General features: G+C 32.1%; 2 protein-coding genes across 4 annotated transcripts; one reads left to right on the forward strand and one right to left on the reverse strand.

Moving 5' to 3' along the window:
- Positions 1–954: 954 nt before the first annotated feature.
- On the reverse strand, positions 955–33965 carry LOC127704944 (uncharacterized). Of its 3 annotated transcripts, none has more exons than XM_052209181.1 (15): positions 33849–33965; positions 29523–29589; positions 27048–27365; positions 25677–26027; positions 24645–24734; positions 22815–22892; positions 22031–22135; positions 21109–21168; positions 17022–17078; positions 13877–13972; positions 12328–12363; positions 7896–7967; positions 6715–6759; positions 5704–5754; positions 955–2831 (listed from the first exon to the last, which is right to left on the reverse strand). In XM_052209181.1, the coding sequence occupies exons 2-15, from the start codon at positions 29569–29571 to the stop codon at positions 2011–2013; spliced, it is 2229 nt and encodes a 742-aa protein (XP_052065141.1). In that variant the 5' UTR covers positions 29572–29589; positions 33849–33965; the 3' UTR covers positions 955–2010. The 3 variants fall into 3 exon arrangements, with proteins under 3 accessions (XP_052065141.1, XP_052065142.1, XP_052065143.1); XM_052209182.1 differs by lacking the exon at positions 33849–33965 and adding an exon at positions 32057–32222; XM_052209183.1 differs by lacking the exon at positions 12328–12363.
- Positions 33966–34006: 41 nt separating this feature from the next.
- LOC127704907 (uncharacterized) lies at positions 34007–48374 on the forward strand. Its single transcript, XM_052209140.1, has 10 exons — positions 34007–34068; positions 35898–35969; positions 36473–36802; positions 37901–38005; positions 38925–39041; positions 43358–43429; positions 44483–44572; positions 45943–46014; positions 46502–46552; positions 48234–48374. Exons 2-10 carry the CDS (start codon positions 35909–35911, stop codon positions 48302–48304), a joined length of 969 nt encoding a protein of 322 aa, XP_052065100.1. The 5' UTR covers positions 34007–34068; positions 35898–35908; the 3' UTR covers positions 48305–48374.
- The last annotated feature ends 23715 nt before the right edge of the window (positions 48375–72089 follow it).

A 72089-nucleotide genomic window follows, 5' to 3' on the forward strand; every position in this document is an offset into this window, starting at 1 on the left:
CATCAAACATATCCTTACATGTAACCTATTTAAGACTTAAGTGACCTTGTCCATATTATTTTAAAAGCAACACTTCGTCAATGTCCTGTTATGCGACTTACCGACAGTCAGTCGGGAATTTATAAAGGTGTTTTAGCTTCAGCTACTTTCTACTTTCGGCAGGTGATGAATATATCCGGCAACTACGTTTTCAGTTAAACAAACAAAACATAATTCAAACCTTTACTGTTTGCGCACGTATATAACCAATGTGTGAAAATAATGTCGTTTCATTACAACGTTGGAGCTGCGTTTCTTTTCTAAGGTTGCTTATACATACCGGTAAACTAGAAAACTAAAATAACGTAACCGGGTGATTTGTCTATCTCATCATGACAGATGACGATGGAAATATTTCAAATGCGTAGCCACAATTCTGTCCTCTTTCCCTGTTGTATGACAACACCAAAATAGAACTTCTCACTTGTCATAAAACACATCCCACTAGTGGAGCAGGATTTTCTTACCCGTCCAGTGCACATAAGATCACCTGGATGTGGCTGGTGTTCATGTTGTGAGACGTGAAAGGTTTAGTTAGCTATAAAACCAGCTTTAATCCACTTTTTTCTACATAAGGAAATGCCTTTACCAAGTCAGGAGTATTACAGTTGTTTTCCATTCGTTTGATGCGTTTGAGCTTTTGATTTTGCCAATTGATAAAGGACTTTCCGTTTTTAATTTTCCTTGGAGTTCCGCATTTTTGTTATTTTACTTTTGTTCAGTTTCCAGTTTTCTGTATATTATTTTGTTGCTTTTTGTGTGTTTTTTTATCGTTTTTTCTTTACTTATAGTGTTGTCTGTGTTTCCTCAACTTTTGATTTTTATTCCCCCTTGGTTTATTCTGTCTCATTTTGTGTACCAGGCAACACAAAACCAGTCTTTCTATGAATGTTACATATACAATTAAAATAACTATTACAATTAAATATCATTTATATTTGAAACACATGTAAAAGCTACAAATCAGCAATTTGCATTACACATTAATCAAGTCTATGTATATCTATGAACATAATCACAAAAAAAAAAATATAATATATATATATATATATATATATATATAGATTTGAACGTTGTTTTCAATTTAGACTTGTTTATATTTTTTTCGTTTGAGCTTGTATTATATTTTCCTTCGGGTTTATATGATCCGTTCATCCTATTTCGACTCTTTAAAATTCAAGAGTCTGTCCTAAATTGAGGTAAATTATATGGCCTTCCAAATACCGTTTCGATCCCTAACATCACTGAAGAGACATTAATTGTCAAAATCCGGATATGGTGTACAAATTTTTACACCTCATGTTTGCGGTATACCGTCTTTTCTGCAAGTTTGTTGTTTTCTGTTTGGTATTAAATAAATATGTAAGATCCATTTTTTTTATATCTGGTGATCAATTTATTTAGAAATCGCCAATGGCAGTCAGCAGGGTTTAAGAACATCAGTTGTTCGACCTGTAAGTCAAATGCGTTTTGTTAAAATATACTTTTTCACTTTTTGGTCTTTTGGAAAATGTTGTTTGTGCTGTATTTAGACCACTCTACCACAAAATTTGTTTTACATGCACACGTATAAAAATTGCGGCTTTTATCCAACGCAATCATAGGTTTGAACGTTGTTTTCAATTTAGACTTGTATATAAATATATATATACAACTCGTGGTTTAGCGTGGTCTAGCGCTTCGGATACAGTGCAGGCGATTTGGTGTCACGATATCTCAGTAGCATGAGTTCGAATCCCGGCGACGGAAGAACAAAATATTTGCGAAAGCAAATTTACAGATCTTACATTGTTAGGATGATATTTAGACGAGTTGTATATACAGAATGTACACAGCCATGTATCACCATCACTGCTGGTGATCCGATGGATAAATCTGTTGTAGAATTTTCACTGGTTCAGACGTATATATATATATAATATATATATTGCCTTTATTCTCATATAGAAATTATTTCAATTAAGTATTTAGTTACTTGGTCATTGTTTTAAAATTTATATCAAACAATGAGACAACATTGTTTAACCTTTTAAATACAAGAAGACAATTGTTTCGCATATCGAAATGGATTTTCATTAGCGCGTCTCCTTGCAAAAATGTTTGATGTTCTTTGCCATCGGATGAAATAAGTATTATGTCATAAGGTTTGGCCGTTGTGACATAAATATAGCCGCGACTATCTGTCGCAACATCAGATAAAAACATAATGTGTTCATTCTTAAATTCCCAATGTATGGCGCCTTTATAGTCACAATAGTACAGCGCATTAATGTAGGTAAATAAGATCCCATCTTTGTATGGGCAAATATAATCCACTCCATCCGAAGGCAAACAATGTGAGTCGATGACACTTCCGTCATGAAGGTTCACTATTTGAATGCTTCTTTCAACTATTAAACATAGGTTTTCTCCACTCTGTGATAGAGCATAACATCGACCACTTACGTGAATTACATTTTCGACTTCTCCTGTTGATATGTTTATTATTTCTATTGTGTGGGATTTCGGATAAGACAAAGCTACCATGTCGGCACCAAGAACATCCACTTCAGTTATTTTCCATGGATTGGAATGCCGCAGGGTATGACAAAGGTAACTACTGTCTGATGTATTAATAACAAAAAGTTTATTTTCACCTTTACTACAGCCAGTTATCACTAATCTTTCGCCCATTTTTAGGATGTCTAAGACAGCCATTTCTGGTAATAAATCGTTTAAGTCAAAAGTACGAGGAAAGGAGTTTAATATATACGGCCCAGTCATCGACGTAACTGGAGTTTGGGCTTGTCTATCTGTTCCAAAAAGATAAAAAAAATGTATATATAAAATAACACAACAGACGGATGTAATTAAACTTGACTATAACCTTTTGTATGAAGCAGAGGTATGCAGTAAAATATGTTTTCAAATCATTTTTAGATCATTACGCAAATGATGAATAACATCATTTTGTTTGCTCGGTTTATTCTATTAGTTGTTTTAAAAAATAGTAAAATGTATTGTACAGGATATCAAAAATGTAATCAATAATAAGTCATTTCTATTTTGTAGTGTTCAAAAGATTGTAGGTTGTTTCGTTTTGTCGTCCCTTGCCTGTTTTTCAAGTTTTAACAACGTACGTGTCTGCTTATTTGCACGCTTCAGGCTAATTTGCAAGTAGATAAAAAGTAATTCCATGTATGTAAAGAATAAAACAAAATTGAAGATTTTCAGATAAATAAATATTAACAATTCTAGACAAAACAAATTCCTGATTAAATATCGATTATTTACAGGTAGATATTGTTTTTTTCTTCTCGATTGTATTATGTTGCTTGTCGTCATAACATTGTCATCTATACATAATCATCCAATTTTTGAAAGGATATATTACGCTGCTTACTAATCTCTTTTTTTATTGCATTGAGAGAGAGAGAGAGAGAGAGAGAGAGAGAGAGAGAGAGAGAAGAGAAAGAGAGAGAGAGGGAGAGAGAAAGAGAGAGAGAGAGAGAGAGATGAATAAATTGAAAACACAATAAATAACAGATAAAGGCTTATATGTGAACTTATTACTTTATTAGATAAAAAAAGTAAGATCAATATTAAAAAAATCAATCAGGCAAGAAGGCTATCTCGAGATCCCTTGAACAGAATATTTAATGAACCGGTGATACCCTCGCAAAAAAAAACCAATCATCAAGTGCATTCAGGGTTGGCAAAGTATTACCCAGGCGGGAAAACTCGGGTTTTCCCGGGCTGGGCAATACTCCCAGAAACGGGTAATACTGGGCAATACTGGGTAATATGATTTTTCAAGCTTATTTTTACACAAAATAGTAAAAACTTGTTGTAGTTTAATAGCATTACAGCTAAATATATGCATTTTATACAGATAACCATTGATGGCCATTACTGAAGATTGAAAATTCAATTTTTTACTTTTCTCCACTAATTCTATGTAGGCAGAATACAAGTTTTGCACACTTCAGGATACCTTGTTAATTTCCAAGCTTTAATGTTTCAATATTCCGATTTGAAACTTTGAAAAAATGAATTTTATGGCAGTGTTTAAGTGAATTGTAAATTTTCATTTTTATACAATCATATTGCTAAATGAGCACCCTAAGGGGACAGGCCATGGACACTTACAGAAATCAAAAAGCTGATTATTGTTACATCAACAAATCTGTGTTATGATATGAATAATTACTTATTAATTAGTGATGTACATAAACATATGCTCAAACTTAGTAACCATTTTTAGTAATGATAAAAAAATGTATAAAAGTTATTTTCCTTACATATAATTGTTAATTCTTAATATTAGTTATGTTTATTAAAAAAATAAAAACAAATTGAGTTCTTCGACTTTAAGTCAACACTTTGACCAATCTAGACTGAGTGGCGATTAGATAGATTTTTAGGAGGATTATTAAGAAAAGCTTTTTACATACGTCTTATGTGTCTTCGTGTACACCTGTCTTAGAGTTGCTGGACCATTAATCATGTTAATATTTTCTCAGATCTATACACTTTATATTAAGAGTCTCAAACAAGTGAACTTATAAATTAAAATACTATATCTTATTTTTATAAAAATCTTTAATGTATTGCATTTGTGATTAATCCTCTTTATAATTCAGGTCAGTATTTCATATTACCCAGTATTGCCCAGTATTGCCCAGTAAAACCCGGGTTTTCCTAGTAATTCCCACTGGGCTGGGCAATACTCATAAAACCCGGGTTTTTGCCAACCCTGAGTGCATTGGATTCCAGGTAATTACCAAGTACGTCAGATCAATGGTTTGGGTACAAAAACGGAAAAACTCTCTAAGGGCACCGGAATCATGATAATGTGGGTCATTGTTGATTTGTAACCAGGAGTAAAAAACATCCAGAAGAATTAACTATACTGTGAAAACAATTATGATTTACAGAAATTAATCTGCTTAAAAATCAAGGTTTTAATATTTTATTATCAACGATATGTTTTATTCAAACTATCTATTATACTTGTATTATAAATGAAATAGGTTTGTTTAATAGTTTCTCCAGTATTCATTCATACCATCCTTATTTCGAATGAGATGTTTTCGTTTTGATATCACGTAGTAACAGGGTTGCTAGTTAAGTATTTTTATTCGAATTAGACGACATTATAGCAGAGATAAGACCATATAGTAAAATAAAACCAGATATATTGCCATATGACATCCTGCCCTGCTCGGACTATCATGTTTCTATGTTCATTGAACCGTGAAATGAGATAGAAAAGTCGTAATTTGATATATTGAAATGTTCGTCGTCTTGCCATGCACAACTGCACTAAGTTTCAAGTGACCACATCTTCATTGTAAACTACATGAACAAACACATTTTACTTTATTTGGCTTTTAAAACAACATTTTTTGATTCGAGTGTCACTTATTTACTACTCATAAATCGAAAATAAATTGGCAACGGCAAAATAAGAAAAAGATCAAAAGACTAACAACAGTATGCAAAACACAACATATAAAACCAAAGACTTAGCAAAACGAGCACCAAATATGAAATTTATTTTATTTGTCAGCCATTATTGTTATAGCAGTGAATTTGATTAGGACAAAGTTAGCCCATTAGATTTTGATGTTTGTAGGAGTGAAGATTTTTAAGTCTTAAGACGGTAAAGAATGTTCTACCTACCACTTTCTTCGAATTCTGTCTGATTACATTTGTTGCTATAAGTCTTTTTCTCTAAAAATATATATTTACATTTATGAACAAGTTTAAATTGAAAACAACGTTCAAACCTATGACTGCGTTGGATAAAAACCGCAATTGTATACGTGTGCATGTAAAACAAATTTCTTGGTAGAGGGGTCTAAACTTTTTGGTCTTTTGGAAAATGTTGTTTGTGCTGTATTTAGACCACTCTACCAAGAAATTTGTTTTACATGCACACGTATAAAAATTGCGGTTACATTTATGTATATATTCATCGGAAGTTTGTTAACGTGAAACATTAAATAACTATTTGGAGGATTTTCTCAAACTTTTACGGTTTTATAGACCAAAAAAAGACGAATGCGTTTTACCCTAATTTCATTCTCCTTACTGAGTCATGCAGAAGTTTCGGTCATATCAGAATTTTTGCCCATAGCTTTTACCATAACAGTTCTACAAATCGGATATAGTTTTTAAGATAAAAGGTAAAACATGCCAATAAGTCATGAATAGTAATTTTAGATCAACAACTAATTAATGAGTAATCTGATATTTTCCATGATATAGGAAGTAGGTAGGCCTTGACAGTCTGTGAATTTGTTGATGTAAGCAACTATAGGTTATATTATGATCCCCAACAACGAGCAAAACTGTACTGTGAAATATAAAAGGCATTGACATGACAAAATGTGAAACAAATCAAACTATATCAACAAACGGCATAATTTCATTACATTTGGACATCTGTATCTATGAGTGAATCCACTTTCATTTTAGCAGACTTTAAAAATTGCAATTGAACGAAACAGTGTTACAAATTCATGGAATGCATATGCAAACTGCATGACTGTAGTACTTTGAGGAATTTACAGGTATATATTGTTTGATGCTAATTATTGTTACACAAATGAATGTGATAAGGACAAAGACAGCCCATTAGATTTTGTTGTGATTCTTTTATCTTAAGACCGTATAGAATGTTTTACCTACCACTTTCCTCTGTCTGTGCACATTTGTTGCTATAAGTCTTTTGCTCTAAAATATATTTAATTCTTAAATTTATGTATATATTCATCTGAAGTCTGTAAATGTAAATAAGAATTATTCGGTGGATTTTTCTCTGTCATATTCATCGAACTATTATGGTTTTCAAGTTACAATTAAATGAATGCGTTTTACCCTATTGTTCAATTCAAAGCAATGGCGGCCATATTTGTTGATTTCCAGGCGAAAAAAAACAACATACAAACTGAATACTAGATACTTTATGAAATTGTTCCAGTTATTTTAGAGGAGAAGAGCTTTGATAAAGTATACGACGGATACGACCATAAGTCAAACAAATGTTGTTTAAGACTATATATCAGTAAAGAGTCATTCAATAATCGATTGTCTGGCATTGTTGTACTTCATACATTTCTGATTTTTTTTGCTGTTTACAGTTTTTATTAATATATAAAAAGTGTTCGACATAATCAAAATAAGAAAAAACACTGCAATAAGTAAAAAATTATTATTTCAAGGCGACAAGTCCTTACTGAGTCATACAATAGTTATGGTGATATTGGTATTTTGTACATCTTGCATTGATAATAAATTTTGCTGTAACAGTCATTACCAATCCCATTTAGTTTTTGAGATAATAGGCAAAACATGCCAATTAACCAAGTATCGTCAATAACTCTTGGGGACAATCGGATAGTTTTGGTTATATAGGAAGTATGTATTGTTAACTTTGATAGTCTGAGCATTTGTGGATGTAAGCAACTCTAGGGCACCGTATGCCCCTCACAAACAGCAATACCATACTGTAAACAATAAAAGACATCGGCATGAAAACATGTGAAACAAATGAAAGGTGATATAGACCATTGGCCCAATTTTATTACATTTCACATCTGTATCTTTTATTAGAGAAGCCACTCTCATTTTCAAGCACCAATCTAAAATAACCATTGAACCAATTTGTGTTCTATATGAAATTCATAGATCGTTTATGGAAACCATTACTGTTATATTTACGGAATTTACAGGTACGTGTTATTTGTAACCCATTATTGTGACAGCAACACATATGATTAGGACAAATACAGTCCATTAGATTTCGATGTTGTTGTGATTGAAGATTCTTTTATCTTTAGATAACCAACCGTATAGAATGTTCTACCTACCATTTTCTTCTGTCTGTTCACATGCGTTGCTATTAGTCTTTTGCTCTATATTACATGTATGTTTATATTCATCTGAAGTTTGTTAATGTAAAACATGAAAGAATTAGCGAATACAAATATCGATATATAGTGATATCAAAACGTTAAAATCAAATCTTTAATTATATGTTTCACTATCAATTTTACTTAACTATATCGCATTACGACAGAAGTGTCTCTTACTGATATATAAGACTAAATATCTGTAATTTTAAAAACATAATACAAAAGATGTAATGCAGATAAAACCAAAAAGTACAAAAAAGATATTCGAAACCAGGAAAAAAGGATTGCAGGATTGGAACCCTGTATGGCAGTGAAATCTAAAATAACCTGTTTTTAGTCATATAGCTCTTCACTTTGGATTATACTTGCATGATTTACACAATTTTGGGTTTAAGTGTTCCTGATAAAAAGAGCGTCAGATGCAGTAAATTTATAAAATTTTAGTATCATTTTCTAACATACTTCATGAAGACTCATCACATATTTGAATTGAAACCTGCAGTTTTTGAGGACAATCGGGAGAAAGAACAATTTTAACTAATTATGTTAGTATATAAAATCATCATGGATACCAGGATTGAATCTTTTGAGCATTTCGTCTACAACAGACTCAGCAGTGACGCTCGAATCAAAATAAGGTTAAAAAGGCCGAATGAATTACGAAGTTGAAAAGCATTGAGGACCAAAAATTCTTGAAAGTTTTGCCAAATACAGTTAAAAAATTTATTCCCGAGGTAGAAAAGCCCGAGTTTTTCGAAAATTTAAAGTTTTGTAAACAGTTAATTCATTATTATGACATATCAATGACATTCCATGTCAACACAGAAGTGCAGACTGCTCGGCTGAGGATAACCTCCGGGAGAAAAACTCCACCAGCAGTGGCATTGATCCAGTTGTTGTATATAAACTCATCATAGATATTAGGATATTAGGCTTTCAGCTCTTGCTGTTGAATATATCCTGAGTTAAAAGACATCGTTTTGCATTTTGTTCGTGTTGTATTTACGGCATAACATAATATGTTATTTACTATCATACATTTGGTTATTTTTTTCTACAGAAGTAATGAAATGAATCGATCATTATCCTTAGCATATTCGAAGGGATAATTTCAATGTACCATAAGAACCCTTGTTTGAAGATCTTTTTTTCAGCAAATTTTTCTTTCAGGGTAATTATGATATAAAACACTAGCAAATGTAAAATGCTGCTTCACATGACGGAAAGATCATAATGGGAAAAATTCAATTTCTTTGGTATAAATATAAATTTTATAAACATAGACATCAAACTTTGAATATATCAGGGAGGGGTATCAACATAACAAAAATGATAATGATCGACTATTTTCATTCTTTTGGAGAAACTTCCCAATTAATACGATATTCCCGGGCTTGTATTTCCTATAATTAGTTACTTGATAGAGGGTTGCTGCTCACAAGGAAGCTATTAAATCAAGAGTTCTAAATGGTGAAATTTAAATCATCTTATCGTAAATTTTACGGACGCCATAACGAGTTGGTTGATCCTAATTAGATTATTTACCGGGTTTGTAATAACATGAGCAACACGACGGGTGCCACATGTGGAGCAGGATCTGCTTACCCTTCCGGAGCACCTGATATCACCCCCAGATTTTGGTGGGGTTCGTGTTGCTTAGTCTTTATTGTTCTATGTTGTGTCTTGTGTACTATTGTTTGTTTGTCTTTTTCGTTTGTAGCCATGGCGTTGTCAGTTTATTTTTGATTTATGAGTTGGAATGTCCCTCTGGTATCTTTCGCCCCTCTTTTTTGATCGTTATGGAATATCCGTTTCACAGATGATAAGACTTGTTACCGGATTTGTACTAACATGAGCAACACGACGGGTGCCACATGTGGAGCAGGATCTACTTACCCTTCCGGGGCACCTGAGATCACCCCGCCCCCCCCCCCCCCCCGCCAGTTTTGGTGGGGTGTTGCTTAGTCTTTGGTTTTCTATTTGTGTTTTGTGTTCTATTATTTGTCTGTTTGTCTTTGTTTAGCCATGGCCTTGTCAGTTTATTTTCGATTGATGAGTTTGAATGTCCCTCTGGTATCTTTTGCCCCTCTTCTTAATGAAGTGTGTCTAAAACACATAAATGAACAAAACCTTAATTTGTACGTTCGTCGTGGGTATAAGATATTTGAGTATCTACTTAACTGAAAGCTGTTTGTTTACCGTCGTTCAACAGTTTTTAACAACTCTTGCCTCTTATGTAATTTTAAAGTTTGATTTCAACGAGACAAAACATTATCAACTCTATATTAAGTATCGACATCAACAAACGCTGCACAATGGAAAAATGTCTAGATATTTTAATTCTCATTTTCACAGATATTGGCTGAGAGTAGTCTCATTGCAACCCGTACCAAATACTGCTGCACTTATATATTTAGAATATGTTATGTTATTTGTTATAGAAAAAAATTATCGAAGATACAAGACATACAATTTGTGCTACAAGCATGTAAACAAAGAAGCGTTAAACAAACAAAACAGTGCGTATAAGCGACACTGATTTCTTGTTACAAAATATAAAAGTCAGATACAGTTGTGCGGAAAGTATTTAATGGAGTATAAAGATGCATCTTTATTTATAACCATTATGTGTATCGCTCAGCGATACGTACTGCCATAATCGTCATTGTATATAGTCTCTTGAAGTGGCATAATTGTTAAATGTGGCTCGCTAAGGAGGTGAATATCCAAAATTATCAACCCGAGTAAGGGTAATTTCACAAAGCTTTTAGCGCAAGCGCAATAACCCTTACTCGGGTTGACAATGTTTGATATTCGACGACTCAATGGGCCACAATTGTATTTAAATTTTGTGAAAAGTTGTCTCATTTGCAATCATACGGTATTTTCTTTTTTATACATAACTGTTTTATTATATCCCGCAATGGTGGTAAGTCGTGCACTTAAGGCCATTTTTTATTTTATTTTTCTGTAGACTTAGCTTTGATTTTTTATTACTGTGTATTGTCAAGCTTGGTTACTCATTATTGTTTCTCAGTCACTGAATGTACGATGTTGTTCTATACTGCAGCAGGTGACCCGGTTTGTTTACATTCAAATTCTAATGGCTTCAAAACCACGTGACACATTGAATCGTTATATCCAATCAAATTGCTCTACTGTCAATTAGGTGATTTTTTAGTACAAGGCAATTATATTATTTGTTTGTATGATATTGCTTTGAAATAGTTTGCAATAAATTGGGGGTTTATTCAATAGGAAACCTCATTATTAGCCATGAAATTTGATATCAATGGAATTTTATATGAATATTTACTTATGGTCAGAATATCGATCTCTTTATATTGAACCAATTTTTTTTTAATGAAAAATATATGTATATTGTTTTTTATTAACCTACTCTATATTCCTGAACAAAAATATGGCATGATTATCGCTTGTTTCCCAAAGTTTTTCTTTCATTTTGGAAGGGTTTTTTTTCGCGGGAAAATCGATTAAGACGTAAGGTGTTTGCCATTTTGAAATTTTCAAAAATACGATTTGCTTGGCCTGTTTGGTCTGCCTTTAAGATTGATGACGCTTAATGGAATGTAAACAAAGCAATGGAGGCTGGAAGAGGGGATTTTTGAAGTTCTGGAATGTTTTTAGGCATTCGGAAGTTAGGTTTGAAACGGCCATTAAAAAATTGGCATTTTTGTACAATATTCTTTAGAATAACAATGAAAACATCTTTAGAAATATTTGTTTATTTAGAAGAGTAGAAAAAATGTATTCTGCACTAATTTTATACGCTGGTATTAGCGTAGTGACGTCAATGCGGAGTTTTCCCGTGTGATAAGTACAATAACAAAATCCGAACGAACCAACATTATGACCGATTATAGACTACGGTAGGATACCGAACAAATAATTAAATGTAAAATATTGCCTTACAGGAGAAAAGAAAAATTTGTCAAAACACTTACATTAGAAAATTAGTTTGCGTCTTAGAATTTCTTGTATGTACAACAAGGGTAGACGATGTTCTGTAAGATATTGATGGCTCTGAAAAGGACCCTTTACGAGAGATATCCACGGAACTTGTTTGATCTTTTTTCCTCTTTACATGAAGGGCTTCTTACCTGGCTGTTGCCATTTTAATTAGAGGCGTCAATGACGTCATTTTTTTTTGGAGATTACTCGTGCAAAAAAACAAGGGCTGAAAAGATTATTCACTGGGAATAATAGTATTGTTCGATGGATGATTCAATATGTCGGGGTTATTCATCGCTCCTGCCAAATTTTGTAAACAATACAGCGAAATCAAACTATGACACGTGATTTCGTATTATCCAATCACATAATTACTATATTATGTAAAGGCTAATAACATTACTCATTAGCTTACCTGTCATTGTCGATGCGTCAATACAATCTCTCTGAACTATAGAAAACAAATATATTTCTTGTGATTAGTGTAATATTGACACCGTGTTTTTGGTCGAAAATTTTTAACCTACCAACCGCATTCATTCGAGATGGTGTTTTTCAATTAGCGGAATAAAAAATCTTTCCATAAAACAACTACTGTCCTACCTTTTTTTTGTGACTGCACTGTATAATCCTAACCTTCACATTATCAAAGATTATTTTCCATTGTAAATCCGCCATCATGGTTTCTATGATAATCCTTTATTTACATAACATTCCTTACTCTCCGGTAATAACCTTGTCATTGATGTGATACAGTTTCCCGCGCTTTTTGCAAGTTAACAATACAATTGATGAAAAGATCCGAGTTGCTTCAGAAAATAAACTGAACGTGAAACTTCACGGCAACACTTCCGGTAAAATCAATGTCGGATTCCACCGTTTGAAATAATCTTGGATAATGCGAAGGTCAGGACTATACAGTGCAAACACAATAAAAGGTTGGACAGTAGTGTTTTTTTGGAACGATACTTGATTCCCCTCATTGAAAAAATAGTAATTTTACTACGTCTACTGAGAACAACGATGGTGTCATGTCAATTAATATTTCAGTGTGTGATGCGTCTCATATATTGAGATTAGGGATGATATTGAAAATGGAAGATTAGCTTCATATTTTGTTTCGTGACATTGACACAGATGGGCAACTCCAAACTAGAATATATTACCAATTTGAGGATTTCAGCTCAACATTACTTTCGAAGCATCCAATGACAAAGCAGTAACATACACTTTGTCCCATAGTGTACATTTATTTATTAATACGTTACGCTGGTGCATTTTCACACTGTACAAACTCGATTAACAGGGGTGCGCCCCTAACACAAAAACCGCTTCAAAAGAGTTATGTGGATAAAGAGACTGAAATAAATACTGCATACGTTATATGGCCAACATTTGTAATTAGTTGCCCGATACAATGTGACAACTCACTAGCGACATGCTTTTGCGGTCATTAATCATAATTACTAATGAATTATATACGTATATTTACGGATTCTATCCTATTCCCAATTCCGACATTTTGACTGAGAATGGTTTGGCGGTTGATGTATGCATAGCAGAAGATGTTACATAGTCGAAGCCCCTGTTCTGTTCCTTCATTTATACCTTCATTTTGTATCTTCCTAAATGAATTTACGAGATTTGAACACCGATAGTCTGTTGTTTGTTTTCTATTTAACCTTTATTTTTATTGAAAGAATGCAACAAGGCAATGCGTGACAGGAAAAAGTAAATTTCCCCAATTTTTTTCAGTTTAATGTTTTTATCTATTTGGTTTTTTTTTGTATCGTCTTTTGAAATAACAAAAACAGTTGTTCTTTCGGATTCAAATATATAAATAAATATGTCATTAGATTAATTGCATATTCTTATAATGACCATAACAACATGTAACATGATTTGACATGAACACATTTTAGCCAGTAAACAAAATATTATAATGTTTTCTCGTACTTTCTTACCTTCAATCCTTGAATGCGATTCTGATTGGCATATCAAGGGAAACGTTTCTTCTATGGAACGCTCATTGTCTAATGCTACTTTTGTTATGATTTTACCTATATATAGTAGATAGAATCCATTTTAATATTAAATGAAAGTTTGTTTTTATATCAAAACGTATATAGCATTAAGTAATACTTAGTCATGTCATTCAGTGGTGTAGCTTGCCTTCTGTTATTTTTTTATTTAAATATCTCCAAATGTCTGTTAAGTTATTTACTTTTATTAAAGATTTAAAACTATTTACTGATTGGATATTTTTTACCTCTGAGCGAGTACTTTTTCTGTCTATCGCTTTCATCGTATCATTGAAATATCCCAACATTATTGTAATTCATATCCCTTATTCTTTTAATATATTATTTACCTTAAAAATATATTTCTATTACTTTTTACAATTACGTGCATTTATACACATTAGTGTATAAACGCTTTCAACAATTTCTACATGAGAAGAACTAATCGTCCATCTACATCATTATGTGTATTTATCAACTTTTAATGCAGTGACTTTTGAATGAGAATAGCCACACCCATACTAAAGGTCGTTCCGTGACTGCAAAATATATCAAATTCTGATTTTTTTTTTATTTCTGTTTCTATGTTTTCATCAAAATGAGTTTCTTGTAAAAACAATGACTTCAGTTAATACCGCGGCAGCCCCAATACGCTATCGAGGTTTTTACAATTTGAAAAAGAAGAATATATTAAAAGTGAAAGTTGTTGCTTAATCTTATTTCATCATAATAATATTAATATGCCTTAAACTAAGTTATGCTACCGAATTATTAGTTGATTCCTTGTATTTGCACAATTTACAATGTTCAGATGAATACATAAATCTTCTCAAAAGCATTATCCACTTTTCAAATCGAATCCTTTCAGGGAAATCCCAGATTTAAACTTTCTAACGAATACAGGAGATTCAAAATGTTCCTTAGTCTTTAGAAAGTTGTGTATGATTTAAGCCGATACTATCTAATCTACGGGCAACTAAGTCATAAGAACAATAAAACACTTGAAAATATCACATAAATCAACCACTCTGAGAAGTCAGTTTCCTGACTTGCTAGCAGTAACTAAAAGCTAGCTCAAAAGCCTAATCTGGCGACATAATTCCAAGTCGTCGTACTCTAATATAGGAGGCTGTACCTCACTGTGACATAAGATGTCATATCAGAAGGAAAATACGACCTTGTTCGATGGCCAGATAAAAACCTGTACAGATTTTCCAATACAGAAAAACAAACGCACGATTAGGGTTTATTTGAAATCATTTAAGTGATGATCATTTATAATCATCACTAAACGACGAACGGCTTGTATTGGTTGTTTCTCATACTGGCATATTGTGGAAGAAATTCAAATTCGTAAACGGTTTTGAAAATTTTCTCATTCACGAATGAAAACGACAACCGGCGAAGTAATAACATTTATGTTATCCTGAAGTAGTCATGATAAACGAAAACAGTATTTGGTTGAAAACTATTATATATAAACAGACATTATATTTGAACTACTAGTAACAGACATATAAATAATATTTCTCTGGGATTAGTGTCTCCTTTAAATATTTTCTGCTAGTGAAAACTATACATTTCAAATAGCGAGAAAAAAACATTGAGAATCGTAACATATAAATTATTTTTTTGTGCATGTTGATTGATGTATATATTTTTTTGATTTGTATTAAAGTCATAAACTCTCTGTGTATTTGAAGTTCTACACTTAGGGGAAAATTTCAACACACAACGATGTTTCAACTTTAAATTGGTTTAAAACCATTTACGTCAATATGACAATAAGTTGAAACATGAATATTGATATATTTGAACTCTATTATTCTAAAATAAAAGGTCAATACACAGTTTTGTTTACTCGCTAATGCGTATTAATCACAGCCATCCACATGTTTAAATTGGGATATATATATAAAATGTCAACATTTTAAAAAAAGACCTTTAATTTATTTGTTTCCGTTGCATATTTTTGTACATTACGAATTGGTGACAGGTAATTTGCATTCGCCTGCAATACTTCCTTACACAACGTGTCACCGGGTCGGTGTATTCGAACTGTTCGATGGTTCTTAAATTTGTTACTGAGTCTGAGTGATGATTATTTCATTTTTTCGTCTTCGTTTTTGTAGACTTTTCTTCTATTAATACACGGATGCATAATTTTTTAATCCAGTCAGTTTCAATATTTTTAGGATCATTGTATTTATCAATATGAAATCATATAATATTTATATAAATAAACATTATTGTGACTTTTTCTTTTCATTTTATCAATAAAATATTTGAACCTGAAAAAAAAAATTTAGATGTTACGGTTATAAATGCGGGTTTGAATGTGGCTTACAAATTTATATTTTAATTCTTTTCGGCCATAATTTGATTTTCCTTATATTTATATTCAAAAACCATTTTAAATCTTTATTCTTTTAAGTTCAAATTAGTAAGAGGGCATTTTGTCTGTTTTCTATAAACCTCATCCAATCATATATAAGTGGTACTAGTATCATGGACGCTACGTATCTTAGATGTATATGCAATGAGGAAAATAAGAATATGGAGTATAGCCTGGTTCACGTTATATCACCTTAGTGTATATCTTATGCTTCTTTTACAAGGGACATTCTGATCTTCCAACTTTGTGACAACAATATCAACATAAAATTTGGGAACATAAAATGCTACTCAATTTCGACATCAGCTGCAGATAGTGTTTCTATGTTTGAACATGCATTGGGACCAATATAGCCCTAAATTGTTCCCGATCAGCATATATATACAAATACCTTACAATAAAAAAGTTCCGATGATCTCATTGCCAGCTGAAGCCAGAGTGTTTGTTACATATTTGATAAAAACGTTTTTCTAAAAGTGAATGAACGGAAGAGAGATATTTGTGAATTTGACACAACTATATACACTCAGTTACTTGTAATATCTTTATCAATTTCAGAAGAAATCGAAGCTAGGAAATAGTAAAATACATATGGTATCGCAGAATGAAATGCAGTAATGATAAAGAAATTGCTTATCAGAATCTAGTTGCCACTTTTTTGAAAAGGATAACATTACATTTTCGAACTCCTACCTTTCGGGATGTTTTTGCTAAGTTCAGTTCTACAACTTTCTTTATACGGTGTCGTTTCTGTAAAAGACAAATTAGTACATCATTGACATTGCAAATATTAAAAGTAATAAAAACAAAGCTAGAAATAAGTGATTCCATTGCCATCTAGTAAAGCTATGGAAACCTATATAATTTATAAAACAAAAAGTCACATAGAAAATAAACAAAACAGAGGTACACAATGGCTTTATTCTGTGAAAATTCCCGTTCAAGGGATTAAGAGGCAAAACGGAAAACAATATGACAAATAGTGTCCATATATGACAAAATTCATGTCATTCCAAAGTTAACTTCACATAGTTTGTACTTGTTTTGGCTTTCGAACTTTTTTTATTTGAGCGTTACTTGTTAGTCTTGTGTGGACGAAACGCGCGTCTTGCGTATTAAATTTTAAACCTGGTACCTTTTGTTAGCTATTATTCGTATGTTTCTCTGTCCTATATGTTCTCCAATTTATTTGTATTGTAGTCCTGTCATGTAATATTGTCATTTTAATGTTATATTTAACATTGCCGTAAAAGCTGGAGGTTTGGCTAGCAACAAAACCAGGTTCAACCCACCATTTTTTTTCTTAAAATGTCCCGTACCAAGTCAGGAAAATGGCCATTGTTATATTATAGTTCGTTTCTGTGTGTGTTACATTTTAATGTTGTGTTTCTGTTGTGTCGTAGTTCTTCTCTTATATTTGATGTGTTTCCCTCAGTTTTAGTTTGTAACCCGGATTTGTTTTTTCTCAATCGATTTATGAATTTCGAACAGCGGTATACTACTGTTGCCTTTATTTGACACAAAAATTCAGGAGGAAGAAATAAACTTGTAGATACACAACTACATCATGTGAGCAAGTTGCCACAAACTCTGTATATGATACTTCGTTGATTGATTACTTTTAACAGTTTTAACTGAAAAACATGTATAGTGTCAATCTATTCAAATCGTGAGATATGTTAATATAAATGTTATACGTTGTGAAAGTCATCATTGATTTCGTTGATTTGGGGCTTATTTGTAGCTTCATCTGATGTTTTGTGTATTCTTTTTCTGTATCCAAATAATGAGATGTGGTATGATTAAAAATGAGACAAATATCTACCAAGGACCAAATGAAGTGGATGTGAGCATTATAGACAATCATACAACCTTCAACGACGAGAAAAACACATACCGTATAGTCAGTTGTAAAAGGCCCCGACATGAAAAATATGAAACATTTCTATTGCGAAAACTAACGGCCTAATTTATAAACAAACGAAACTAATATAACAGACGTAAATGCCAACCATTGAACTACAGGCTCCTGACTTGGGACAGGCACATACAAGTTTTCCATAACAGAAATAGAACATAACTCAAAACCAAAGATTGTGCAACCCGAAACCAGCAACAATCGGGGATGAAACATGCGTACTTGAAGTGTAAACAGTTATCGTAATGCATATGTAAATAAAATCCAATGACAAGTTGTAATTGAGAAAGAAGAGAACATGATTGAAGTTATGGCAATCAAACATATTCGTGGCCAATGACTGATAACCAAATTCTGCTGACGTACCTAAAACTTTCGATAGGAATACTTAACTCATAATTTCTTAGAACCGTACATGCAATATCTTCCTTGTAAACACCAACCATCTATCAATTGATTCATGATAGGAAACGTAAGTTCTTGAGAGTGAGAAAATTTAAACCATATGTTTTGTCGTCAAGTTCAATTCTGATCATCATTGTCGATTTCTAGATGTAAGTATAGACATGACGCAGAAGCAACTATATATGTTGTATCCTTGATTTCGGGTTCACTGGCATCGGAGCAGTCACTAAAGTCACCTCAACAAAGGCAGAATATAGAAATGGGATACTCAAAGTTCATAAATCGAGGAAAAACTAACAACGCAATAGAAAAAACAACAACACAAGACCGACGAAATGATATCTCTGAAAAAACTAAGAAGAAGTAAGGATGAATATCACGATACAAATTTCAGAATCTGTAAAAGTATTAGAAAAAACAAATTTGGATTATTTATTGCAAGATCATCCTCTTAAACAGTGCCAGCATAAAATTGTCCTCAAGGTATAAAAGAAGTCAACACCAGAGGAACATATTTGACTCTCATAGGAATGCCGATTATGTTTTAAAAAACACGTCCTCTATAAGTAGCAAAAAACGTTTTTAATAAAACAATGCAGCATTTTGATAAAATCAGATTAAGTGATGTGTTAGTTCGATTCAGAGAGGATGTTTCCAAAGTATGATTTGTTTCTCTTCTAAAACCAGGCAAGGCGTACGTTACTGACTTGATTTATAACAAACCTTTCTAAAATTGTCCGTTTATAAATTTTGAAATTATTTAGAAACTAAGGTTTCAACTCCCTCAGGCAAAGTTGACCTTAGATAAATTTGGCTATTTGTTTTATGTATTTTTGTCATATAGCTCTTTAACTGTTTCGGTACTTATACATCCCTCGGATTTCAAATGTTTGGCTTTGAGCGTTCCTGATGAAGGTAAATCCAGAAAAGCGCTTCGGACGCATGAAATTATTAAACGTGTTATTTTCAATTTTTTGAATGATATAGATAGTTGTTTTTTTTTTATTAATTCGTTTTTGTTAATACTCATTTTAAGTTGCTATTTGAATAATCTATAGTAAGGCTTAAAAAATAATTGATGATTTCGAAAGTAATTACTTCACAAAAACCCAATGAACAGTTACACACAAGGAATAATAAACAGATAAAGAACGTTGTATATATTAAATTTTAAACCCAGTTATGATAGTGTAAGGAATAGTTGGCAAGTCAAGAGCCTGCAGACCAGTGGTTTTTATTTGGTCATCATATCTATCATATTTGCTAATTGTTTTGTTATAAATTAATTCATTCGTTTTCTCCATTATAGCCACCATACCGTATGAGTTTTAATCATACCACATCTCTTTATTTGTATAATGACACTGCAAACGTGTATCAAAAAGAAACATATTGGGAATGTGTGATAATCATTAAAAATTATATCGTCAAAGAGGAATACGTATTTTGTAAAAAAAACAAAACAAAATCAGATCTATTGTCATAGTAAGCTAAGTATTTGGCAACACAAAGCAACACACAGCCAAGTAAATTCAGGCCTGAAACCAAAGTGTCCCGGAAAAGGTTAACGACCCTATTCTACCTTGCACATTCGTCTAGATGCTGATGAAAACAAAGAAAGTCGTTAAACGCTGCATTTAGGAATAAAACATAGACACCGACATTCAGTTTCAACTCATCATATCGGTGTCTACTGTAGTTTCATAAGCAACACCAGTTTGTCACAAGAATATAACTTAAGTAAACATAAGCCTGGGAACATCGTTTTACTCAGATGCATAGACGCCTTAAATAGGTTCTTAAAGAAAACTGAAGATATGGAAAGATTGCAAATGTGATCACAACAATCCACCAGAAACAAACTGAAACATATGTAAACAACTTATAATATGTATAGATATTCAAGCTACGCAATATTCGTTACTGTTCATGGTATACTAGTTTCCATTTGTTTCGTGGAGAAGGAACAATGAATTTCAGAGTAAAACACAATACAATATACCAATTTTTTGTTCAAAAATGAAATTAAATGAAGACACTTTTCCTCAATCTTCATATTTATTCAACAATGTTTAAATGTAGAATTATAAATGATAATAAAATACTGCAAAGAAAATATGTCATACAAAGAAGTAACCAACCCCGGCCACATTTTCATATGACTGTCCCAAGTCAAGATTCTTCTCAGTAGGTGCAATATATCATATCCTAATGTTGATCGTTATTATTTTGCAGAACTTGTTCTAAATGGTACATATATTTTTTCTGTTATTCAAAAATGTATTCATTTGTAATATAAACTGGGGACACTTAAAAGTATATGCTATGGACACGGTTGCTTTCTCGTGGACGTATTCTCAACAAATTATGGCTTTTGCATCTATCTTAAAAGCCTTTGAAAATTCATAGCATTGATTTTGGTCACATCGTACGTTTTATGCATATTAAGATAAATACCTTTTAACGATGTACTCTGTGTAAAAGTTTCTCCGCAACCTTTTTTAAACAGGGCCATCTCTACAAAACAAATGGCATATCTTATAGTTACGTTACTGGAAAAAAAACCAGTATATATATTCATTTTGTAATCGACCAAAATCAAAAACAGATTGATGACTTTGACCTTACCGTTAAAATTCTTTTTTTGGTAGCTTCGAAGTATCAATTCTATTTTAAAGAAATATTGATTTTAAACGCAAGTACCAGATTATCTTATCTACTTGTATCCAGATTCGGCAAGAATGATGCTTCGTACTATGGTAGGCTAACACATGTGTTTATATGGACATAATACGACATTAACAATACTTCAATAACCAGATCACGATTTCAGTAAATCGTGTTTAATGACATTGCAATGAGAAAACTATCGGCAGTTTGTGGACTGTTGTTTCAAGGTGGTACCAACCATTCCCGAACAAAAGATTTTTTATTGATATGATTCAAATGTTTTGTATATTGGGATTATCCAAATGTTGCATGAGTCCTGTAAACTAATAATTAATGCACAATTATGTAGGTATATTAAAAACACATCATCCTAGTTATATCATAAAGTTAAACAGTTAAACAGATGCTAGGATGATCTAAATTGTTTTTGAAAAATTCTTCAACGTGGTTATGATATACAAATCTTTATTGTATAAATATTTACTGGAAACGCTGTTACTTTTTATCATTCTATTGAGTAAAATTCATTTATCTGCATTACAGTTTAATTGTGTAAGTTCTAACACAGAACTGAAAGCCTAACAACTTCGTTGAAATAACACAAGTCGATCGTTTCGGCAAATACTAAATATATTTCGGAAAAAGCTAATCTGTGACAACCTTTCAAAAGAAATAACATATATTACACTCAGTGACCACGATACTTAACTGATTTTAGACATTTCAGATCTTCCAAAACAAATAAGACATGCTACAACAATAGCTAATGATATGCCAATCGCAATAGAAATTCCAATCCATCTACCAATACTATCTGTAAAATAGAATAATCTTTATATTCAATAATAAATCAATAATATTTTTCAAAAAGTCCCCCGCTCAATGCAGGGGTACACATATATATAACAACTCTTTCTATATACATGTACGATTGTTTTCTACAGAAATTTGTTCTCAATTGACAATTATTGTTATATTAAAAGTGAAAACGTTTGATTTAACCACACTATAAATTAAATTATTAAACGATTTTTAAACCAAAGGAAAGAAAAACGCCAGTCATTATCTTCAGGTAAAATTAAACCTGAAAAATAAACACACACACTTAAACAGAAAGGAATTTTATTAATAATATATACTAGTATGGACATTTGATATTAAACGAATGTATACTAAAATCACAATTGATTTGTAAGAATATGTTGAAAGCTTGAAGTATATTCAAAATGGTGAAAATCTACATGAAATGAGATGAACATACAAAAAAATATATATAACGATAATTCTAAAAGTCAGATGTGAATTTGAGATTTAGACTAATACATATGTACATATCTGACAATAACAATAATGGAGTTATCAATAAAGTTTCATGTACCATCTATTGTCATTACTCCGCTTAAAATTTATAATTTTGCTATTTCATCATGAAAGCAAAATTTTAGAGATAAAATCTAGATGACACTAATAAAATTAAGCCATTATAAATAAACCTGAGATATGGTCCTCTTCATGTTGTATGGTCACATTGAAGTTTGTATGTGAATCATGCCCTTCTTTAGTGTGAGTTCCTAGAAAAGTAAAAATAAAATTATCAAAATTGAATAGTGCAAGTTATACAAGACGTTTTTGTTCCAAAATATCGTCGGTAGATAATATACAAAATACTTTTACGTGTACCATTCAATTGTTGATGTTTATGTGAAATTCATCGAAATCATACAATGTTATAATGTTATTTTATTAACAGTTCCAATTTTACTATACCAATGGCGTTCAGTGATGCTCGAAGTCAATATATCTGGTAAACATTGAAGTAAAGTTGATTATGTCGTGAAATAAAGAAAAAAACTATCTCTGGAGGATATGTGTTGAATAAATACATCAGATTTATGTAATGCTCTTTGCTAATTAAAATAAGTTAGTCATAGTACAAATATTACAGTATTCTAAATCCAAACATAAACGTAATCAAATTATGTAAATCACGCTTATGTCAAGTACTTAATGGTTTTTCTCTTGGACTTATCAATTATAGCATTGATTACTGGTATGTCGGATCCGTATTATTTTATGTATGAGCATATACAGCTTTATGTTCTGTTCGTTTTTTTGTATTTGTTGATTTTACATGAAAGTTTGACTTCATTATCTTTTTTTAAAATAAAGATCTTTTATATTTTTCATTATAACTTTTGAGATGAACAAAATTAGATGTTTTAGTTTGTTGTCTTTTCTTTTATCTTATCACATGGAAATTTTGTTTTCTTTGCTATACATTGCACTCCGCATATTTTATTTTATATTCCGAAATTGAAGATTTGTATAGGTATATTTTCGTATTACACACAAGTACCCATCGCTCGTGTGAAAGGACTTATATTAGTTTTTGTTTCTGCTTCTCTATTCTAGGCGTTCGATTAACCGTTATTTTGCCAAACGTCAAACGAGTAACAATACAAGAAATAAGACCAATACCAGGTCTGGATCAGGGTTTCTGCATTTAATTGATTGAGATTGCCTATGTAATGAAGCATAATTTATAATTCAAAGCAAGAAAACTTTGACGATACTTTTCTTCTACAAGAGTGTCGTAAAATTACAAACTATCGGCAAACCGGAAATGGCTGCACAGTGGATCTTAACAAGGCTAACTAAAGTTTTGTATTATGTTGCAAACCAAATATTAAACCATTCCCCTTCATGGAGCCAGAAAAAAACTTTGACAAAGATGTTCCTTGTACAGTGAGTGTTGTAAAATTGCAAAGATCAGAAAACAGGAAGTTGTTGCATGGCTCATGTAAAAATTGCTTACTCGCTTCAACACCACAGTATCAAGCCGAAGACCAAATAATAATTCATTCCCTTTTAAAGAAGCCATGAGAACTTGGACGAAAGTTTCATACTCAAGGTATCGGTATTTTGAATAGGCTGACTGACGGACAGACAGATATATGGATGGACGCTTTTGGCAGCGCAGGTAAAAGTGTAATCTTTTAACTCTGAAAATCAAGATTATTTTACTGTTATAATATAGAAAAGACAAAATAATTTGATTCGAAATTCTAATAAGCTGTGAACAATGGTGAAAAAAGGTCAAAGCCCCTTCGATCCTTATCATATTTCAAAAGTTGGATAGAACAACATTTGACAAACAGATCGAAAATACATATTTTCAGAATATATTCAATAGGGATGTATTTGTAAAGCATACAACGTGTAAATATAAATATATGAGGTACCTGCTGTGTATGGTGAACGATACGTTGTTTCCAATATAATTTCGATAAAAAAGTAAAAAATTAAAAATACTATTTTCCTACCTGTCACGTTATCTATTTGAATTTCTTCCACGGCACTGTTATTTCTAGCCAACTTCTTGATTGTTGTTTTTGTTTTGTTTGTGTAAAAATCTGAAAGCAAACTAAACGATTTAACAGCTTAAAGAAAACCTGACTATTCACGATACAACTGATATTACATTTAAACTATTCCAGCGCATTTGTTATTGATCTTTTGAAACTACATTCTGAGTGTGAATATCAAACAAGCCTATTTTTATGATTAACATGCATTTATTTCAGAATTCTTCAATACACAAAACGTTCTAATTTAAAGATCGTTCCATATACAAATCATTGTGTTTAAACACAAAAGTTTCAACTGTCTTATTGGTTGATATATAAGTCTCGTTTTACTCGTAAAACGTAAACTCTTCTTCCATGAACAACATATCACCTTTGAAGCAGAACTGGCATAGAAAAGAAAGCGTCAAAAACTAGAAGTAATGAAAAAGAAAGGATATGGTGTATCCATAAATGACACAAATTATTACAAGCACAAACAAGCAAATTAACAGCGCTTTTTTTTGCTGTTCTTCGTTTTAAAGTCACAATAATGACTCAACGAGAAACAAAAACTCTCATTTCACTGCAAGTTCAAAACGACCTCTAGCATCAATTTAAGCGAAATTCTTTGAAAACCGACGATCACGCCAACACTGTGAATTGAAGAACAAAGCCATGGAGTAAAATCACTAAAATAAATATGACACAGAAAGCTAGAAAAAAATAAAGTATTCTGTGCGACATCAAAATGTAAAATAAAAAAATACGTTTACGTCTACGAACAAACCTGATTTTGAAATGCAAATAGTGTTCTTTCGTGTTTATTTTAATTCTACAAATTAGAACATATAATGACTTTTAATGTTTTTCGGACTGGTTTTCTTGTTCGTTAGAAGTAAGTAAAGAAAGTTTACAGAATACAAAATAAATAGATACTAAGGTGCAGTATGTCTTAAATTTTGAAAATGTTTCGATGTATTAAGGAAAAATTGAAAGCAGATAGCATACCTTTTCCATTGAAAAAGATTGTTGCCATTTTTGAAAATTTTGATGATAGTTTGCGATCAGAATAGTTCATTTCACAAGAAAAATGTATTCCGCTCCTATTGTTTATATTATGCCAAATCATACTAAATTCGTTCCCGGATGCAGAGCAACTACACAGGCCTGGTTGACACAAGACACCACTATGCATGCACTGATTATGTGCTTGACTGTAGAAAACTTCATCTATAGTTCGGAAATCAGCCATAAATTCTACGTGGTTTTCAAGCGGTTCGCGGCAAGAAAAACATGTAAGCTTTATATCCGACTTATCTACATTTGCAGATAAAATGATATCTGTAGCAGAAATTATACCTGAAAATATATAATAATTTGTTCTTGTTATGTGTGCAGTATTTAACCAATAAAGATGCTGAAAAATACTAATTTAATGTATGACTTTTTTAAAACAATCACAGAATGTTTGATTTCAATATAACTCAAAGCAGTTAATATTGTGTTAAACCTAATAAATACAAGCTGTGGGAAATTTTGTTTCACACTACAATTGGTCATCAGTTTTTCTGTTAATCTAATCTATGTTATTAACCTGAAAATTTTTATCGGTAACCTAAAACAGATAAAACTGATGACGTTGCACTGTCGATATAAATCAAGTGTAAATATTGCTTTTCGGACTTGTCAAATACTAAACAAAGCCGTATTGGCCTATGGTCTAATTCGGGACGTTCACTCCCAGTTTCAATTGTCTTACGCTTAAGCTTTTTCAACTTTGAACGTATCGTTCTGCATAACTTACATTTGCATTATATTTGTTTTTAATTTAGAATAACATAAAATATCTTTAAATGATGTTTTGTGTTTTGTAACGTCTTGAAACGGAAATTTTTCACAGAATTTTCGAGTAAAACTTTCGATTATCATCATTGTTTCATTTCCGTTGATCAATCATCATCAGAACGAAGACGACTCAATGGTTAAACTGTCTAATCTATTCTTCCAGCTACTTTATATTTGCTACATAAAAGGAATTGTAATAGCAAAAGATTAAGTGATTGGACGAGAAATCATGAATTACATCAATGTTGACAAAACATCCATCGTTACTGCGAAAAGACAATTTCATATATGAATCTCTGTATCTTCTTCGCGGTAAGTTTTTTATTTCAATCATAGAAATTTAATAAAAATGTTATGATCTGGCTGTTTCTGTACTGGACCTGTTATGGATTCTCTATCAGCTGTATTGTCTCTCGAGTCTTTGAGTCTCGGGTTCAATACAGCTTACCTCGAATCTATAGCAGGGCAAATATATAACACCCAGTTGATAACACTACAATACAAGACTTAAGCTTAAGATTAATATAAACATACCTTTTTCTAGTGTAACGTTAGTCTTGAATTCATGTTCCCCTTGAGAACATGTCCATTGTCCGTCTATTAAATCTTTGTGTATTGCCGGTAGCGTTAAACTGATTTCCTTTGTTCTTGAATGAAACATTATATTTCCAATTTTGTTAACAGGAACACAGCGTAAGGCATCGTCTTTGAAAACGCATTTTGCTTGTTCCTGACCTAATCCATCTTTAAAGGATACCGCAGATTCAGAATTTTGAATTCGACAAATAAGTTTTAGATGATTGTTGTCGATTACCCATGTCAAACAACCAGGAACAACTGAAGGCGTTATTACTAAAATAAAAACATACATTTAAATAAAACACAAGACAATTTCTTGGTGGTTTGTTATGATATCCTATCCGAAATAAAAATAAAGCGATGACAACTATCCTCAAAGTTACAATGAAGTGAAAATAATCAATATCATGTAATCTGCTATCAAAAACAGATATATATATATATATATATTAGACATAAACCAACAACAACTACTGAACTAAAGACTCCTGATTTAACTGGCTCATTGATAATGTGGCGGGGTTAAACTAGTTAATTCGCACCAAACCCGCCCCTAATCTGGGACAGTGGTGTAACAGTACAACAGATGAAAAAACTATAAAAAACAGCTGAATTCACCAGATTGGATCAAAGCAGAAAACATCTAACGGAAACAAGGATCGGACGTGACAGCGTATCTATACAACCCATAACAAAGGACGTCAAGTAAAGACTTGAGTACTCGCAGTTAATGACAGCGTGTTCAAAGCCAATAACAACAAAAAACAATCAGATATCTAAGACTAAAATACAAATCGGTACACATTCATCATTCAAAGAATTAAGTGTAAAGACGTCATTAAACGTCAGAGTCAAACAGGACAAAATATAGGTATACAATGAATGTGTATATATTCCCGTAATATTAAGAATGTGCTATTCCGTTTTAAATATGTTTTCTACAGGTACAGCCAAACATGCAAACCAAATCTTGGTATTTATGGAAAAATTAGTTTTCAGGTAATTTGTGGTAACGAACTCCCTGACGCAATAGTTTGTCAGCAATACAATTCAAGACTCTCATGATAAACGTTAATAGTATGATGGGTTATGTTTACATTGTCACTGATCAGTCGTTTGTAGACAAGATGTACACAATTCTAATCGGGAGGTTTGGCTAGCCATAAAACCAGGTTCAACCCACCATGTCTTCTTAAGATATCCTGTTCCAAGTCAGGAATATGGCAGTTGTTATCAAATAGTTCATTTCTATGTATGTTGGCGTTTGTTTTTGGTGCACTTCAGTGTTCCTTATGTTCCTTTGTTTTCCTCTTATAGTTGATATGCTTCCTTCGGTTTTAGTTTGGGGCTCGAATTGTTTTCTCTCAATCGATTTATGACTTTTGAACAACGGTATACTACTGTTTCGCTTCTGGCGTAAATACAAAATTTTATCCTGGTATCTATGATGAGTTTATTTACAACCACTGGGTCGATGCCACTGCTGGTGGAGTTTTAATTCCCCGAGGGTATCACCAGCCCAGTAGTCAGCACTTCTGTGCTGACATGAATTATCATCGATATGGTCATATTTATAAATCAACTGTTAAGAAAAATTTTGAATTTTTGAAATACTAAGGCTTTTCTACCACAGGAATAGATTACCTTAGCTGTCTTTGGCAAAACTTTTAGGAATTTTGGTGGTCCTCAATGCTCTTCAACTTCGTTCTTTATTTGGCCTTTTTATTTTGTTTGGATTCGAGCGTCAATGATGAGTCTTTTGTAGACGAAACGCACGTCTGGCGTAAATACAAAATGTAATCCTTGTATCTATGATGAGTTTATTTACTAGTCCTGACATCTATGATGCGCTCATTATAAATATATATATAGGATTACTTTTTACATGTCAATACATTTAAAGCTGCTTAGTCTTTAGTTTTCTATTATTTGTCTGTTTGTCGTTTTCCTTTTTAAGCCATGGCGTTGTCAGTTTATTTTCGATTTATGAGTTTGAATATCCCTCTGGTATCTTTTGCCCCTCTTTTGAAACACTTCTGCAGATATGTATGGTATATTAGTTTTTGTCATCGATGAAATCAGTTATTAATGAATATTTTCCCCGAATGTGTTTTCTACACCACACAAATATATGGTCTCCCTCAATATGTATTTACAATTGTTCCAGACTCTTGACAAAGGGACACAATGTATACATCCCCATCTATTGTCGACAACATTTAATTTTGTGACATTTGTTTCTTGTCTCATTGACGTTCAAAATGTAAACATCACATCCTCGTTTTATATACTTCGTGTCGTTTGTACGTTATTTAAAAAAAACCGATTGTTTTTACTCTCTAGTGTGCTGGTTTTTCCTTGATTTTTAAGATATAGTAATAAAAAAAAACCAATACGTATCATTTCATCATTGTTCTATTAACAACATACCTCTAAGAATTGCGAAACAAACTATGAATGCGTATGGGACTGGTGCCATTGTATAATTCTACGACGTCTAAAAAACAAACTACTGCATATGAATAAAAACGTCAATAATAGAAATTAGCAAAACTTAATATTTTCAATACTCTGGTTTAATTAAATCAAACATGTGTGTGGAAGTCCTGTATCTGGCACTTATTAATTTGTTGTCGACAACGAAGAAGGTGCAGCAGGAAATTTTAATTAAAACTAAAAGAGGCCATATAAAAGAAATACAAGGGGATCACCATCAAAGGCCATTGGGAGGAAAAAGAAGACGACCAACAGGGAAGATGGACGGGGAGTTAGTACAGTGGACATATGCCACAAAAGAAGAACGGAGTTGGATGCTAAAGAATGGACAGAAAAAGACACGGAGCCGATGTGGAACTCGTGGAGACGCAATGACATGATGGAGCTGGCATATTGCTAGTATCAGTTTAAACATATTTGTTTATAGTGGATTGGGAAACAAGTTATAACAACTTATATCAGTTCCTCTCCACTTTGCGGATGCGAGTGCTGCCTTGTAGCGGCATTAGAATGCTCTTTACAAGGGTGTCTTTTACGTGCAAGAGATATTGCTCTCTCTTAACACGGGTCAGACATTTATCGTCCCCATCCGACGGACTATTATCGTTTCTTAAGACCATACTCGCAAATGGTGTCAAGGGAGAGCCGAAAATTAAGTCCCTGAAATTTTCTCCCCGAAACGGGGATCGAACCAGGAACATTTGTGTATGTAGTCCGATGCGCTAACCACTACACTACAACTACTACGGCTCTCTAGTATACAACGGCTCTCTACTAGTATTAGGTAATGAGTCGGAGGAAGATGCACGGGTGTTCCTCCCTTTTATGGGATTTGTTAAACTGGTTTACAGTTAAAAGATTTGGACTCCCTACTGGATGCGAAAAGGAAACTTTTACCTGGTCCTAATTTCTTTATTATTCACTGTTGAGCTAATGATTTGACGTTACCAGGCTTTATTCAAAAATGTTATTATAATCTGTTCATCAAAGCTACAGCGCAGATACTGGCATTTCGCAACCTTAAATGCTGGTCCAATAATCGAACAGAAGAGGAAAAGAGTTCATTCGGTTATCAAACCTTTGTAATAGAAAACGGTTAGAAAGCTATTTTACATGAGAACATTAGGACAAATGAAGTTTTTATACAGAAAAAATGGAACTAATTTATCACAAACTGGAAATCAAGTTAGTTTTCCTAAATAATATACAAAGAGGGGGTGGGGGGAGTGAGTCTTTACTAAGCACAACAAAATCAACTTTGCCTCAATGCTTCAATAATTAAAATTTTGTGGAGGTGGGAACCCAATTCAGATCTGGTAGCTGACTGAGGCTCTCATGTGGCAGTCCAGGGAGACTGGTAGTGATTGGGGAATTATTTTACTTGGCCCTTGCTCTGGGCCTGACAAGTTATACCATTTGCAGGTTTTGAACATTTGGTTATTTTAGAGGGGAGGCCTACACCTACCAACAGGTGGGGCACTACTAACTGGAGCATTGGTAATACGAGTGATTTCCCCGTCACTCCCAATGGTAGGTGGTGGAGTAATCGTGTTTGAACTACCAGGGGTTTTATGACACTATGTCAAAATAGGTCAGCTGATAGCCTAAACAAAATATTATAGAATAATCTGTAGCCTAAGTAATGCCACAAAAGGAAAAAAAAAATGTATATTCTAGTCATGAAAATATAAATACAAGTTGGTGTAATCAAATGTATGTTTCATTTGTATAAGTGGTAAAGGTTGCCAATGCATAACAGAGGATGGAACCTATACACAACTTAGTATAGTGTACAGGTATCATACAGTATTTTAATCTTAATATCTGTGAATTATAATAACAACAAGCAAAGAGAGACAACTCTATAACAATTTTAATCACTTTGTGATTAAAAAAAGACAGAAAACAAAAACAACTCTTTGTCGTTGTTCTTCATCTCATTGTTATTAAATCAGTATTATTTTAGGGTCTTCTTCTATGAGTATTGCAATTAAAACATCATACTTCAAAGTAATAGGACGAAACGACAAACAACCGTCTAAAAAACACCACACACAATACCAACCCCCCAAAACCTAGAGGAATCCCATGTGCTCCAAGGTAACTGCTAATGGCAAGTAAAGCTCAAGGAAAAAAGTGCATTCAGTAATGTCATGATCAAGAAAGGATGAAAGATTGTTTTGTGATAATTGAAATAAATCAGTGGTCATTGGTGACAAATATTCAATAAAGGTCGGCGAAATCAGGACGGCGTCCGTAAAATTTTCAACATTTCTGTTTAATAAAACCATTGGTTCAATGCTGCCTCCTTTTCAAAGATTAACCCTATAATAAGAAAAATCGTTGTAAAAAAGGAATGAACGGATCACAATTGGAAAGCGAAAATCCTTTCTTTTGTCGTAAAATTGAGTTCATAGCTGTATTTCAATTTCTAAATGTAAGTCCAGATTGGAGCAGACCTTACTTACATTTACTTCTTTTATCCTTTATTTCAAGTTGGATTGCATCGATGCGTTCAGCAGGGTCACCAAACTTTTAATAATTTAGTGAGATAATAATATCTATAGAGTGGAAGATGAAATGACTTGATAATGCCAGCGTCTGTTTCTTTTTTCTAGGAATCTCCTGAATGACGTTTGTCTAATATGAAGAAGGGAACAATATGAAAAAAAGAGAAACATGGTCGGTTCCAATAGGTATGCCGATTGTTTTTTAAAAATATGTTGTTATAAAAAAAAATCAAGCATAGTGATGATGTCAATTTCATAGCACTTTTTTTTTTAAATCACTCCAACATCATGTCACAAAAAGAAATTTATGTACTTTGTACTAAATATAAATATCCTGTAATTTGAAAGGATAATAATAACTTATCATATCTATTCTATTTTAAGGATGTTTGCTCCTCTTGTTTTTGAACTTCGTCAGATTTTTGGAATCCATTGATTTTATCTATTTATTGCCATTAAAAAAATTTGCCCACTAATCCCTACTTTTCTTTTCATAATTTTGTTAAATATTGTTTAAAAAGCCAGATTTGAAAATCTTATAAAATCCTTGTTTTTTTCATAGTTTTTGAAACAAAAAAGCATCCCATGTTAAAAGTATGAAATAATCTAGAGAGAATCATTTCCCGCCAAATAATGGCTTATACCTCGAATACAAGCACACAGACCCCTATATTTTTTTCATCTTATTCAATGCCTTTACTTATATACTATCATTTTAGAACAGTCTTTTAAAAAGCTGGTTATTTTTGAAACAGAGTAGCGAACATCCTTAAAGAAACATTTCTCTGAAACTGACATCATCATGGTGATTAAGTGCTTCATTTGCTATCAATATATGTTGTGTTTTTTGTTTTTTTTTTTTAAATTGACTGTTTCAAAAGTATGAATTTTTCGAAGTACAGAGGATTTTCTTATCCCAGGCATAGATTACCTTAGCTTTTTGGAACTTTAGGTCCTCAATGCTCTTCAACCTTTTCCTTGTTTGGCTTTATAACTTTTTTTATCTGAGCGTCACTGATGGGTCTTATGTAGACGAAAGGCGCGTCTGGCGTATTAAATTATAAGCCTGGTACCTTTGATAACTATTTGGACCGTTTGATAAAATGATAATGATAATTCGTTAAATAAATACATATTACCGAGTGAAGCTTTACATGCATTTACAGATACATTAAAACAATTTCCTCTTTTTTTTTTTATTACACACGGGATAACTTCTCAAACATAGCTAATATGTTTAGAGGAATACTTTCTAGATTCTTTTTAAGCTTTTTTTCAGATATTACGAAGCATTATTAAATTTCTTGAAATCCACTTATATATGCGTTTATGAGCCTGATGGTTATAAAAACAGACGTATTATTGGCCAATAAAACAGATTAGTTCAACCATAAAAAAAACCGACTGCTCTGGGAAAAAAAGATGTACAAACAGATAACCACAACATAAGATAGTATGTCTAGGTGCAGGTCCAACAAATGGTGTCATTTAATCATGTTATCATGTTATCGAGCACAAAAACGTTCTCCCTGCCTATCTTTGTCGTGAAAGTAAAACGTTTTGTGTATATCTAAAAATAGAAAGTCAGTTACCAATGATCCCATATTCCTAACATATACATTTAAACCTTTTAAAAATGTCTCACATTTTCTAACTTTGTAAATAGGTGAAGCATAATGAGTAATTTTGATACAATGTCTTTTATATTTACCAAAAGAAACCTTAAATTCGTGATTCAAACTATACTCACATATAACAACATTAACAAAGGTTAAATTGAACCATTGCAATTTCCAGTAATTTACCAAAAATCCAATTCCAACATAACTTTGAAAACAAACTTCGTAAGGAAATTTCTGAAAGGACAAAAATCATGCGCATTTTGTCATATATGTAAGATTTAAATTGTCCAATGTAGATATAAATATATATATTCATATAAAAAGGAAGTTTTAAAGAACCGTTAAAAGGTAGGTGTCACGATAAGTACAGACAGAAATTACTCGACATTTATTTTTTTTTGCACATTGAATTGAGGAATATTTATCTTCTATTTCTTTTTTATTGTTATTTTTTTCTAGGATGAAAGGCATATCATATTTGATAAGTACGTATAAACATGTGACAACTCAACGATAGATCAATCCATTGGAACAGCAGTGAATGTAATACACGGCTGTAAACACATATTATATGCACAATTACCTTAAATATCAGCACAACAATGTTAAATCTGTAAATTTGTGGAAGTAAATTTTTTGTTCTTCCCTCGCCGGGATTCGGACTCCTGCTACTGGGATATCGAGACAACACCGCCTGCACTGTGTCCAGCGCTCTACACAACTCGGCCACCTAGACTAAACTAAGTTTCAGCTTTCGGTGGCCTAGTGTTACCTTTCCCCGTCAGTAGAATCTACAGTTGTAACACAGTACATGATATATCAGGCATGCAGATTGAATTGATTGCAGATTATCTAAACTATCTATCGTAAAGGATCGTAAGATGTAGTCACAGAAATAATTGTCTTGCGATCCTTTACGGTAGATAATTTAGCTAATCTGCAATCAATACCGTAAAACATAAGTCATTTCGATATGATTTTTTGGGTCATTGTTCAATAATGTATAGATCTTATTTTGCTGAACTTATTGCATTTTATTGTTGTTCTCTATCGGTCAGAGTTTCTGCACAACTTTAAAAATTGTAAAATGGGGAAAAAAGATCTTGCAGAGCCAGTTGTTCTTATAATGGATCAAATGGCAATTTCGGTAACGTTGACTTATTGATATATCTTGTTGTGTGCAACATCTTTGCAAATTTACAATTACGCTATGTGTGTTGGTTTCTGTAAAAATGCAAAACGTATTAAAAGCCATCTTCAAGTGCTATAACTTTGATAACGGATCAACTGACGATGTTCGCAATGTTGACTTATTTGTTGATGTTATTTTGCTAAACATATTTAGTATTTTCGCCTCATATTTGATATGTGTGTTGGTAGTGTTGCATAATGTCCATACATTGTGATATTACAGACGAATACTTGAAAAATGTCAAACGAATACAATGACCTTGTCAGTTTAAGGATGAAAGAAGATCACGTTTGCCCAAACAATATCTTAAATAAGCGTATAGCAAACAGTTTTTCTACTAATGATGATGTTAGAAAGCAAACAAATACTATTAAATTTACAACAACACATTGAGCGGTCAAAACCCAGAGTTCCGAGATTCAAAAGCATTTTATATAGCTAACCAAGGGGCTAAAAGTTCTGTAAGTTTTATCTTTTTATTCTCCGCCTAACATGAGATTAAAACTAAACAAACTAAAACATGTCCCTTAGATAATAATGGAACTGATGATAATTTAAAGCTGTTGACAACATATACCTGAACAAGAATGAACTTTCGTTTTCTCTTCACTTCATGTTTACAAATATTCGGGTATATTCGTTATGATTTATAAACTGATCTTTGCCTTCATGTGGTTATTATTTTGAACATTCTATAGCTATTCATCTTTCGAATCATTAGTTATTGATTGTCAGCTTAATTAATCTATTTAAAATCAAAATCAAGTAAAATCACCTGTTTATTTATTTTGACGTCCTCCGTAATATATAATTGTGAGAAACGAAATACATTTTTACTATATAATTTTATGTAATGCAATTATTTTTACAATTATCTTACTGTTCAAACTGTATGCTAAGGTGTGTAAACATTGACAATTTTGTCATTGGGAACAGGTTACCGTTTAATTTACATTATATTAGCTGTATTTTGATCTCCTTGTAGTAAACACTTGAATGATTATGCTGAAAGAAGACATAAATCGTACAGTTCTACTTTCATTGATTTTCATAAATGGTAGGTAACCTTGAAAAAACGAAAAACAAGTTGTCGATCATTATTTCTTTAAAACCCAGTTAGTACATGTATATATAGATATATACATATAGAGAGAGGTACTTGACATTGACATTGAATGCATAATTGTAAATATTATTTCTGTATCACATGACAACTTATTAACTTTATGCATATATGATGTTCATAACACCCAAAACGGTATACGTTTGCCTGGTCAACTATGAAATTTTTTGGTTGAAATTTGACTTAAAAAAAGTCAGCAATACATTTTTATGCTTTATTGCCTTCAGTTCTCTTTATACACAATATTAAAGTAATTATTGGAAGATAATATTAAGACGTTTTGTACATTTGTGGCTTTGAGCATTCCTGATAAACGTTAATCATGAAAGAACAAGGGGACGAGACAAATTATAAAGTGTTTTTTTCTTCTTCATTTTTTATTGTATCAACACAATTAGTTCACAACATGATAATTGTATTCTTCTTTATTGACACAGGTCTCAATTCATGCAATTTTGAGATCTGCTTTACATGGAAGGTATCACCAGATAATCTTACACTTATCTGTAAAGTTCATAGCTTGAAATACCGCGTCCGAATCCAAAACCCCTACCACATTCAAGTAGCAGATTGTTTTCCGGCTTTTGGGAAAAGCATATGCGACTCTACATATAAAAATGGTACTATCCACCAGGACAAAAAGAGCAAAACAACAGTGTATACCGTCAACGGAACCATAGATAATCACGTAAATGGAATTTGGACATGCATCCATGGAACTAAAATAGACAATGCAACTGTTGATGTAACAGTTTTTATACATAAAGGTAATCCAAAGCATTACATCAATATTATTGTTTAATTAAGTATGCCCTTCTTTCCCATGCTAAATTACAACTTATTTATTGTGAAGCATCGTCTGATTGTCTTTCACAGAGTATAACGAATAAGTGTAAATCTCATTTTGTCATTAATATCTTCAGCTAATCTCTTTTTATTATCTTTTTGTTCTATTGAATTCCCTTTTTAAAGTCTCAGAATAATTTTTTGGATATTAATAAATAAAACCAAATGATGCAAGGTAGATTATCCTGCATTACGTATGATTCTGTAACATATAAAGTACAATACGATCACCATATGGCCGTCGGATTTATGTTGAATGCTTAGGTATCAAATCCACATCAGTTAATACACAATAACTACATATATAGACAGAAAACAGAGCAAAGGAAAGAAATGAACTCCGATCAAGTTTTAAAACAAGAAATATAAAGAAACTGTTGTCCGACTTAGTAGATTTAGGAGTTCAATTGTGAATGATAAGATTACTAAAACGACACTGTGGAAATTTAAAAATATTATAGCAATCGTCATTTGATATACATTGTAGTAGTTTGTTTTAATTAATAACTTAAAGAATACCTCTTTTAGTCAAATATTGACACAATCTGTGTTACCTTAGAAAAACATAAATCTTGTGTCATTTAAGGCGACAGCAATTTATCGATGTTCAAATCTCGTAAATTGACCAAAATGACAAATTAAGGTAACAAAGAAATACTTATAAAATCGCATGAACTCCAAAAGGAGCAAGTTAATATTGCAAACTGCAGGTTCCTGAGAATGATAGAAGAAAAGATGATATTTTAGATAAAAAAAAATAGTCGAAAAAAATGTGATAAAGAAAAGAAGAAATACCGTTTATTAAGCTATGAAAGCCCCAATCTGTACAAAAAAAAAATTAACGAAAACATGAAAAGGCAGCGGCCAACGACAACCACGTGATTTAAGGGCAGCTTATTAGGACTATGTACATGCAGATTAATAAAATTAGAGCGATCTTTCAACCCAACCCTCACCATGAATAGGTTGTAACATAACAATATAATTACTTGGTTATTGAAATAAATCATTTATTTTAGAATATAAAGTTAACCACTCGATAATTGTTAGACATAATAACGGACGTAATGGAGTAGGAGTTAACTATTCTGAACCCACCCGTAGTAATCAAGTTGTATTGACAGGTAAGAAAATACATTTAAGCATTATAAAATGAAAATTCCTTCAAGTTTTATATCATATTAAATGTAATTACTACTGTGATTTTCATTTATATATATATTTGTTAAGTTTGCTTTTAAATTAACATAATCAGTTTTGGTATATTCCACTATGCCACCATTTCTAATTAACCAGCAATGAAGTTTTCCTTTTTAGAAATGATGCATTTTTAATTAACAATATCACACGACTTTGATGGAATGAATTCGTTTCTTTTTATGTAAGGTATCGATCAAAACTTTTAAAAATAAGGGTTAATTGTAAAGAGTATTCAATGTTTTAATATATAGTTTTATATATGGCGACAGCAGTGTTAAAGAACATCCGTTGTTCGACCTGCTAGTCAAATGCGTTTTGTTAAAATATACTTTTTTCACATTTTTTTGTCTTTTGGAAAATGTTGTTTGTGCTGTATTTAGACCCCTCTGCCAAGAAATTGTTTTGCATGCACAAGTATAAAAAATGCGGTTTTTATCCAACGCAATCATAAGTTTTAACGTTGTTTTTCAATTTAGACTTGTTTTATATACATATATATATTAAGATCCATTTTGTTACATCTGGTGTTTCGCTTTTTTGGCAATCGCCAATGGCAGTCAGCAGGGTTTAAGAACATCCGTTGTTCGACCTGTTAGTCAAATGCGTTTTGTTAAAATATACTTTTTCACTTTTTAGGTCTTTTGGAAAATGTTGTTTGTGCTGTATTTATACCCCTCTACCAAGAAATTTGTTTTGCATGCACACGTATAAAAATTACGGTTTTTATCCAACGCAATCATAGGTTAGAACGTTGTTTTCAATTTAGACTTGTATATATATCATTGATACATTTTCCCCTTTAATTATTCTCACATATTGTTAGTATTTTTCTATTACTTTTAGATTATGGTTGTATCTTTCATCTCTTGTTGTCGACGTTCGTATGCTATTTTGGTTTTATGATTCTTATATGTTGTATTATAAAGTTCGCTGATAGATGTTGCAATCTCCGATTAGATGGTAAGGTTAATAAATATGTACTGTCAACATAATTTCATATATTACGGCAAATCATGAAAGTATTCAGTGCATATCAGCTTAATCAAACGAGTTATCATATTTATATTTATCTTCGAACCGATAATTGCAATTACATATGGCATTATTTTCCATGTTCTTAGGCCACTGGTGTGATGGTTCGTCTTGATTGTATTTGCCCATGCAAACCTATAGGAAATGTATACAACAACATTTAAAAGAAATACGATAGTCATTGACACAACTATTCCTCGTTGAACAAAGAACGCGTTAATAACAAGGTCATCTATAGGCTTTCAATAATTAACAATAAATCAATCATAGATATCAGGATTGAAATTTTGTATTTGCGCCAGACGCGCGTTTCGTCTACAAAGAACTCATCAGAGACGCTCGAATCAAACACAGTTAAAAAGGCAAAATAAACAAATCAACTAGCATATGGTAAATGAGAGGCAAAAGATATCAAATGGACATTCAAACTAAACTAACAACGCCATGGCAAATAAGAAAATCATAATAAAAACACAAAAAAAAAGTACAAAAAACAATACAAAAAACACTACATAGAATACTCAAGACTGTCTAACACGAACCCCACCAAAACCGCAAGATATGAAAAACCTGCCAAAAAACAATACACACCCATTAGGCCACGCCAAATTAATACCTCGTTTGTCGGATTCCCCGCGTGTTGTGAAAGGTCGACCAGAAAAAAGAACTTTTTTTAAAAACCCGCGTCCAGTACGGAGCCGCGCGCAGCTGTTTCTAAATTTATGAAACAAAAATTTTAATCAGTTGTGCGTTTGAAAGTTTCACCAGACAGACACGGAAATTGATATCAAAAACGATCTAGATCTAACATTCACAACGTTGTTGTTACAAGATCTTACAATATTATTACCAAATTTAGTATGATAAGCATTCTTTACGCAAGACATGAGTGGACTATTTGTAGTTACAGTGGTAGCGCAGGCAAAAACATCAGTAGAATACGATTTGAGCAATTCTTTTACCGATTTGTTGGAAGAGCTCCATGCAAGATCACAAACGTTCATAACATCAAACTACAATTACGACCCAGGCAATATGACAGCAATTTTAAAACCAGTTGCAACTACCATCCCTAAACGATCGTCGAAACGAAAACAGATAATATCCTCTTCTTCTATGGCATACACGGTGAAGCCAATTTACCATCTGATTAACTGAAGAAAAAAAACATCTAGGGCAACCAAGAACATGCATTATGTTCAACATTTCCTGAGATTGCAAACAAAACCCGAAAAATTAAAATCCTGCTTCATATCAAACACAATTAAAGATTGAAACCTACTACCACCGGATATTTTCACTAAGATTCAAACAGCAGAAAAACCAGCTAAAATTTTCAGTGATATTGTAAGGAGAGTCTTACTTAAGTGAGTTACTTGATTCACACTCAGCGTAGTAATATCCTTGAATAATTCACCATATACCTATCAAGATCAAATGACAAAGCAACGACGCCACCGAATTGAAAGATTTAAATTATGACAATATAACATCCATAAGAATAAAAGAGAATCCCAAAGGCAAAGTTGATGGTGCATGAATTGAAATGGAACTGCAAATGAAACTATTTTTTTAAATCTGTTTTAGAATAAAGGTTTTTCCTTGATTTTTTAATTTTTTTTATTTATATTTGCTAGTATCATTACAAAGTTATATTAAAAAAAAATGAGAATTGAAATGGGGAATGTGTCAAAGAGACAGCAACCCAACCAAATAGCAGAAAACAGCCTAATGCAACCAATGGGTCTTCAACACAGCAAGAAAATCCCGCACCCAGAGGCTGTCAGCTTGTTGAATAAACAATTATTTATGGTTGTATATACAAGCTTTATACATGCATTTATGCTTTGCATACGTTCATTTAAAATAACATACAATGCATCAATTATAACTTACATTAAACATGGATGCAAGGCATGCCTGTTCAAAGCTGTTGCACTTTTTCATGTTCAGCAGGATCATAGTTATTTGATCAGACTACACAAAGTTGTAGGTTTTGCTGCAAGTTAACCATTTTATACTTGAAAATGTTGTGAAAAGATTAAACTGGGTGTCAGAGAACAAATTTAGAAGCACAGTAGGGTAATATAAGAACTAGGGTATGAGATATATTAAATATCAAGCACCAAAACTATGTAAATTTCTAATCGCTCGCTTGCTTAAAATTCTTTCCATAGATTTTTTTTTTTTAAATATTTCAAAAATAATATCGCTCGCTAGTGAAAAATTCTTTCGCCAGCCAAAAATCAAATTTCGGAAAAAAAAAACAAATGAAAAAATTTCGCTCTCTCGCTACCCTTTTTCAAAGGAAAGAGTCCGAAGAACTAGAAATTAATTTGGTGTGGCCTTACAAGGACAACTTGCGGCCTGAATATTACTAAAAGTTGCCATCATTCCATAATGCAAATTATAAGATAGTTCAGTAAACAGAAGTTGGAAAGGGAATTTACTTATCAACACCTTATAATATCTTTTCCCAAAGTATCTTGGTATCATTTATCTACGTTTTCTGTGTTTTAAGTTGATCACCGTATAGTTTCAATTTGCAGATACATGTCATTCGAGGATTATCAAAATGTTGTTCTTGAATATTTTGCTCCGATCCAGTAAATTGAAACGAAAATCAATACATAGACGAATCCCAAACAAATGCAAATGTAGGCAAATAATCAAACTGCCATGTTACTATGGATTTGTTTGTCGAGTGACGAATTTAATCAGAAACTACGATCTTAATCAAATATTTAGATTTTTAAAATTCTTACTGCTTACAATTTACCTGATGTCTGCATCGAGCCAAAAATGTTTGTGTAGTAACTAATGTTTTAATTCATGGAAGATATATGAAGAATTTTCTCATATATACATCATTCAACTTTATTCAATTTTCTTCATTTAATAATGAAAGCTAAATACAGGATATGGTCAATTTTTAAATTTAAAATTCCTTATAATTATTAGGTGTTCCCACTTTTCCGTGGAAAGACCCTTTGATTTTGTTCTGATTATTGTTATTTTCTTCTTCCGCCAAATTTGTGTCTTGTATAGTGGTTTTGCAAGATGTCGCTTAGAGATTTTGGATTGTATATAGAACAACTATTGGGCCTGTGATACAATTATATTGTAAGAGTTATCTTCCAAAGCAATCTGTTTTTCTTGCTTGTTTATTTCAAAATGATAACGACAATTTTTTTTTGTATTCGTTGTTTGATACATCCACAGCAACTTTTGCCTAATTTGGACAGAAGCGATTCGGTGAAATATTATAGGAGTAATCCACCCATAACAATTTTAACTCTTAAACCGTAAACCGTATAGACGTGGGGAGTTTTAATTATTCTTTGATATCCGTAAGCTTTTCTAACATAATGATGTCAAGGTCGAAGGTCAAGGTCATTTTCCTAATTTTAACTTTTACTGGTGTTCTCTGATACGTTTTAACTGTTTGTTTTATTATGATGCAGATAGCATACATTTTGTCTGAAACAATCGAATGACATCCAATTGGAGTTATTGCCCATGACATGTTTAAAGTAAAGGTTATATGATTATTACTTCAAGTTGGAACATGATCAAGCGTTTCTGGTCTTTTGCGAAGTTTTGGTTGACATATGATCTTGAAAAATGTTAACTAGATTTACCCATTTTTGCCCTTTTTATGGAAAAGGACCCAGAAACAATATTTTCTTTTGGAATACAAAAAAACAGTTATTTAGACCGCAAGTGATTTTTTTAATAAACTGGCAGCAGCTAATGTAAAAACATCTATCATTTGAGACCGGAAGTTTGACATTTTTCCCTTTTTTTAAGCAAAAGCATAATAAACACATATTTTTTAATCTGTGAGAAAAATACTATCAAATGAGACTGGAAGTGAAATTCCTAATCTGGAATTAGCGAATTATAACCTTTATTTCATGCAAAAGTATAAATTACCCATATAGTTTTGGAATCTAATACAGCTCTCATATGAGAACAGAAGTGACTTTTTTTAAATCGAAAATAGCAACTAATCTCCCTTATTAAAGACAAGTTTATATATTTTTTTAATTAGTATGATGGTTGCTTTTTATCAATTATTTAGTGTGTGGAATGACCTTGAATAGTTCTCTGAGCAAATGAATTTCATTATACGCAATTTCTTTAAACAGCGATGCTTTCAAATAAGGTACAAGCCATTGTATCGTTTTAGTAAAAAAGCTAATATGATCTCTTTGTTAAAAAGGTTATGATATTTTTTTCAGAGACAATATGTGTGTGTTCGTACAAATGCTATATATTTTGTGTCAGAAAATTCGAGGCTGAAACTGCTAAACGTATGTAATTTTATAAATACTTTGCTGCCTCTATGAGAAGCACGTTCTGCAGTCCAAACGACTTAATTTAATGTAACATATTTAAGTGGACGTGTGCAAAACGTATGTAATACCCTCTATTGTAATTTCTGCCTCTTGCTATATTTTGTTTAGTTTTGAAGAGAAGAAATACGAACAAACTCATAAAACTTGTAACTATACAAAGAATAAAAAAATACGGCAGTCAATTCTGATATCTGCTCTCTCTCAGCATTTGTAGCGTGAATGAATAACTTATATAAGAAAACGATACCTGTATTATTCTTCTAGGACCGCTGATACATTTACATACATATACAATGTTCTAACAACTGTATAATTTCACAAAAGGGACGGAGCTTCTAAAATAACATATTGTTATGACGAACTTGACAGGAAGAAAATCATAACGTCAAACGTGACAGAAAATATAAGAGTCCTCGACTCAAAATGCTTATATTAATAAACTATTGTGCCATAACCAGTCTAGACATATCAATTCTTTCAGTTAAGAACTCAGAAGTATTCACTTTTGGGTTCACGAGTAGAATATTGACCCAGCGGTAACGTTTTGAACAACACATGACAAAGTTGGGCCATACTTGCGTCATCAATACAGCTAATAATTTAAAGTAAAACGTAAAATCTCGATATACAAAAGTAACAAAATTTCATTACTTGGGAATCACCATTGAACACATTTACAACACTCTTTTTAAGATACGCTTGAGACTATACGTCGAGAAAGATTAAATATACATTTGTAATGCATACACACCAAGTAAAGAAAAAACAAACTTGTCTGATTGATTTTCAACCAAAACTGTTAACAAACATACCAATTTATGGATTTGAAATTTACAGACATAAGGTATCACATTAATTACATCAGTGTCACATGGTAACCGTGTGGATGGCATCAGCAAGAATTAAAAATCCATTGTCGGTGGTTGCACAAAATTACAAAATTTCTTGACACAAATATTTACTTTTCAGAAAAGAGACTTTGTAATTTTCAGAATCTTTACATTTTAGAATTGATAAGGATTTTTTCAATTTTGATACCAGTAATAATATTTGGTTTAGTTGTTATAATTGTAAACATCGAGAACTGTTCGTCAGTAGGTAAGTACATGCTGAATTTATCATCGATATACTTTTAATGAAATTGTGCCACACAAAAAGCTATGTTAACGATATTGGGAAATTATGCTCTTTCGTCTATATATAGACAATTCTTAATCCAACACGTATGTAAATAGATATAATAGATGTCAGAAACTTTTAAAGCACTTAATAAAATTCCAGATTTTCGATTACTTAAGTTATAAAAATATGAAAATGTGGTATGATTACCAATATGACAACCATTAATCAGAATCCAAATAACGTATCTGTTATTAATTAGTAAAGTTCTCCTCGTCTTTGCTGCAAACCGAAAATCGAAAGTCAGTTTACGAAATACAAACAAAAGTCAAACAAAGAGCAGAATTAACAGAAAAGAAGAGAAGATGGTTACGAAAATTGACGAAAATTTATCTTTGAATTTTATAATAACATTTGATATAGATTCTTCTAATATTTTATTACACATTTTTGCCATTTATTTTTTTTTATCCAATTTACAGACAACATGTACATTGTATCTTTTTTCAAAGTGCACATGTAGCTAAAAAAAAATAACCTAGGTGACCTCTGTTCTTATGACAATTTTAAAGCACAAAATAAACAACATTCTGTTGGTCGTCATTAATACTTCATACTACCTCAATATCAAAATCAAATGTTACGCTTCATTGTCTTTAAGAAGAGTCACTAGAGGTATACTTTACATAATTATTACCTAGTATACAGTTGGAAAACGTCGATCAACGACGATTTATGATTTTACAACACCATTTTAAGTGAAGTCTAGAGGAAACCGAGGTAAATCATCGTATTGTTATTTCACTTCATTTATAAACAGATATTTATAAACGGAAAAAATTGATATTATTAGAACAATCGCTGAAATAAGTGAAGAGAAAAGAGTTCCGAAAATCCTCCTCATTAAAGAAACAAGGATAATAATTGGAACTCCAAAATACAAAATCAAAACATTCCTTGGTCCTAATAACAGATCTTCAATTTTCTTTGTAAAACATCTAATTTCAAAAGGGCAAAAACTGCCAAGGTTTCGCCCACTAAACTGATGCAAACTCTAAAATTTGACTTATCGCATACTAAAACGTTAATGGGAATAACAAAAGTGTCCCACACGAAACAACACATATCACATAAAGTTTGGGAATTGACGCATTCTTATTAACCATCGACATGATTGAGGATAAGCAGATACAATTTAATTTACGATCTTTTTTTCTTTTCATGAATTTAGACAAATAGATAAAAATGTAGTGGTTAAAGACGGACTGTTTGGATCACCATTATCTTACTCATTTAAACAACAACAGGCTTATAAAATACCCCATATTGTATTTTTTTTTTCTTTACAGGTTTTGTCCTCTGTCTAGTTCCAGGAGGTTTACTAGGCATATTAAGCAGCACCTGTGTCATGATAAGACAAGGTAAAGACCTTTTTTAACATTATTGTCATAAGTTTGTTAATGCTTTGGGTGTTTAATGCATTTTTACAATTTCATAGACAAAAGTATTACTATTCTTACATTCGTCACAACATATCATTGAAATGAATTAGTTTTAATTAGTATTTGATTTTTTTGAAATTAAGGTAAAACTATTCAACGAAAATTTGCATCTAACTGTTAGATTTGCTTACTCACAGATAAACTAAAAAATAAATCGAACTTGAAAAGTGTGAATACTCATCGTCTGTATGCAGTAAATTGTCATGACTAATTGCTTTACTTTTGGTGTATGCTATATATATTTGAATAGAGGCTATATGTATTCAAAATGGAAACATTTATTTCCAAAACGCACACATCCTCAAAACTGTTATATTACATACTTGGGTGGTTTATGCACGGCGAGTAATTACAATAAACAAATTGGAAAAATGTCGCATGAAACATTTCATAATCATCATTGCAGATGAAACAGCAAATGAAATACCACAGGTAATTCCTAATAATGATATTCAAGGTAAGTAAATAAACTTATCATAGATGCCAGGCTTATAATAATGTACGCCATTCTTCTACAAAAGACATGTGAGTGACGCTCAAATAAAAAAGTGAAACATATATATATGTATATTGATGATTTTCATGACATAAACAATTCACAGTTTTCTGGTTGGACCCTTTGATATATATTCCTGAACTTGAGATTTTAAGAAACCGCAGCACAGCAGCTCATTTCTAGACAGATACATCCAATTTGACTACAGCGTTCATCTTAATATGAAACGCTAGTAATTTCAATTTTGAAGTAATAGATTGTCTTCACCTTAGCAGCTAAATATAAACTTCAGCCGCATATAGAGTATACTTTTATCAACCCATACGATATTTAAGAGCGTGTAGCTCAGACTTTGTAAAACGGAATCGGTGTGTGAGCAAAAAATAACGAGCCAGGATTTGGTAAAAGATCATCTTGTCCTTTTCTAAACAAAAATCTTTCAGAAAGCACCAATAGCTTATATATAAACAAACAGCGTCTACCTTATAAATAATACAAGATGGTTTTGGATCATTTATTCTAGGTGCTGAAGTTGTATAATTATTATCTACGTGACAGTTTTCTGGTATTTGTTTCTTTTTTAGAGCTCTTATGTTCCTTTTTGGTTTTGTGACTCTTGACGTGACTCAGTACTTAATTATCCAACTATCGGGTCTTTGACTAAAGGCGTGCATGTGGCAGATGCATCCAGATGTGCGATTTGGACGCAAGACAGTTTTATTGCGTTGATTTCCTTTTTTACCCTTGCATTAATATTTTCCTTCATTTGCACTTGATCAGGATAGTGTATTTTAGTACAGCATTATGTTTTATTAACCTGTATGTACTTTCAAAATGTAAACTTCAGTTTGGAATGGCAAAACTCATCAGATTTATACGAAATACAAGAACTAAAATATAGACAAAAGATACAAAGTTTCAATTTTACAGTATATCACTTGAATATCCGAATTTCTTGAAGTCAAAGAAAAGGATGAAATAAAGAATTTCAATTCTTACTTTTTGAATGATGTAAAAATTTGTCATTGCCAAAGGCTTCACAACGATATATACTTGGATGCTCAATACATTTATAATACTATTGTGTTTTTTTTTAATTTCTTACATATTACACATTTAGATTTTTATATTTTCGGAGCAGCATAATTTTCTGTACTGTGTACTCGAATATCACGTTCATGCTAATTTATTGTGTCGATTAAGGTTAACAAAAATGCCATACTATATATATGTAAATGACAGGTATAACATCATTTTTATTTATGCTATGTTATAATCAAATCAAGGAAAAATGAGAAATTATATGACCTGCATGAGACAATCAGGAAGATAATGAGGTTTGTTAATTTCGAAAAGCTCCGGAAACATTAATTGTATTCTGTAAACAATTTACAAATGTACCACTTCTTTATAAATACTGAAATACACGTATAATTTACCACAGCAGTGTGTTTCTTTTGATCCTATTAAAGTTTAATGTCTTTGCGGTGCGATAATTTCAACTAGCGATAAATGCAGAAAACTACGTTTTATAGGATGAAACTTTAAATAAATGTTCATATGCACATGCAGATGTTTTATATTCTATTATCATGATTACATACAAAGATATTTTATGATAATTCAGTCGATTGCATTGCAGGTGACGATACACCAAGTACATCATGTATTCCAAATCTTGCTGATAAGGAGGACGATGGAGCCACCGTCTAGAATGTTTTTCTCTTTCATTCATTATATGCATTCTAACATACATTGTGCAATTAAAGAATGTTTGCCATTAGTTCTTTTTTTGTGTGCATGAAGAATATTATCAAACATAATTCTAAGAATAATTTTATTAGCTGTATTTATTCAGGGACGTAGAAATATGTTCTCTTTATATTAAACAAAGACTTCAAGAAGGATTTGGAATGTTATTTCATCTATAAATAGCATTGTACAAATTTCTTTGTAAAACTGTTTAGCTAGTGTAGTAATTAGTTAATACATAATGCTAATAAATATTGTAAGCCGCCGTGTTTCACCATAACTTATAAGGTTTCTTACTTTTCAAACTAACAGAAAGGAGAGCTGAGGGTAAACACCATAGGGACAGGGACAACAACTTTCTTACAGAAATACCACAAATAACGAACTTACGAAACAACAACATGTTTCATTACTATATTTATCAGTGCACATACTGAAAGTGAACCATTGTCGAGGACGTGGCAAGCATAATCAAACCCGGGAAATAAAACTGGAAAGATACCATAGGGACATTAAAACTCATAAGTCAGAAATAGACTGACAACGCCATTGTAAAAATTTAGTCTTGGATGCACGATTTGTTTTATTAGTTGTAAGTGGCTTTGAACTAGCTGTCAGTAGCTGCGAGTACTCTCAGTACTTAGCGTCTTTTTGTTGTTGGGATATACAAATACTCTGCCACGTCCACTCTGTGTAGTATTTGTATATGTATCCATCTGATGAGTTAAGCCTTTTTCGACTGATTTTTATAGTTCGCGCTTATGATGTACTGTTACACCACTGTCCCAGGTTAGGGGGAGGGTTGGGATCCCGCTAACATGTTTAACCCTGCCACATGCTGTATGTATGTGCCTGTCCCAAGTCAGAAGCCTGTAATTCAGTGGTTGTTGTTTGTTTATGTGTTAAATATTTTTTTTTCGTTAATTTTTTTAAACATAAATTAGGTCGTTAGTTTTCTCGTTGGAATTGTTTTACATTTATCATTTCGGGGCCTTTTATAGCTGACAAGGTGGTATGGGCTTTGCTCATTGTTGAAGGCCATACGGTGACCTATAGTTGTTAATTTCTGTGTCATTTGGTCTCTTGTGGAGAGTTGTCTCTTTGGCAATCACACCACATCTTCTTTTTTATAAACAACAGTACGCAATCACAACAAAGAAATATAAAGACTGAACAACACTTGACCCTCAAAAACTAGGAGTTATCTCAGGTGCTCCAGAATGATAGGCAGATACTGCTCCTACGTGTTGCGCATGTTAGTACAAATATAAAAAAGAAGATGTGGTTATTTAACTTCAAAATCAAATCTTTATATCTATGGAAAAATTTAGTAAAGGTTTCTTTTAAAGTAATTTGTGGTAACGAAATCCCTGGCTTAATAATTTCCCAGTTATACATAGATTACGTTCGTTAAAATCAAAAACGTCACAACAGACACGGTCATAGCGAAAATATAAACACCGTAAGATGGTGCCAAAGGAACATCACCATCCAAAAAGGGAATATGAACAATAGGAAACGTCCCTTTTGTCGTAAATTTTAGTGTGTAGTTTCCCGTGTAAAACCGAAATATCTAAATCTAGGAAAGGACAGTTATTACCGTTTAAATTAGATTTATTTAAAGTAAGTTCTTTTGGGTAAATTTCGGAAGTATTTTAAGAAAATTCTTGATTATTTAACGAAAAAATATCATCAAGATAACGGTAAGTGTTGTTGAATTTATCAATTAAATGCAAATTAGACGGATCTTTACTGAGTTTGGTCATAAACTGTGATTTCTAACAGTACAAAAACAAGTAGCTATTAAAGGGGCGCAAATAGTGCCCATTGGAATACCTACAACCTGTCGATAAACTTTGTTGACGAAACGTACATAAATATTATCAAGGAGAAAATTAACAGCTTCTATCATCTCATCACACCTCCAGTAAGTAAATCTAGCATATTTACCTTTCTCATTAGAGAAGAAGGCTTCAAATGAATTGCAGCAAATATATTTGCATTCAGATTTAACAAACAACAATTTAATTAAATAGGAAAACTTTTGTTTGATAAGATTGTGTGGAAATGTAGTGTAAAGAGTAAAAAAGTCAAAACTGTCAACAGAATCAAAAGGACCATCAAAAGCACGTAATTTATCAAAAACATCCAAAGAATTTTTGTTCTCCAAAAAAAGTTTATTCCGCTATTTTCATATATTTTATTACATTTAGTTATTTGATAGTAGTTAAGGAACTTGTTAAAAGCACTGAAAGATTAGTTGTAGAACACTTACTAGAGGCCGAGATGAAACGATATTTTACTGGTTTTTTTGTGTAGTTTAGGTAACCAATACATAGTAGGTACTTTCAAATGTTCAGAAGAGGCCTTAAGCTGTAATGTGTTTATGATATGTTTGTTAACTATATGACTCTCTGTGGAGCGCACGGACTTGAATGTAGATGAATTTAAAATTTCATTCTTAAAAACATCCGTGTAGTATTTACGGCATACCACAACCACATTGTTGGCTGCTTTGTCGGCCGGTACAAACGCAAACCGATTAGGTCATTCTTGAAGTTTATTTCTTATTCTGGAAATAGGCGTATTATCTACTCTTTTATTTATTTCTGAATTATTTTCAAAATGGGATATTCTATTATCTACAACATTCATATATTTATTTAAATAAGAATCAAGAGATTTTTTATCAGATTTTTCCCGTTTACACCAATTTTTACATAACAAGGAAAGAGCGTCTTTGGTGACCTGACGACACTGTTTCCAATCTGTATTAGATGGAGGACGATATTTTGGTCCTTTAACCCGGTGACAAGTCACACTCGGTAGATCACATTCGCGGAAAGAGGACGGGATTGTGTTTACGCATAAGAATAAAATATTGTTATTGTTATATCGTATTTATAGGAACAAGAAGACATAAACTAAGTGAAAATGAATAGAAAGTAGAATAATTTAAAGTAAAATAATCAAAACATCAGTCAAAGGTTGCACTTACAGACGGAAAAGTCGACATAGAATAGCTGCTTTAAATTGACTCAAGCGAAGAAAAGATAAAATATTCTGTATATGAAGCTTCAGACAAAATCTCAACGATAAAGGATTGCAGTAAGTAATTTGTTCAGATTTTGGTTCGGATACCTGCGAAGGACAAGAATTATTAGAAAAGTACCTATATGGACAAAATACTGTTATCGCACCTCGGATTAATTAGTGACGAATGCTAGGTTGAACGCCGTCACGTGATTACCCCTATAGATGCAAATGGAGATCATTAGAATTTATATTAGGTTCATAAAGTCAAGTTTACAACAGACAGGGCTTCCTCCGCCTCCTGTTTAGACTTATACTCTATTGGGGTTACGAGACAACACTGCCTGCACTGTATCCAGCGCTTTAGGCTTATACCTCAAATTTGACATACACAGTCATCTCAGTACCAGAATCTATGACAAACGAGACGATTTTAATTTTGAAATTATCAATTTCCCCCACCTTAGTAGCAATATACCAACTTAACCTGCATATGGGATATACATTTCCCAACTTATTCGGTTTTCAAGAGCTAGCAGCTCCTACGCAGACTTTTTAAAACGTCACCAGTGTCTGAGCAGAAAATTGATGAACCAGGGGTATGTCAAAGAACGTCTCGTCCTTTTTCTAAAAAGGTTCATTGGAACGTTACAAGACCTTGTTGATAAATATTCCGTATCAACTTCACAAATAATACACGATGGTCTTGAAGTATAGATTCTGCGTACTGATGTTGATTGTCATATTAATACGTGTTATAGTGTTTTTGTATTTGTCTTTATTAATATTACTTCTACTGTTTCGTCTGTTTTTTGGTGATATCCATTTGACGTGGCTCTGTACTTATGCATCCCGTCATTGTGTTGTTTGCATTATCTTTCATATTTGCTTTGTCCGTGTGACTGTTTGTGTTTCTTTGATACGTATGAAAGGGCTCTGTACTTAAACATCCCGCTATTGTGTTATTGTTCTATTATAATTTGTATTCTGGTCTTTCATATTTGCTAATGATTAGCCTACATGCCCTTTTGTGTTTCTTTAATACATAATGACGTGGCTTTTTTTTAGAAGAAATACACAATAAGCATATAGACAGGCGGCAAGAAGGAAAGGTAAACTTCTAATTTTCATTCTACAGAGGATATGACTAAAGAACTATAGACTATATTATTTTCGTACTTTGAACGACAACATCATTTTATATCTCTACCTATTCCGACGTCAAGCGCGCGGTTCTACATTAGAGTCAATGTTAGTCTGGCGATTCGGTCCCAGTGCTTTAGGTCTTTCGGTCCTTTATGAGTGGATTTGGCATTCAAAAATAAAAATTCAAAAATAAGAAAGCAATGAATGAGGTTGTTAAATTTGATATATGCCTTATTGTGCTTCTTTGTTAAATATTTGTTTGTTTTTATTGTGATTAAGATACTTGTGGTACTTGTACATCCTGTCATTATTGTTTATGATATTCTCGTATTCTTGTCGTTCATTTTTGCTAATGTGCTTTGTCTATATGCCTTTTGGTGTACTCGATACATATAGCGTGGCTCTGTGCTTGTGCATCCCGTTATTGTGCTATTGTAAAACTTGTTTGTTGCTAGTCGTTTATTTTTGCTATGTGCTTTGTGTATATGCCTTTTTATGTTTCTTTGTTACATATTTGACGTGAATCTGTACTTATATATCCCGTCATTGTGTTATTGTACTATGGTAAATCAGTGTATTCTTGTCTTTAATTTTTGCAAATGTACTTTGTCTATAGCCATTTGTGCTACTTTGTTTCAACACAATGTTGACTGCTATACCCATATTTTTGACATTCCACCTGTTATGTCTGGTTTGTTTTTGGTTCACACATCGTTGTCAATATAATAGACTTTTATGCGACTGTCATACAAGTGAGAGGTTTAGCTAGCTATAAAACCAGGTACAATCCACCATTTTCTACATAAGAAAATGCCTGTACCAAGTTAGGAATATGACAGTTGTTATCTATTCGTTTGATGTGTTTGGGCTTTTGATTTTGCTATTTGATTAGGGACTGTCCGTTTTGAATTTTCCTCGGAGTTTATTATTTTTGTGATTTTACTTTTTACTATTACCGATAATAACATTTATTACTGTTTTTGTATTTCATTTTTTATTCTTATTCAAAACTTGACAGGTAAAGTCTTGTGTTCAATACATTCGTTATATGGTTCACTATTGACTATCTGTGGATTTTACTAACCCTTTATGGATCCGTAGCAAACCATATAACTTATATTATGGTTCAGAACGTTAATTACTAAATGAGTATAAACTGATATGATTCGAATATATATATTTATAATAGAAGTCTATAAAAGGAAACAAATAGCACATTTAATATGTACCGAATTCTCTAGAATAGACGGTACTGCCCAGATATAAAAAATAATATAAAAAAAGGCAAAAGACTTGCGCAAATATACTAATTGAAGATGGTAATATACATAGTATGGTTTTGGAATTATTGATACTGACGAAGACTATTTGCTCATCCGAAATATTTATCAACAAGATTTTATAACATCATCTCGTATATAATCATTTTATATTAGTACTTCTATGACTGAAACTTACGATCCTTCACGACAGATAATTTAGTTAATCTGCAATCTATTTCATCTTCATGCCTGATATATCATGTACTGTGTTACAACTCTAGGAAAGGTATCACTAGGAAACCTAAAGATGCAGTTTAAGTTCTGTCTAGGTAACCGAGTGGTCTAAAGCGCTAGACACAGTGCAGTGCAGGCGGAGTTGTCTCGATATCCCAGTAGCATGAATCCTGGCGCGGGAAGAACAAACATTTGCTTCCTCAAATTTACAGATCTAAACTTGCTGTGCTGATATTTAGAGTAACTTTACATCATTGAGATAGGAGCTATCTCTATCGGCCCCGCTGTGAATAACAATTGTATCTTTATGATAGGACATGGGGTTGTCAACTGAAACCAATGTTTGTTACTTTGAACTTTGACCTAGGAAGTTGTACGTAAATTATGATACAACCTCTGTTGTCAAGGTTGTCAAGGTTGACCCGTCGAGTTGTTGTCTCTTTTATATATTCCCCATTTCCATTCTCATTTTTATCAAGTATAAACTATGAAATCACACATAAAAGATAAGAATCCATTCAATTGAGAAAACTAGCGGCCTAATCTATGATAAAACAATTAACGAAAAACATATAAAACAGACATGAATCAACTACAACCAATGAACTATAGGCTCCTGACTTGGGATATGAACATTTAATGTGGCGAGGTTAAACATGTATGTGAGTGCTCTACCCTCCCCTTAACCTTGGAAAAAGTAAAATCACGAAAACACTGAACTCCGAAGAAAATTCAAAACGGAAAGTCTCTAATTAAATGGAAAAGTCAAATTCTCAAACACATCAAACGAATGGATAACAACTGTCATATTCCTGACTTGGTACAGGCATTTTCTTATGTAGAAAATGGTGGATTAAACCTGGTTTTATAGCTCGCTTAACCTCTCACTTGTATGACAGTCGCATAAAAGTCTATTATATTGACAACGATGTGTGAACCAAAAATAAACAGACATAACAGGTAAAAATGTCAAATATATGGGTATAGCAGTCAACATTGTGTTACAATCTTACACTGGCAAAATTGCCACACATGTGTACATGCGTGACACATGCGTTTCATATGTGTGTCACACGCATGTGAAAGAGACGTTTCATGCTAGTCAAATGCGTTTTGTTGAAATATACCTTTTCACTCATTTGGTCTTTCGGAAAATGTTGTTTGTGCTGTATTTAGACCCCTCTACCAACAAATTTGTTTTGCATGCAAACAAATTTGTTAAACGAAATGCATTTGACTAACAGGTCAAACAAAGGATGTTCTTAAACCCTGCTGACTGCCATTAGCGATTGCCAAATAAAAGATCACAAAATGTAACAAAATGGATCTTTAAAATTTATTAATTTAATACTAAACAGAAAACAATAAACTTGCGGAAAAGATGGTATACCGCAAAAAAAAGTGCAAAGGTTTTTGTACACCATATCCGGATTTCGACAATTAATGTCTCTTCTGTGATGTTAGGAATCGAAATATATATATATATATATATATATATAACCTGTTATTTATAACCGTTTCTTTCTAATTTCATATATGTATTTTAGTTTTTCATTTTAACACCAATCTTAAGGTTAAGGCAAAAAGAAAACAAATGTTGACAAACAACAGGCCCTTTATAGCTTACTGTTCGGTGTGAGCCAAGGCTCCGTGTTGAAGACCGTACTTCGACCTATAATGGTTTACTTTTATAAATTTTGACTTGGATGGAGAGTTGTCTCATTGGCACTCATACCACATCTTCTTATATCTATACACCATTAGAAGATCTCAAAGTTTGGCTGCACAAAACTAAAAATTCTTGTTATTTCAAATATTTATGTTGTGAACGTATTTTGGTACATGATCGTTGTCTGGTATTTAGATAAACCGCGATGTTTTGAATATAAAATTCAGTGGTGAACGTAGTTTAGTCAATTTAAAACTATAATATTGCTGTGATCACGTTGAACGTTAAAATTTCTATGATTGCTAAAACCTGACAATGCTCAGTTAATTAGAAATGCTTACTTTTAATAAATTCGCCAAAGTTAATTACGGGTTTTCATGTACGAGTTATCCTTTCTGGAATAGTAAATATTTCAAACTAGGAATATTTCAATAATAAACCGGTTAAATGTGTGTTCATTGTTGATTGAATATTGTAAATATTGTATGATAAATTATCTGAATTGACTTACGTTAGTCTGTGTATTATTTTAGTTACTTTCAGTTCCTATTGATATAAATTCCGCGAGTCGTTTGGTTTTACGGGGAAAAAGGCGTTTTTTGACGTAAGCCGTCACTTTGGAAAACAGACTCGGTAAGCAAAACTTGACTGCCCAGCTGATCGGATTTTTTTCTGATAGCAAAGCCTTTTTCTAAATTGGGGATCCATTTAGATCGAATATTCAAATAGCGAAAGCTTGTTAAAGTACGTATGTGTATTTAATTTACAGAGTTCCAGTAATTATTTTGTCATAAAACGGTGAAATCCGTGACTGATATTTTCTGGAGTCTGGGTCAATGTTAGTTAAAACTAGGGGGTTTCCACATTTATATTTGGCAACCTATTGATATTCTATTGATATCTATAACTATTTCAGCGTATTTGACGCAGATTATTTGATTATTTAACTGTTGTATTGAGATTGATTGTTATATTCTATTTTTCATGAAAGTCTAAAGTAATAGTAACGATTTAGAAATTGCAGAACTTTCATGACTTTTTATTCGCATTTTGAATAGTTTTGACAAACCGCTCGAAAAACGCATACATTCAAAATACTGGTGGCAGCGGTATACTTACCTGCTCTTTTATTTTGGTATTTTTCAAAATTGTTTTTGAAATAAGAATAAGAGTTATTTCCAAAGAAGAATTCAAATATTCTTGGAAATAATAAAATTTAAGTTATTAAAACTGTAGGAAAATAAAACTGAAAATATGTGGGTTTTAAAAAATAAGAAAGAAAAAGAAGAAAAAAATATTAACAGTTTATTTTTTTTTTTTATTTTCTGAAAATAAGTAGGTTACATATACAGTCCCTGTAACGTAAAAGTTAACGCTTTTTTCATTCGGGAATCGTACGTACAGTGTTCGGGAATCGTTCGTATAGAGTTCGGTCATCGTTCGTATGTATCATTCGTATAGCGTTCGTACAACGTTCGGTCATCGTTCGTTCATCGTATGGTAAATGTCATCGTTTAGGGTTTTGTATATCGTATAGTTCATGGTATCGTTAAGCGTTTTATTTGTCGTATGGTACATGGTATGGTTTAGCGTTTAGCGTTTCGTTTATCGTATGGTATATGATATCGTTAAGCGTTTCATCTATCGTATGGTATATCGTTTTGTTAAGCGTCTGATATATGTTAGGGTTTTATTTCAGAAAGTTATTTCAATTATTATTTTGAGTTAAAATAAATTAATATAAAAAGATGCGGGATAAAAAAAAAACAATTATTAGTTTGGATTGATTGAAAGTTGGTTGAGTACTTGTATATCCCAAACAACCAAACGGATGCCCCCACTTTGGAAAGTTTTTTTTTACTGCCAGCCGTAAGAAAACCTTTAGTGACCATATTTATATCCTTTTGTCACCCTTTGGACTATATTAGATTGGAAAGATTGAATTGGAAACATTTCAGTTGTTAATTAAAGCAAATAAGTTATCTTATTTATTATATATTTTGTTTCTTACTAACTGCGTAGTTCTTGATGTCTTTTTGTAATTTTGAATCATTTCAAATTCGATCTTATAAAATGTTAAAAAAAAAAAAAACTAACCTATACAATACCCTTAGTTAATTGAAACGTGAACTATTTATTTACATAAAACATATTTAGTCGTAAAAATAGTATTGGTTGTAAACGTTTTATCTTGATTGAGAAACGTTTAGCAATGCAATAAACTTACTTTAAATGTACTATAACTTAACGTAGATTTCGAACTGTAAACCATATCTTACCGATAGAAAAAAAATCTGCAACTAATATCATTATAGAATACCCTGCTATATAAAACGAATGGGAAACATTTCCTTGCACCACATTTTGACATGAATAACATGAGACCACTTTGAAATACCGCGAAATAAGTCTCTCTCTTTCTCTCTCTCTCTCCTCCACCAAATATTTCCTTGAAACAATAAATTATATATAATGTTCTATAAATGAGGCTTTATATGAGATACACGTTTTATATTTAAATGTATTTAAAGAAAAGACAAGACATCCATGGTATTTGTTCCCCTCAATGTCACAGTCTGATATAAACCGAAAATTGCCAGGGATATATAAAAATTCGTTGAAGACTTCCATGGAACCAGCGTCGCTTGTGATTCCTGCTGTCGGTGTTAAAACTGTTATTTTGACTGTAAACAGTGCTTAAGTCCATGTATGAGTAAAATACAGAATTAAAAAAATTACTCTACCATTTTTTATATTTCTTAATTTTAGAGGTAAGCTCCTGGCCAATTTTCACCAATTTTAACGCAAATCATTTACCTTAAATAACCAATCAATTGTATTCTAAAAGTTGTTCATTTGTTCTGTGTACGAATACATGAAATATTTGTCACTGGACGTTATGCATGCAATCGATGATCAAATACAAATCTACAGTATTTATAAACATACTGCAGTTGTATATATGAAAGAGACTAAATACTATAAGTTTTAATTATTTTACGCATATTTGAAGGATTGAAATAACCACTTCCACAAATGGTTGTTATTGAAAGACTTTAAATTTTACAAATATCACATGCCTCTATGAAATTTCATATCGACGCACCAAACTATTTCCTTTTATCGTGCATAGCTCTTTTCCAAATCACTTTAGGTTTTTAACGATCTTCTTACTTGTTCATTACATTCTAAAATTAAAATCCTACACAAATTGCCTAAACTTTTATTCTCAGGCTAGACAGCGTAAAAGATGAATACTGTTTTGTTAGTGTACACACGGTGTTTTGAAGGCCGATATCCAATTTCGCTGAAAAAGAATTAATTTGCGCTGCAAATTAATGACGCTAATTCTTTTTTCGTATCACTTTATTTTAAAAACTGCAGCATTCATTTGCGCCAATAAAACAAGCATGTAATTGCGCAAATGTTATAGACTTATTTGCAAATTGTTGTTCTTAGTGCACTAAAGAGGCCCTTTGCGGTATTTCTACTTGTTCACTAAGAACAAAATATTGCACTAAGGACCAGTCCTGATGGAATGATAGAATTAACACAAAAAACATGGAATATAGAAGGAATATAATTTCAAATTTTATAATCATATCTTTAGTACCCGGTAATTATAAATTTATTTAATGTTTTATCGACACGCGCCACCCTCTGTTGATTGTCACCTGTGTAATCGATAGCAATTCATGTTCGTTCAACCTTGACCCGTTTTGAATCCGCTTGTATTTTAAATTAACATGTTTATGATATTTCAATTGTCTCTGATTTTTTCGTCTGTTTGTTACTGTCGTATTTCTTTTGTTTTTCTGACTGTTATATTTTTTAGTTCAATGTAATAATGTATGTTCTACTATTTTTTAATTTTTTTTTCCTTTTAATTTCTCTTGGTTGTTTGTAAACTTCACTTTTTTATAGTTCTCTAGTATTTTTTTATTACAAAATATTTTAGAATGTATATACTTGTTTACCAGCACATTAGATACACATGACTGTTCAAAGTATAACAGTTTATTACATTTTTGTCGAGCCTGCGACTTTTGTCGCAAAAGCGAGACGTATAGCGATCCTACATTCCGTCGTCGGCGTCGGCTAGCGACATCCACATACTCACTCTGTGGTTAAAGTTTTTGAAATTTTAATTACTTTCTTAAACTATCCAGGATTTCTACCAACAGAAGAATGTTTATGATCATAAGATAGTATCCAGAAGTAAAGTTTGGAAAAAAAATCCTGGTTATCTGTGTTTTACTTACATGTATAAATGGACTTTTTTTTCTCTCAGTTAACATTACATTCATTCTGTGGTTAAAGTTTTTGAAATTTAAATAACTTTCTTAAAATATCCCGGATTTCTACCAAACTTGGATAGAAGCTTGTTTATGATCACAAAATAGTATCCAGTAGTAAATTTTGTAGAATAAATCGTATTTTATTTATAAATGGAGTTTTTCTGCCAGCTAACATTATTTTCACTCTGTGGTTAAAAGTTTTAAATTTTTTAAAAACTTTCTTAAACTATCCTGGATTTGTACCAGTGGCACGCGCTGATTACAAAGTCATTTAACTTCAAAATAATAAAATCTATTCACACCAAACTTTATATTTATGAGTTATATACTCATATCTTCTTTTATCCATGTTCTTTGTGGTCTTAAAACATCGTTTTAGTGTCCTTAGTGCAAACACGTTAGTCTTAGTGCACTAAGAAGTCCTTTGCGGTATTTCTGCACACCGTTTTGATATTTAATTAATAACTGGATTCCCTCCTCCTAGCTATTTACGGGCTAGTTTCTGAGTGCTTAATGCATGTATGTGATCTTATTCACCATTCAAAATGATTGTGCACGAGTCATCTCTAAACAGCCTTGCAAAGCATGATTTAACAGCGCGCATTATGTTTCCATTTAATTTCTCCTTTTTCTATAATAAGTTCAAATGTTGCTTTATTAAATGCACCTAGGTACGTATTTGTAAACTTATGTTATTACTTTATTTCATGTATCTTTTGTGTCTTCTTTTTTTGCTTCAATTACTTATTTTTTTTCTTATTGACTTATTCGTAAATCGAAAAACGCAGAAACCTAAATAGAATCATATGGCATTGAATGATTTCTCCAACTCAAAACTAGTTATAGATGCCTCTTAAATTTTATTTTTCTCGTTGGGTTGCTTGTCCATTAATTGACGTTTACGCAGTATTCTTTTTTTCAGTATTTGTAAAAAGCCGCTCATCGATCAATTTCACAAGAAATCTAATACTCGTAATTCATGTACATTGAAGTTTAACTTGCTATCAATTTTTCGTATACGCACACAGATAAAATAAATGAAACACTTTTAAGCTGTTTAAATCATGCAGTGAATTTTGAAAATATGGTTTCTGTTTAATACTTTTCTGTCCCTTTTCTTAATAATTAGGACACGTGCCACTGGTTAATATAGAACTAGTCAACCATGAATAATCCCAAACAACAAATTTTTTGATTGGTTTGTCATACTTGCTTATCAATTTCGTATTGTTTTCGGCTGAGACTACTATAACAGTTTTTTTTATATAGATTAGACCGTTAGTTTTCCCGTTTGAATGGTTTTACACTTGTAATTTTTGGGGCCCTTTCTATAGCTTACATTGTTGTACAGTAACTGTTCGGTGTGAGCCAAGGCTCCGTGTTGAAGACCGTACTTTGACGTATAATGGTTTACTTTTTTAAATTTTGACTTGGATGGAGAGTTTTCTCATTGGCACTCATACCACATCTTCTTATATCTATAGTAGTCTCAGTTTTTGGCAATATTGTAACAATATCCTTTATTTTTTAATTTTAAATTGCTTTAGTCATTTAATATATAATTTATTTTTGTTGTTGTTCACGATTAATATTTTTAGAGTGATAATATAATTGCATCATTTTTTAAGCATTATAGAAGTCACAGTAAACATTAAACTTATGCATGGCGGAAAAGAAATATACGAAAACGATAGGTGCAATGTTCATGCAGCCTTGCAAATAATATTTAAAAAAAAAACATTTAATTAAACTTAAGACTTTAATTTAAGTATTTTTGATGGGATGTTGAAGTTTCCAGAACATAGAAAATACACAAGAAAATCTATTAGTACACTATAGTCTATCAAAATGTGCTTGCTGTCCATTTTACAATATATTATTTAAGAATTTAGTGTTTTCTTATTCATTCTGACATCTGTGTCCCTGGATCTGAACAAGAAATTGCGAGGACGTTATGCTTATCAGTTTACCTTTAAAATGATTTTTCAAACAAAATGGCCCTAAAGCTAAATGTCATCGTCAGATGTATAATGGAAGGTGATAAACACTTAAGAATATATATCACCTGCTGGTTCTTTTTGCCTGGACACAGATCTTATTACGTAACAAGTTCGAATGTAAAATTATCGAATTGGTATATTCAGTCGAATATATACGGTATCTCTGGACTGGGATTTTTAAGATATTTTGATCTGACAATGTATGAAAATTTATTTGTGCTTCAAATCACTGATTTCCAATTATAGACCAATCTCATTATTATCAACAGTGGGAAAAGTATTTGAAAAAATTGTATTTAAAATGTATTTAATCACTTAATTAGTTATATTTCAAATATACAAGAAAGCGTTTTTGTTTCAAGTTCATATTCGCCTTTTTAGAATACTAATGCAGGTGTTCCACAAGGCTCTGTATTACTAGGTTCCGTACTATTCCTTATTGATGTATATGAGATAGCTGGTAATTTGATAAGTCTAACTCGATTGTCTGCTGGTGAAACATCCCTTTCTAAATTAAGTATTATAGTCCTTACACAATAGAGGATGTCTTTAATAGCGATTTAGAACAAATTTCAGCATGGTCTAAAGATTGGCTTATTGTTTTTAATCCTAACAAGACAATTACTATGCTATTCTCCTGTAATTCTTCCCCAGATGATATTAAAATAGAACTTCAAAATCAAGTAGTAGAATTGTCTCCTGTCATAAACAATTAGGGATTACTTTTGATTCCAATGGTAAATTCTATACACATATAGAAAACGTTTTAAATTGTGCAAGCACAAGATTAAATTTCTAAAAAGAATTGAAATATGTATTGACTAGAAATTATCTTAATCGTATAAACTTAACACTTATAAGATTAATTATGGAATATGCATGTGAGTTATGGGATGGCTGTACTCAACAAGATTCCGACAATCTAGAACATGACGTTTAGTTGGAAGCAGGAAGATTAGTAACTGGGTTGTCCGTGTTTGCTAGTCCGGAAGTTATATATTTTCAGTGGTACAGGCCCACATTTGCTAGTGGACAGAAGAAAATCCAGAAAGCTCAATATGTTCTATTCTTCACATAAAGAGGGACTGCCTCTACGATTTAATGCCACTTTTTCAGTTATAAATAGATATAACCAGAATTTTTTTTTTATTTTCATCTACTACTATCGAATGAAATAGCCTAAACCCCGACATATGTACGTCCAGAAATATTTATCTAACTTGATACAGACACAATTGCACTCCAATCTTTATTATTAAGGACAGTTGATTGGATAAAAGTGATGGATTGCCACGCCTATATTAAAACTGAGGTCCTATGAACTGACTTCAGATAGCTCCCAGTATTCGAATTTGATAAAAAATGGTTGTGGTGGTGGTGGTGGTGGTGGTGGTGGTGGGGGGGGGGGGGGGGGGGGTCAGATCGTCGTTTCTATAGTTCTATATCTTTTTTTTTTCCCTTTTCAGTTTTCTTTATTCTTCTGCCAATTAATCTGTATAATAATTGTCCTAAGCATACATGTAATTTTTGCCACTGGACGTTAAGCAACAAACAATCACCTCTTTATTCTGTTATCTATATTTATTTATATCTATTGGTCCCATGAGTCTCTGTTCTTTAAACCCCATCAGAGACATATATTATATATCTCTGACCCCATTCACATCCTCATATGATAACCTTTTCCTAGCCTCATACATATACGTACATTGTAACTGAAACAGGAAAAATATACAGTCATATTACTGTATGCTGGAACTAATAGATAAACGTATTAGTTTCAGATTATCTTCTATAAAATGCAATTGCGTTTTAATTAGAAACAATGACAACCAAATTCTTTTTTTGTGGAAAGAGGGAGGGGGGACAGTTTTTTTTTAAACAAATTATTGGTTTCCTTTGAAAATAGGAGTGAAAAGAAAATACGACATTTAGTTTATAAAAATGATAATGTGAGAATTTTGTTATGAAGACATATCCCATACATCGATACTTATATTCTTGGCACTAAACATTTATTTGTACATATTTATTTAAAACACAGATTTTGGTTAGTAATTTCTTTCCTGGTCAGGGGATGATATTGTATTAAAAACCAATAAAAATATTCGTACTTTTCCAATCAACATGTACATCAAATCAAGGAGGTTATATGAGATCTCATATAACCTCCGTGATCAAATCTTTTAAAATGAGACATTACACACACGTGTCAAAATTTACAGACCCACCGATTACTTGTCATAATCACGCATGTTGAAGCTGGGGTTAATTAATGGCTAGTTAAGAAGTCAAATCTAGCTGTGATTAATTTCCACTCTAGATAAGCAGATTCAGTAGCAATATAATCATGTTAGAAAATGTATTGGTGACCTGGACTGGGGGCACGTGCCCCCTGTGCCCCCCGGTAGATCCGCCACACTGCCCATTTTTTTTTTAAGTTATTCAACATGAAGAAATACAAAAAAAATCAGCTGGTTTTGAAATTTTTTAAGAGTTGCAAATATTTAACAAATCAAAATTATGATACAGAATGATTCTTTTTATTTGTTTTCTTCACGAGTGTTTGCTGAAGCATTTTTTCCCGAATCCCAAAAAGTTTGATCATATATTCCAGAGTTTATAATTAATACGTGTAAAAACCGAATTCACACACATAATAAAGTCCCAACCCGACGTTCATAAAATGTCTGTTCTAGAGTTTAGTTTAATTTTCAGAAATTAAAATCAAACACAATGTTTTATACAAATTCGTCTTCAGACACGTAAATAATATAGGTTATTAGCTTGCCTGGATTGTGATAGAAAATATCCAATGAAATGCATAAAATATCTAATGCTATGGGTCACGCATGGACTGTCTTACTTTATCATGTTTATAGGGATGCCCATGTGGCACATCAAAGATAAGATTGATTTACCCATTGTACTTTAGAATTGCAACAAATCTTAAATTCACTTGAATACATTAATATATTGACCTGTTATCTGGTCGACTTTTAAGCCAACATACAGATGGCCGTTATATCATGAGAAGAGACCTCGATGAAATTTGAAAGTTTAACAAATCTTAGTTTTCACGGGAACGAATATTTTGTAAAAACGTTGTAGTGATCAGATTATCAATGACGCGTAATATGATGAAAAATGTTGTGCTGCATTTTTCTTTAAATGTAAACTCAATGTAAATATAGTCCTGCTTTTTTATTTTACACTCTATTCGGTCCTTCCTTTCTTAGTTATTAATTTTTCCTGACTTGTTTTACATAAAGTCATCATGCCTTTTTCTTTTTGGCAAGATGCCCATCCTGCCTTTTTTTCTCTAAACTCCTGTCATGCCCTTTTTTCAAGCCCCCCCCCCCCCCCCAGCCCCCAGCCCCCAGCCCCCAGCCCCCGCCCCTAAAAATAAATGGTAGCTCCCTTATTTTGAATCAGTTGTCCTCCGACAATAGAGTACAAACTAGCAGTATTGGCAGTTTGACATTTCTTCATAAATGAGCTACGTGACGACTTACTTTAGATATGCTTATTGTGATATAAAGTTAAAAGGTCTTTCTTCTTACAACGAATTTGCAAACATTAATATATTATTAAGATCAGTACACTGTGTGTGTCCATGTAGCCGTGAGATATGGGACTTACGTATTTTCACGTCAGACAAACTTCTTCGTGCATGTGACTTCATATTCGATTAAGTAATTTCAAAAGGGATAAAAAATGTCTCAATTGATAATTTCTACATTGCATTTAAAAAATCCATTGAAAGAATATTGTATAATTAAAAATCATCGCCCGCTATTTGAAGTTCAGTTTCGCCATTTTTCGTGCTTGTCATGAGACGATATTTCAGGGGTTTCGATTGTTAATAGATATAGGAAGATGTGGTATGAGTGCCAATGAGACAACTCTCTATCAATGTTTATCGTTTATAAGATGTTGTACTTTCAATGCTATTTATAAACGCAGAGTAAAATTAAAAATGTTTGGTATACAAATTTTAAATTATTCATCTTAAAAAATATTCAGAAGATAATGGGAAATATCAAAGAATCATGATATAAATTTAAAGAAAAGAAGAAAACCCAACTCATTTTTTATTAAAATTGAAAATCCAACTTATGAAAAGTCGTATTGACCTCTAAAATTCTATACACAGAAAACAAGTACTTATAGTATCTTAAAATGTCCAAATAGAGTCCGTTTTATAAACGCGCACTGGACATAATTGTTATATTTCTATTCAGACATTCCACATTTTATCAACCGTTTCTGAACTATTTTTTGAAGATTACGAATTCGTGGCTTCATTGCACATTTAACGTAAAATACATTTTGTTTTTTTTTATTAAGAAAATCAGTAAAATACACAGTTACTTGTGTGTAAAATAATTTCAATGGAAGCTTTCTGAAGGTATTTGATAGGATGTACATGTACGCCAATTTATGAGGGCGTGACAAATTGTCACCAATGTCCAATCAAGTTTTTCTGTTGTTCAAAGTTTGACGTGCGGTGATGTTTGAACAGTGTTGAGTGTATTTTACAATTGTCATTTCGGAGTCTTCAATATCTTACTATGCTGTATGGATTTTGCTCATTGTTGAAGGCCGTACAGTGACCTTTAATTTGTTATTTCTACGTTATTCAGTCTCTGGTTAAATTCTCTCATTAGACATTATACATTTATTTCCCGTGTCTGAGGGAGATATGAAGATTTGTTCACCCAAGAATATTCATATTTCACGAGGGTTCTGCCCGAGGGAACTCTGATTTTTCGAGGGTGAGCAAATATTCATATCTCCCGAAGCAAAGGGAAATGAATGTTTTATTCCACTGCCTATGGTTTGTTTACTATCAATACATTAAATATTATTTTGCATACATTTTGTTTTCTTATCCGCTTGTTTTTATCAGTTAAACAAAACACGACATACCCATTGATAAACAGTACGGATCAAAATTTAATTATAAGTCTTTTTGTTTTATCGTCTGAAATAAATTTGAACATGGTAATGATTATTGCTATCGCTATTTTAAGAAGAATAAGAAGTTCAAAACGTTATGTACATTAACCGCGCGTAACGTCACACGATGTAATCCCGACATTTCAGAGGGGAATATGATCCTCAGAATGGAATATGAAGATTTGTTCAACGACACGTGGGATAGTCTCAACCAATCAGATATTGATTAAACTATCAATATGTATAAAAAGTGGAATAATATCCCATTATATTTATTACCGACCGTGCAAGGGCTGTATAGCCAGTCAAGGTCGTTAAAAACTTCCATTTGTATTATATTTATTTCACTGTCTCACGACTTTGGTCCTGATAATGCTTCCTGTCATCGTTAATACTACGTCCGAGACTCATCTACCAGTACTCCATCATCGAGGTTAGCGGGCTGCCAAGCTGACCAATCTGGCCCTGAAAGCAGCCGTTGTGAAGACATAACATCAAAATAGTCAACAAAAAAAAAACCAAAAACAACTCACAAAACCAAGATGGCGGCCTACCAAAATGGCGTCCTCCACCTGTTCCTGACCGATGGCACAAAATTATTTAAACGCTCACCAAACGCCTTCGGGCACCGAGCCGACCGTGCGAGGGATGTATATCCAGTCAAGGTCGTTAAACACTTCCAGTAGTAGATTATAGATGACATCATTTGCACACCGACCGTACGAGGGCTGTATAGCCAGTCAAGGTCGTTAAAAACTCCCATCATCATCATAGATGAACCGACCGTGAAAGGGCTGTATAGCCAGCCAAGGTCGTTAAAAAGTTCCATATATATATCATAGATGATCAGGTTTGATATAAAAAAGAAAACTCCATGATCGTATCTCGGATATATATCTATAAAATATAATAAAGAAAACTTAAAGTAAGATTGAGTACAACAAAAGCTTTGCCTTATTAAATCCGTGATGCTGTCTCCTTCAGACTGTCAAACACCGTCACCCTACGAATATAGTCCCTAGTGTGAACAGTGTATAACTTGCATTTTTTTTTAATATACTTTCCCAATTTATTTCTTGAAATTTAATGCATGAAATATCAAGAAGGGGGATGAAATTACATGTTAAAACAATTTGGGTGCTGAATCTTTATGTTAAGGAGTGATTTGGACCAGTTAAAATAGGTAAAAAATTAGTACGTCTGAAGCTGTCAAACTGAATTTTAGACCCCCTTATCACAGAATTGTCAATATTTTGAGTTAGAGCTGGTATAGAGGAGGGACGACACTCTGCACACGGCACGCAGATTTGTCTTATATTATCGATCGGTCGCGGTGGTATTGTGTCATTTATATCAAACTACTCGTGGTGTTGACATCACCGTTAATGACACCTGGACAAACGAAATTTGTTAAATCAATTAACAAAAAACAAGTAATATACAGTAGGGCTGATCATGCAATATACATATACTTTGTACATACATAATAAACAAATTTGTTAGTTATTTCTTGACAATAAACATATTTATACCCAAACTAACTGTTTATTACCAAGGGCTAATTTCGACATCGATAATCACTGAATTCTCAATTTATTCAATCGGTTTTAAGTTTTTAATCGGGACAATGTTTTGTAAAATACTTAATTTTAAATATTGCATTATTTCGTCATTTGTCAGTTAACAAAACAGAGATAACACTAGAGAGAAGGCAATTAAGCAATCCAATACACAAATAATGCACGATTCAATTATGAAAAAAAACTATATTTATCATGATGGTTATTCATAAGACAAAATTTTCATTTTGTTTTCAAAATGATTAAAATACATATAAGAGTTTATATGCCTAAAATAACATAATTACTAGCGGATTTGACAAATATTATTGATATTTTACTTACCGGAAATAATATTTTAGCGACTTATTACAAAGCAACGGCTGGAGACTTAAGGAGACTTAAGAAGATTTAGAATGTTTGAATAGTGTTCTTTAATTGGCATAAATTTGAATGATTTTCACGTGCTGACATTTGTAAAATTTACAAAAATCTGTGCCTCGTGATTTCGCAGAGATCGAATAAAATTTCCCGCCATTACAGTGCATTTCTTTATTGATAGAATTTACTATTTAAAATAAAAAAACATAAAGAAAATATTTCATATAAAGTGATCTTCTATCATTGATTAATCTTTTTATTTCAAAACTTTCTATATTTTCTGCGAGTGCAAGAGAGTATATTTGATATAAAAACATGAACAGACCGAGTCGATCTTTTCCAGATTCAAAATTGTCGAGAGACGCTAAAATCGTACCACGTGACCTACAAAAATTTGCACACAGCACCTAAGGCTGTCGCCCCTCCTCTGGAGCTGGTAGAAGTTTCTATAATTTTGATATTATTTGTCCCAATAGTAGTACACTACACTGTAAAAATCTTTCTTGAGATAGAGCAGGTGCGATTTTTTTAATTTGAATTTATTGTCTAAAAGAAATGCACTACGAAATAACTGTGTTCTCGGGCCTAATTGTTAACGTGGTATTATATGTGATAAATTGTTGTAAGCAATAGTAAACTGAGTATAATAATTTATTCACAGTACGCACTTCCTAGTTTAGTTGTGGTGATAGAAATCTTAATATCATTGATACACAGTTGAGAAATATGGTGCAGTTCTTCAAATGCAGATTTAAACCTTATTAATATTAAACCCAATCCCACATGCAATTGTGGCCATCCTGTTGAGGATAGTATTCATTATTTTTTAAGTGCCCTTTTATCAACGAAGCAACAGAAATATTGTTTTCAAAATTAGAAAGATCTACTATATCCATTTTGCTTCTATTGGCTGGTGACGGTGACCTTTCATTTCAGCAAAACAAAGACTTTTTTGAGTCTGTACAATCATTTATCAGAAATACACAAAGATTTAGAACATTCAATTAAAATTCGGAATTCCTACTTCCTAACTCTTCACTCTAGTCCAGTTTTATATATTACTCTATATTATATTATACTTTTTGTTTTTGAGACAAGGCCATATTTTGTCAAAAGAGAAGCACAATTACCCCAAAGCGAATTGCGAGAAGTGGTTTCGTATTTCGTTATAGAAAAAAAAAAATACTAGTAGTTTATGTAAAGTAACGACTCTCGTACGGTGTCGCGTTAATATCTTTTTAATAAATTGTTGCAATTGGATACAAAACATAATGACCATAAAATGTCAGGTTTGCGAGATCAGACAGTAACCTAACAACTAAACAATTGAAAATCTTGGGATCAAAATTTAACATTCGTCAGCAATGAGCAATTTTCATAAATAAAACATGATTTAGTCGAATACTTTGCGAGTAAAGAAAAAGAGACTACCATAGATTTGTTATTAACCCCAAATGCTTGATGGGTACAAATCAGTATTCAGGAGTTACCTTTTTTGCATTAAACCACATTACAACAGAAATTGGAAAATATGGCCTGGAAGTATTTCTATAAGACATTGTTGTTTTCCTGTTCTATGAAGCTTTCTTATTGGCAAACATGGTGATAGATTTTATAGATGCTGTCAGGCACCGACCATTGAAAACAATCGATCTGTTTAAAATAAGAAATGAAAATAACTGTTTGATGTTGTTTTTTTTTTTTTGGCAAATAAGAAAAAAGGACCGTTTGATTTAAAATTGTTTAAAATTATTTTGAAATAGATTTATGAAAAGGCTAGACTTTGTGGCGTAGGGATGTGATTGAGTGGTTTTGTTTACAATTATTTCCCATTATTTCGGCAGTGAAAATCTGCAATAATTATTTGTTCATCATGTTGTGTGATTTACACATTATAACAAAACTAAGAATATGACGGATGAATTTAGAGTAAGCTGTTTAATGTCCAGTGGCAACTATTATATGTATTATTAGGAGGACATTTAAAATGTTATAAATATGAACAAGGACATCCTTTGTTATGCAAACACGTATCACGGCACAAGCGATGACCTATAGACCGTGTGTATCATATGTATATTTAGGGTGGGGTTGCTCCGAATAAAGGAGGTATAGATACAGGAAAATAAAGAAAACGAATTATAAAATTAGAATAGAGTATAACGGGAAAAATAAAGAACAGAGGAAAATGGTATAAGAAAATTAAAGAATAGAGGGTCTAGTTTTTTTGCCGGACAATTGTTGATGATAGTTTAAAGTCAAGTGCATTTATAGTTAAAATAGTACACAATCGTATGTACATCGGTAGGGATTTATGTTTAGGGTTGATGAGGCACATAACGAGTAATTGTTTTTATTTGAAATTTCTCGAATATTTGTTTTTTTTTCGACTGATTTGATAGATGAATAAAAAAAATCTATAATCTAAAAAAATTGGTTTAATTACGATATATGGCTACAACTGCCATTCAGTCGATTTTAAAATACATGCGATAAAAGAGAATACATAAAAATATTTAACAAACCTTTTGGACAAAAGGTCAACCTTAAGACCCCAAATAAACTTTTGTAAGAACATTAGATTAATTCCGAATTCCATCTTAAATCAATTGTTCATTTAGGTAAAAAAAATAATGTTAATATCTTGGGCTATTTTCAAAAAATGTTGACTAAATACCATGCAGACTGCAGTTTACTCGCACATTCACCAAGTACGTATTTCTACGGCTAACAAAATTCATAATCGTATCTTTTAATTTGTTTAAATTTATTTCAGTGTTTATTTTTCAAACGTATTATGTAAATAATTTTGGATCAACATCGAGTCAGATCAAATTATAATTTATTAAATTATTAATTAAAAACTGAAACATGCATCCAATCTAAATTTTACGCCTATTATCACCTATATAAAAAAAATTAAACAGAACACCATTCATGTTTTATATTTAAAAAAAAACATATACGCTAAACGAAACTATGCACGCCAAGAAACGATGTACGCTTAAACGATACGATATACGCTAAACGAAACGATGTACGCTAATAGGCTAAACGATACGGTATACGCTTAATGAAACGATGTACGCAAAACCATACGATGTACGATAAAAGGGCGCTTATGTTATCTTTATGGTATGGTTTATGGTATATGGTTTCGTTCGTACATCATTCGTTCAGCGTCCGTACAACGTTCGGTCAG

Source organism: Mytilus californianus, unplaced genomic scaffold (genome assembly GCF_021869535.1).
Source record: "Mytilus californianus isolate M0D057914Y unplaced genomic scaffold, xbMytCali1.0.p SCAF_6, whole genome shotgun sequence".
NCBI lineage: Eukaryota > Metazoa > Mollusca > Bivalvia > Mytilida > Mytilidae > Mytilus > Mytilus californianus.

Coding starts and splice junctions, on each gene's coding strand:
- LOC127704944 (XM_052209181.1), bottom strand. CDS start 29,571: ATGGCACCAGTCCCATACGCATTCATAGTTTGTTTCGCAATTCTTAGA. Junction 12,364..13,876: donor ATCGCATTCAAGGATTGAAG/GTAAGAAAGTAC, acceptor TGTTTTCTATAG/TTCAGAGAGATTGTATTGAC. Junction 5,755..6,714: donor TGCACAGACAGAGGAAAGTG/GTAGGTAAAACA, acceptor ATATATTTTTAG/AGAAAAAGACTTATAGCAAC.
- LOC127704907 (XM_052209140.1), top strand. CDS start 35,909: ATGATTATGCTGAAAGAAGACATAAATCGTACAGTTCTACTTTCATTG. Junction 36,803..37,900: donor AACAGTTTTTATACATAAAG/GTAATCCAAAGC, acceptor CATTTATTTTAG/AATATAAAGTTAACCACTCG. Junction 44,573..45,942: donor CGAGAACTGTTCGTCAGTAG/GTAAGTACATGC, acceptor TTTTCTTTACAG/GTTTTGTCCTCTGTCTAGTT.